Source organism: Protopterus annectens, chromosome 6.part0, assembly GCF_019279795.1.
Source record: "Protopterus annectens isolate FY-2018-M chromosome 6.part0, PAN1.0, whole genome shotgun sequence".
Taxonomy (NCBI): Eukaryota; Metazoa; Chordata; order Ceratodontiformes; family Protopteridae; genus Protopterus; species Protopterus annectens.
This window is the reverse complement of record NC_056737.1, coordinates 1,473,728,317-1,473,800,405: the sequence shown is the minus strand read 5'-3', so window position 1 is coordinate 1,473,800,405 and position 72,089 is coordinate 1,473,728,317.

Genomic DNA, 72,089 nt, shown 5'->3' with positions numbered 1-72,089 from the left:
CACACAACATTAAATTTTCATGCATTGGAAATCATGTAGACCTTGGAAATGTCTTGACAAACATACTCATGCCATCAGTACATTTCTAATTAATGCATAAAGATAAAGGTGTAAAAGCCTTTGGTTCAGATTTTTCTTAAATACATTCCAGCATATGCAGTATGTAGCTGTCAAAATAGAAGCATACCTTCTGAAATTCAGTACTCCTCTGTAGAGATATATCCTGAATAAATTGCTTATGTGCAGTCTTCCCAACATAAACAAGTGTCCTCACCATCAGTTTGCTTAGTTACATGATTGCCTTTTTATATGGTGTACATTCAGGGCTGTTAGTATGGTCAAAATGCAAATGAAGTGTGAACTCATTAGAACTGCTTAATCCCAAATACATGGATCTGTGTAGGAGATGTAAACATTGTGCAGATACTCCCTCAGTGTTTGGTTTAATGGATTGCAACTGTCAATGATTAGTGGTTTGGAGAAAGAAAACACAACAGCACTGCAAGCTGCCTTACTTCTACTGGATGTGTCTGGTTAGATCTACAAAGTGTTAGATGTAAGGTTTGGAAATGTATATAACCAGCACACAGTTCACAGGTGGTGTTTCTTAACATCCAACCTGGCCTTCATTTGTTGGCAACTGCATATGATATTATCTCCACTTAATATCCTCACACATTTTAAGGTCAATGATATATAATGGCTTACACACTGCATGTCTCAAATGACTGGTCAGATAAATGAAGAGTGACCAACAAACACAAAATATAAGACAGAACTCTATATTTGGAAGCAGTAATTATGACAGGTTGTGTGATCACTAGGTGCACTACAGCCAAAAATAATAAATGTACAACTAACACTTGTATGGTTTGATATCACTGTAGATGCTGTTGCAGTTGGTTGTGTGCAGACTGAGTTCAGTTCTTTGCTGCAAAGCTGTTTGTGTGGCAAAGAGAGATAAGACCCCATCCTGTGTTCTGAAAGTGAATTGGAGTAAGAGTTCAAATCCAGATTTATGTAGACGCACCTGATGTGAGACATTATTTTCTTGTGTGTATGTCATGCATTTATTTTCCTCATTTCAACTACTTGCCCCTTTTTTCTTTTCCTCCTTTTCTGTCTTTGTTTGTCTAGTTTTTTTTGGGGGGGAGGGAGTCAATGTTTGTGTGATGTATTGCTTAGAGCAATCACAGGAATGGAGGAAATGAATGCCTGATTTGGCTGTGTTTATCTCATTTGCACAAAGTGTGCCCATGTATAAACTGCCCAACTGGACCCCACCTCAGGAAGCAAACAGGACCCAGACAGCCAAAAATAGAAACATTCAATGAATGCTATTGGTCATTGTGCAAACCCACTAAGTGGCATTGCATGGGGGTTAGGATTACTAAAATAGGAAATGTCACGTAGTTAGTCCTGTGCCACTAGGTGTAAGTGTAGGCCTGTAGTACGGATGACCTGGGTTCAAATACAGGGTTTTCAACCTTTTTTCACTGTTGTGACATTGCAGTCTATAGAAATAAAATAAAGTGTTATTTCAACATTCTTGTGTCAACAGGTGTAAGTATAGCACTGTCATACACATGGTCCTGGGTTCAAATACAAGATATTCCATACACTTTTACTGTTTCACTTCCATTATAGTCAGTCTCACTTATAACACCTGAGATAGGGGAGCTGAGATTAATTTATATGCATGAGGGCTGACACAGTAGTAGCGTGTCGGTTATTTCATTATGTATCTATATATTTTCACATTTATTATTAGATGTATGACTGCGGGTATACTGTGTACAATATTCCTGCACGTATGATCCTGCTGTCTGGACTAGCATGGCCTTCACATTTGCCTAACAGACATACACAACTGGCTGTACATCGAATAACCTTGGAACTGTAATTGCACTTATGTAATGCCTTACTGCTGCTCTCCACTTATCATCATGCAAACACTTTGCTCAGGTGTGTGTACTGTCAAGCAACATGTTTGTGCAATGGTAAGAGGAGTGCAACAGTTTCAAACAGTATGTGCACTACCAGTAAAAGTGATAACTGGAATTGGTGGGAAAGCACCAGTCTCCATTGCTCTAGATCCATGGCAGGCGTTTGTGGAGAAGGTGCAAGGTTTAGGGCGCAGAGGCGAGGTGTCCAGTAGTCCAAGATTTTTATTGGACTCCTAGTTAAAAACCACAGTGGCAGGCTTCTGCAGGAGGATTATTCTGCCTTATTATCCTAGTATAAGCCAGAGGCTTGGGATAGTTTAGCCCAGACTGTATCCAGTGCCACGGGTATCCCAAATACTGGAGAACAATGTAGCCATCATTATATTTACCTACAGAGGAGGAAAGGGATATCCCCAAACACTGGATTGAGAATTTTAGGTCTAAGGACATCCCACACCTGTGTAAGTATCATCTACAGAGAGTACATGTAAGACTTAGAAAGCTGAATATAGGCAAGACTGGTAGTCATAATGGTCTTCTGTTCTGTACTGCGTTTTCGACAGCTGCCAGTGACTGTGAGTACAATGTCTGAACCAATGGGGCTAGATTGGTGAGTACAAGGGAAGCATGTGGTATGTATGCAACAGAAGAGTATTGTCATTGTAGCATTAAAAGTTATAGATAACTTTTTTGGTATTTTATAGAGTAGTATCAAATTGAGCATGCATATCACAACAGTAAAAGCAAGCATACACGGATACCAAGAGTACAATATTAGACTTTAGTCAGAGGTTGTGTGTTCAAATACCACACTTCCCTACTATACAATACTGATAATTCTTCAATAATATTTAAATTAAAGTAAAACCTCTATACCAGTGGCACAAATGCCCCTACTGTAAACTGTAATCTGTATAACTGGAATGCAAATATGTGCAATATATACACGTCAAGGATTACTTGCTGCAGTCTGTAGTATAGTGTGCATCTGTTAGGAGGTGGTAAGTTAAGATAATAGACTCAAATAATTGTATTAATGCATTGTATATCATACATGAAGGTTCTAATCTTATTTTTTTTGTTATCCCAACTCATCACTTTTTTTTACTTTATTTTCATTTTATTTAATATTATTTATAATAAAATCATTTTTGTAATTTTTTTTATTTTGCTTGTTTTATTTATGAATTTTTTATTTTATTTTACTCATGTTATTATTTTATTGTAAAAAAAATAATTTTCATTTTATTATATTTTTTATTTCCTTTTTTAATGTTATTATGTGTTGTCAAAATGTGTCCATGTCATCCATGTGTACCATATCACTAAATGCTCCGCAGCACAGTGGGGTAGTCCTGCCCCCCTCCACCGGCTCAAGCTCTGATGCCCAGCATGTCTGTGAGCCATCCTGGCAGCACTGCTTCTGATGCCCCTGCACTACCTGCACCCTCAGGTCATCCTGCCTCGAAGGTTGGTCCAGTGGTACCCTCCAGGAGCAGAGGTAAAAGTGGTGATTTTATCACCCAGAATGAGTTGCCAGGAATGGTTCATAGGGTTGTGAGCTGCACCATTAATGCACACCTACACTGGCTGGAGAGGCTGCTGTCCCTCATTTGGATTAGTACAAGGAGGAGGAGAAACTGACCTCAAACACTCCAGCCAGTGGTGGTGTGAGGTGAGAGTGATGAGAGTCCAGTGGGTAAAGACTTTATTCTCACTGTCACCAAACTAATGATCATGGGTTCAGGATGTCCCCATCCTCACCCCAATCATCATAGTGTCCCCTAATGTTTTGTCTCTATGACTGCCCCTGTCTCTTCTCTTGCTTACCTGACACAGACACACCTACTTCCCTTACCCAACACCCCCCCCTCTCTCTTGTCCCATATATAGCTTTTGATTTTGCACACATCTTCTTGATACACTTGATTTGATCTAATTGGCTATACAATATGATTGTGATGTGGTTACACCTATCTCTGGAGGTGACAGTCCAAATTCAGTTAATATTTTCCACATACGTTTACGTTACACTGTTAAATAAATGGATAGCTATGTTTTTTTCCTACCTCCTGCACATTCCTGCCCTTCTTTCCCTTTGTTCTTCCCCCTGCTTGCTCTCCATTTTACCACCGTCCTATCACATTTCATCTCTTTAACCGATTTTTGTGTGAAGGTGTGCAACCTCTGACTAAACATGCAGCAACAGTGAATGGTGGCAATGTATTTGAAAGTATTATATAAACCTGTATTTGAACCCAGTACCATCTGTCCCTAACAACAAATGTATCAATGCATTAGTTAACCAACAGGTGCATTTTGTAGACTCAAGGAACTATACTGGGCCCTCATCTGTTTGTACACTGCATCCCTGAAGCACAGGCAATGGTAGATGGCCTGTGGTTTACCAAGTTTTCAGATGACTGGTAACTGGATGCTCTAGTATAGAGTCCTGCAATTACGGCTACATATTATAGAGGGGGCTGCTTCTCACAAATGATTGACACCAAACTCATGTACTGAACCTTAAAGCATAGAGTGTCTCATTGACCCCTTTGGCAATTAAGTTTCTAACCACTGTAGACACGTGATAGTCAAAGGCTAGAATACTATTTGTGTGTGTCCCTAAGTCCCTGACTACTGGGACAACTCTAAGGCGTGTGTTCTCAATATGATAATTACCATGGATGGATCACTTCCCAAGGGATACTATTATGCATTTCTTGGCATTTAGTTTTAGCCCATGGCTCTGACATCAGTTGTTTATCTGTGTCAGCCCCTCCTGTAGAACATTTTTGTCAGTGTGAGGTTCAGTGACAGCTCCTAATTTGCAATCATCTGCAAATTTAGTCAGCCAAAGACTACTGACATTGGCCTTGACTTCTGAGAAGTAAATGCCAAAAAGGAGTGGTCCAAGGACTGATCCTTGAGGGACTCCACTTGTGACTGGCCTCTTTGTAGAGGTGGACTCCCCAATTCTAACTTCCTGGGTCCTATGTGTGAGCAAGCTGGTTATCCACGGGGTGACATATGGGTTTGTACCCAACCTCTTGAGTTTGACAACAATGCCCGAGTGTGGTATTGTGTCAAATGCCTTGGCCAGGTCAAGATAAGCAGTGTGAACAATTCTGCCCTCATCCATTGTTTTGTTGACATTTTCAAAGAAGTCCACCAGGTTCCGTAGGCATGATTTGCCCTTGACAAAACCAAACTGGGTTGGTTCCAGTGTCTGGAGCTTTACTATATTTCTATTGATCATGTCCATGATAATTGTTTCCATGGCTGAACATATAAGACTAGTGAGACTTATGGGTCTGTAATTTCCATGGTCTATAGATGGCCCACCTTTGTGCAGAGGGATGACTGTTACCTTTCTCCATTCATGATACATGAAGCCTGTTTGGAAGCTACAGTTAAATAGTAATTCTAGAGGACCTGATAGGTCATGTTCCATGCTATTTAGACAGCATCCTGGGATACTGTCTGGGCCCTTTGATGCAGTGTTCTTGGTATTAGAAAGAGCATTAAGGACCTGTTCCCTAGCGATAGTAGAGGGAGTTAAATTTGATGGTATTTTCTGAGAGAAGGTTGACAGAGAGTGAGGGGTAAAGTTGGAGCTGAATTTATCAGCCAGGAGGTTTGCTATATCTTCTGGTTCAGTATAGGTGGCTCCATTTACAATGAGCTCTGCACACAATTGTGTATTGCTTTTGAGGCTGTGGACATAGCCAAAGAATGCTTTGTGGTTGTCCTTGGTCTGGGAGGCCAAACTTACATCAAATTTGGCTTTGGTATACTTAATTTGTACCCTGAGTTGTTTCTTTAGTTTGATGACAGTGCTTTTATCCTGCTGGGTGCTGCACCTCCTAATTTTTTTCCATGATTTTCTTCCTCCTGTTATACAGCCTATTAATTCTGTGATTCCACCAGGGTGGCTTGTTTTTTAGTTAGTTCTGTACTTCTTTCTGGTGGGTACAGCTGCCTCTATGCAGCTATTAACATGCGTGTTCAGAGTTTCTGTGAACAGTTCTGCATAGGCAGCAGTATTCTGAGGGTTTATGGGGACTTGACATTTTGCCAGGTTCTCACTTAATAGCAGGAGGTTAGCCTTAGAATAGTTCCTAAATATTCCAGGTTTATCTGGGGGTCCAGGTTTTATTTATACTTCAAAGGAGACCATTTGTGATCTGACCTTACCAAGGAAGGCATTACAGTAGTGGGTATGCAGCACTATCCCTTATTAGTGAGGACCAGATCGAGTTTGGTCGCACCCCTGGTTGGTGTATTGACTATCTGGTCAAGGGAATTTGTGTTTACAAATCCAGGAATCTCTGTGCATGTAAATTTGGTGTCGTATAGGATTCCCAGTTAATAGAGGGGTAATTAAAGTCACCCATAAATATGGTATTGGGTTGGATAGTTAATGTTTCTAATAAGTTTAAATACATGGTATGGGTTTTCTGGGTCATAGAGGGGGACATATAGCTTGCAAGGAAGTGGTACTGGATTTTGCCTATGGTGATTTGAACATGGAACAGCTCAAGTGCATTGTCCTGTTTAACCAGCCTTGAAGTATATTTATTTTTGATGTAAATAGAGACACTTCCATCTTAGTCCCTGCCTTTGAAGTAGCTGGCCTAAATGTGTGGAAAGTAATATAAACTTGCACTGTTGGTGTGCTCTCTGTGGCTTTAAACCATGTCTCAGTGACCGCTCAGACATCAGCATTCTTTAGGGTAAAGAGAGCTTCTAGGGAGTGGAGTTTGTTTGTTTAGACTCCTAGCATTGAGTAGTAATATCTTTAAATTTTCTTGGTTTTGATTTGCTATGTTGGAAGTACTTTCAGCTTGGCATTGCCTAAAAAAGGCACTATGATACTATCTTACCTTCAGAAGCGATGGCCTGTGACATCATCACAAATTGCCTATAGCATGACTCAGCACATACACCTTCCTGATGTGGTTGAATACATTCTTCAACACACCCTCCACATGGACTATATTCCCATACAGGGGTGTACATCACCATAAAGCAATCTGAGTAGAGGGGAAAAGCACCTGATGTATGCATGTATACACACATCGTGACTCTCCCCAACTGTGAGCTGGACCAACATGTGATCATGGACCTCTTGTACATGTGTACTATTCATATTCTGGCTGTGTGTACCAGACCTGTGTGAATAGTTATGGTCTGTTACATCTGTTAGATGTCATCTTAGATGTCATCGAGGGCATGCATGATGACAACAGTATCATCTTGTGGAACTTGACCAGGTCAAGACGTTTGACACAAATCCACACTGAGGTATACACTCAACACTGTCATATGTGGCCACAAACAGCCATATCACCAAATGGGTGGACCAGTGTATCACATACATGGCATCTGACTATGTTGAAATGTGTGATGTGACCAATATCTCAGGTCCAGTGATCAGGTCCATACATCACGGCTGTCTGCTAGGCCCCTTCTTGTCCATTAGTTAAGTGATGGACATCACAGATGACATGCACATGCTGTGTCCACTCAGCTGCCTGAAGGAGTACAGAATGTGGCCAATCATTGACTCCAGCTGTGACATTATTATAATACAGATAGTAGTAACCCATAAACACTGCTGCCACAGGCATGACAACACCGGTACTGACAAGACACATGGGGGATTTGTTAATTCAGGGAACAAACAGACCACCCAAGTATAAGGTGACATCACACCCTATAATCAGAACAATAGGTATGTGACCCATGTGCTGGGGTAGATGATAAGTGGTATATCCACCAGTATGTGATCACAGTGCTGACTACTCCCTTAAATGTAACACAAGTACTGGGTAAGTGAAGGACATCCACATCGAGATCATAATACCTTCATGGTTCCCAGCCTTCATCACACCAATAAGTATACCACCTTTGTCACAGTGAGCCGTTACATAGCTTATTGGCCATACCTAGGAATACTCTCTGTGGAATATACATGGCTGTCTGATGGTGCGGAACACCAATTAAGTTGTTACTCCTGATGCACGTGTGCTACCTGTTCTGCTTATGCACACACTACATACACAGGTGTTTGACAACATTAATGTCATGCATATCATTCATGACAGTGTGGATTGTGGCATATATATATATATATATATATATATATATATATATATATATATATATATATATATATATATACATGTATGTATGTCTGTATGTATATGCCATGCACACAAGGCAACTATCCTGTATTGTCTACCCATATTGCGTAAAGGTACAGTAGTGCCCCTCCTAACACCTCCAGCAGATGTTACAGTGCCACGACAGTGTGTTTGGCTACCCTGATAGAGTGTGGATGTATCATTTTAGTTATTCAAGAGTGTGTGTGTGTGTGTGTGTGTGTGTGTGTGTGTGTGTGTGTGTGTGTGTGTGTGTGTAGACTCATCTGTTATCACTGTAAATCACATATATTATGCTAGAGGCATGGGCTTACTGGTGGTATTATTCTGATATTGTCCATGATTGTGTGGTTCTTGTAATGTTTTCCATGAGCCTTTAACTGTCCCCACCTTGTTGGAGACCTCTGCTGAGAATGCATTCATATTCAGGCATATCAGTTTGCACAACTTTGCAACAGGAAAATAGGCACACTACCCCAGCTGTATGTCAAATCATTGATAAATGTCCTCTGCAACATTTATGCAAAGATGCTTATCTCACACAGACATCATCCCCATTAAGTCACCTTTTGTGACAGTCATCACATAGAACACATTTTCACTGTACAGTCCATACTGTACCATATAAATATGTGATTGGTTTTGTTGCTACAACCATCTTAAACTAACATGTCCTCCTCTGCTGTACATTAGATAGTTTCACCCGTCCTCTTTCCCTGTGTTCATTCAGACAAGTCATGTGTGTGTCCCTACTCAATACAGACACTTCCCCTGAGTGTTCATTTAACATGGCAGCCCCATGTCCTGTTACAGATCATTTATACAGGTTCAGTACAGAATGCCAGGAATGGGATATAAAAATACTGTGCACTGTAGGTATACTGTCCTGTACTGTGTTTGGACCATATAATTCACATTACATACCTCTAAACTGTCCAGATATTCCCAGGATGTCCAAATGTTTTCCTTGTGAAATTTTTGGCTTTCTGCCATATCACTGGGATGATCTCAGGACTGATGTGAGTCAATATTACATGCGTTTGAGGTCCTACCTCTCAACTGTCCTGATTTGTGCAGAATGTCTACTTTTTATTTCATATTTCTGATCTTTTCCTCGTGACATATCAGTTTTCAGGCAAATCATTGGCATTTCATGGCAGATTGAAGTCAAACACTGATGACAGACAATTGAGTTTCAAACTTTTTGCTCTTGCATGGTACTGTACAACCTATTATTTCTTCAACTTTCTAAGTTTGGAAGACCTATATTGAAAATATGTCCCTAGTTTTGGGCCTTTGTGCCCCTTTATTTATGGCTTTGTCCTGATTTCTTATTCAAAGAGTTTGAGAGAGTTTCATTCTAACACATTTCTATGTGACTTCTGTGTCAAATATGTCCCTATTTCAGGTTAACTGTCCTTTCATTTTGTTGGCTTCTGTGCAGATGTGTTGCATTAACACACTGAGAGCTATCTGTGAAGTTCTGGTGATCACTGAGTCATTCAGCACAAATTCGGAGACTGTAGCTGCTCTGCCTTACACAGAATTGATATATGCATTTGCTTACACTGTTTCCTGGCTGGCAGCACTGCTGCCAGCCATGAAAACGGGCTTAGGTAGGCCGCAGAATAATTAATATGCATAGTGCGCTACTGCTCGCTGCGCACTGCTGGGCAAACATGCAAACTCCCTATAGGCTTTGCATGGACCATACACAGACTTTATTGAATCACAGGGATAGAATGGCTTTATTTCAGGGTAATTACTTTATTTGTAAACTTCCAATCATTCAAGTTTCATGCTGGTTAAGTCCTAGGTTGAGCATCTTGGGTATATAAGGATTTTTAACCTTCAAAGTTATGTAATGAGTATTTTGTCTGAGTATTGCAGGCATTGCCAAAGAAGATAGAAAGTTTTTTGTTGTGCCGAAATAATTTTTGGCCAGTAAGCATGGTTTAAAAGTTCCTGTTACTGCTGTCTATTAGACAGTTTATTTAAGGAGGAGTCGCCTTTTTATTTTAGTCATTCAAATGTTAAGACTTACACTGGGCTCATGCAGACATGCCTACTGATTTTATGTTGGATGTTATTTTATTTAGGTATATCGTGCTTACCTAACAAATTAATTATCATTGTGATGGATTTCTTTATATGGTTAGGTCAGAATAAGAATTTATTTTGCTTAGATATGTTACATATAAAAATGAATAAAGGGAGAGATAAGGGTTCTATTTTCATTTTTCAGCTTGTTAGTTTTATTTGACAAGGTAGCATGGATAATTGTTCTATATTTTATATATGTAAGCCAAATTACTTTCACCATGAGATGGGTTATTTAAGGTAACATATTTAGAATATTAATAATTTATTACATTCTGCTGGGAAAATTCCTTTAAATATATTATAAAAAATACATATAAAAAAACAGATAGGATAATTTTGATACACACACGTGTGTGTGTGTGTGTGTGTGTGTGTGTGTGTGTGTGTGTGTGTGTGTGTGTGTGTGTGTGTGTGTGTGTCCATGTATATATATCTATAGCCACTGGTATATTGATACTGTAGAAAAAGCTGGTAGTCCACAAAGTAATAAACTTTCAAGACCGGAAAAACAAACTAGCGAAAACCACCGCTAATTCCAAAGCCAAGAACTCGACTCAGGCCAGTCCAAACGTAAAAAACATGAAAAACAACAAATTTTATTAAGCCACTGTAAAAGCTTTTCATTAGTACCTTGCACTAACTTCTTCAGACAAGCAAAACATTCACCCCATTACAAGTGAGTTTAAATACCAGCACTGAAACACTTAACCATGCCCCTTGCTCTCCCTTTAGCTCCTTATAGGTACAGATAACAGCTAACTAAGGTGCATTTGCAATTCTCTATTAACATAATAAAAAAATTCATACACCGAGACTGTAATAATAGCAGGTTTTGAAACTGAAAGAAAAAAGCCCACTATTTTGATTATTTAACTGTATAAAGTAGATAAATATGTAAAATATATAAAATAAATAAAATAACATAAAAATAATGATGTTCAACCTACAGCATAAATACTAATAATGGAAGCGCGACGATTCCTAATCAAAAATTACCTATGCATACATTGTATCTTGCCTGCTTTCAAGTAAAATAACTAATATAATGAATATAATAAATATAATGAAATTAATGCATACTGTCCTAAGCATCTAAGTAACTAGAACAGCTACCCAAGAAAAATAATATAATATTAATCATATCTCACTAAATAATAAAAATAATAATATAGAAATATAAAATATGACATGTAACATATAACATAAATTTAGGCTACTCAGTATAGGTTTAATACCGTCATTAAATAAAACAGGTCTAAAAGTTAGCGTATCTAGACCTAAAATTACTAAATAATAAAATATGAATCAATAATATATATTGTAAAATAATGATCATGATGTATAATCATAACAATAACTGATAGCTATTAACCCTCCACCACTGTTGACTAATAAAGAGTTATGAAACCATTAATTTGTCGACTCTGATTTTTCATTTTTTGACTCTCAATTTAAAAAAATTGTGAGGATAAACAGCTCGTCACCTCTTCAAACTTTTAAGTTTTAAAAAACAACTAATGGATAACGAGCTGTTAAGACTGGGGGGGGGGGGTAATACGCTTCCAATCTTAATTGCCAAAGAAGCTCTTTACATTCTAATCTATATGTCTAAAATTATATGTAATTTTATGTCTAGATACGCTAACTTTTAGACCTGTTTTATTTAATGACAGTATTAAACCTATACTGAGTAGCCTAAATTTATGTTATATGTTACATGTCATATTTTATATTTCTATATTATTATTTTTATTATTTAGTGAGATATGATCAATATTATATTATTTTTCTTGGGGAGCTGTTCTAGTTACTTAGATGCTTAGGACAGTATGCATTAATTTCATTATATTTATTATATTCATTACATTAGTTATTTTACTTGAAAGCAGGCAAGATACAATGTATGCATAGGTAATTTTTGATTAGGAAGTGTCGCTCTTCCATTATTAGTATTTATGCTGTAGGTTGAACATCGTTATTTTTATGTTATTTTATTTATTTTATATATTTTACATATTTATCTACTTTATACAGTTTAATAATCAAAATATTGGGCTTTTTTCTTTCAGTTTCAAAACCTGCTATTATTATAGTCTCGGTGTATGAATTTTTTATTATGTTAATAGAGAATTGCAAATGCACCTTAGTTAGCTGTGATCTGTACCTTTAAGGAGCTAAAGGGAGAGCAAGGGGCGTGGTTAAGTGATTCAATGCGGGTATTTAAACTCATTTGTAATGGTGTGAATGTTTTGCTTGTCTGAAGAAGTTAGTGCAAGGTACTAACGAAAAGCTTTTACAGTGGCTTAATAAAATTTGTTGTTTTTCATGTTTTTTACGTGCCTGAGTCGAGTTCTTGGCTTTTGAATTAGTGGTGATTTTCGCTAGTTTGTTTTTCCGGTCTTGAAAGTTTATTTCTTTGGTGTTTTTATGTCCAGCGATTCATCGCCAGCAGGGACTATGCCAGAGCCAGGAGATTTAACTATTTTAATCAACCTTCTCACCGAGAAAGTGGAAAACTTAACGCAACGTGTGGAATGTCTTTCGCAGAGTACTTCATTATTAAATGGACTTAATACTTCACAAACACGCTCCTTGCGGATGCCTTTAACTGGATCTTTGGGTTTGACTTCACCCAACGGAATTATTAATGAATCGGAGGTTCTGCCTAACCTTACAACTCATTTGTTGATGCAAGAACGAGAAGGGAATATGAAGAATTTAGTAAGTGGCTGTATGAGCCCACCAGGTGCACTTGGTTTAGCACAACAACAGAACAACATCTCGGATGGCCAAAAGAGAAGGTATGTGAATTTTAATTTAAATGAATGGCTTAAAAGGTCGTTCCATTTTGGATTAGAAAACGACCAAGCTAGTAATGAATTTATTGAACATGAGAATGTGAGTCTGCCTACTAAATTACATGTATTTGATCAAAAACTACTTAAAAGTAGAAAATTACAACTCGAGGTGGCATATTTCAATGAATGTAGGCAAGCACACACAGTCCCTAAAGGCCTCCGATCCTGGCTATACCCAACAGGGCTAGAGGAAGGTTCTAAATTCCACCAGGATTTGATAGCCCTGTTTGATAGACAAGGGAATGAGTTGTTAAACCTAATCAGTGTACATTATCAAGAGACTATTAATGAGTTGAATAAGGAATTATCCGTTTTAGATGAAGAGATAAAAACTGACGTTTGTTTCCCAAGGTATAGATTTGAATATGAAGGTCATATACTAGTATTGACCACTATATAACAAAGATTACCTCAACTAAAGTAAAAAAATTACAAAGAGACATTAAGGCTTATAAGGATGGTGTAGCATATCCAAAACCCCCTAAGTCTCAGGGTAATTTTCTGAAAATTAACCCTAATCTACCGAAACATCCAGTGAGGCCCTGTGGAGAGGGCGATATAACATCAGTTATGGAGCAGAACAAAGGGCCAATCAAGAGAGACTGAGTCTAGAAGGAGTGGATGGAGCAGGGGAGTAGGGAGATAATATTGATAATCCAAGTCAATTTGATACAGGATTGGTCGGGGTAAATGTTCAAACACAAGCCTCGTCTCCTCAACAAACATCGAGCAGAATGACGAGAAACAAATACAAATCAAGGAAGAACTGATGGAAGATGTTAGATTTTCTAATACCCGATCAAATAAACCCTTTGAAGTGATACATAACACAGGGAAAGACTTCAAAATTTATAATTATTCAAATTTTGTTTTCTCCCAACCCCTTGTTGACATTTTAGCCAAGGGCTTAACTTTTATACCCTCTAGACGTGCTAGTGTTGATAAATCAATTTTAGACCTCAAACGTTTTGTGAGAAAGTTGAACTTGGCCCTTTTATTGGGAGGGACTGTCCAACCAAGGCCTATGTATCACATTCCAAGTACGTATAATCCACCTTTGGCTCCTTGCTTGGGAGTGTTTGAACACATGTGTGATGTGGACATTAGAAATTTGCTTAAGTATAAACGACAGACTCACTTCAACATTTCCAAGATTGAATTGGACTCATTGGAAGCTGTCAGTTCTTCTTCTATCAGAATAATGAAACCTGACAAAGGAAGTGGATTAGTGGCTATGGAACAGGATGAATATATAGATAGACTTTTAGCGATACTTTCTACAGAGACTTACAGAGAAATATCTAAGAATTAATTGAATATTAGTATGATCCGTGTGCAGTCATACTTTGAAGACATGTTCATTAGTGGGTCTCTGGATATGGACATTTACAATTTTATTTCAGTACCCTCACCACGCATTCCAGCATTATTTGGGAATCCTAAGATTCATAAAAGTATTGGTGATCCCCCTATGCGCCAATTAGTAAATGCGAGGGGTAGTATTACCTATGCAGCAGCGAAGGCAGTAGACACCATCCTCAAACAATATGTATCGCAGGTACCACACATAGAGATTCTTGGTCCTTTTTGGAAAACGTTGGACTAGCTACCTTTGAAGGAAATGCCTATTTTCTGACCGTTGACGTCATTGATTTATATTCTTCAATTCCCCATGAGGTAGCACTTGAATGGATTCAATTGGAGATGATTTATTACCAAGCTCCACCCAAAGAGATATCTATGGTGAGTGAATTGTTGAATATTATTTTGACATGTAACTATTTCACATTCAATAACAGATGGTTCCATCAGTTGATTGGTGTGCCTATGGGGTCTCCAGTGTGGCGCCAGTGTAGCTAATTTGGTTATGACTCATTGGGAAAAAACATTTGCCTTTCCCAATAATATTATTCAAGAGAAAGTCGTTTTGTATATAAGATTCTTGGATGACATTTTTATCTTGTTTAATGGGTCACTGGAAGAAGCCCAAGACCTAGTGATCGGCTTCAATAATTCATCTGACTTTTTGAAATTTACTTGTACAATAGACATGGAGAAGATATCCTATTTGGATGTGGAACTTTATAAAGACAGAAGTCTAGGTCAGTTTAGAGCCAGAATCCATCGGAAATCAACTTTCTCTAATTCTTATCTACATTATGATAGTGACCATCAGCTTCACCAGAAAAAGGCTATAGTCAAAGGACAACTTGTAAGAGCAGCTAGGATGGTGTCAAGGGATAGTGAATTTTTGGAAGAGTGTGACTTCATAGCCAATTTATTTCTGGATCGAGGTTATCCAGAAACCTTGATTGATGAGTTGTGTTTTGAAGATAAGACCAAGAGAGCTAATGGCTATTTTTCTTCTATCTTGAGTCATGTTGCTCCTGAATTGAGTCATTCACCATCACCTGTATGCCCTGATATTCAAGGAAACATGTCCAGGTCCAATTTTATTTTAACTTTTAATACAGATGCCAATGACATAGTTACTATAATTAAGAGGAACTGGCAATTACTATCCCCTGAGTTACTTGGAGGTCCAATTTTTGATAAAGCCCCACTGATAATATATAGAAGGGGCCCTAACATCAAAAATATTCTGGAATCTACGCAAAATTTAGTAACACCAAGATCAGGGATGTATAAATGTAATATGTGCAAGTATTGCAGATTTGTCCAGGCAGGTACAGCCTTTACAGTTATAACAGGAAATTCCTCATCAGGGGACATTTCACTTGTTCCAGTACCCAAGTAGTATACCTTGCTCAATGTTCATCATGCCCCAATTTTTACATTGTCAAAACTGAGAGGAAACTCCAGGAAACAATGTACAAGCATTTGTATGCCATAAGAAGAATGAAAACGGACAATGCTTTGGCTATGCACATTCAGAACAACCCAAACCATGAGTTTACATTTATGGTTATAGATCAACTGTATAATACCAATTCTTCTGGACATGAGGCATATAGATTAGAATGTAAAGAGCTTCTTTGGAAATTAAGATTGGAAGCGTATCACCCCCCCCCCGGTCTTAACAGCTCGTTATCCATTAGTTGTTTTTTAAAACTTAAAAGTTTGAAGAGGTGATGAGCTGTTTATCCTCACAATTTTTTAAATTGAGAGTCAAAAAATGAAAAATGAGAGTCGACAAATTAATGGTTTCATAACTCTTTATTAGTCAACAGTGGTGGAGGGTTAATAGCTATCGGTTATTGTTATGATTATACATCATGATCATTATTTTACAATATATATTATTGATTCATATTTTATTTAGTAATTTTAGGTCTAGATACGCTAACTTTTAGACCTGTTTTATTTAATGACAGTATTAAACCTATACTGAGTAGCCTAAATTTATGTTATATGTTACATGTCATATTTTATATTTCTATATTATTATTTTTATTATTTAGTGAGATATGATTAATATTATATTATTTTTCTTGGGTAGCTGTTCTAGTTACTTAGATGCTTAGGACAGTATGCATTAATTTCATTATATTTATTATATTCATTACATTAGTTATTTTACTTAAAAGCAGGCAAGATACAATGTATGCATAGGTAATTTTTGATTAGGAAGTGTCGCGCTTCCATTATTAGTATTCATGCTGTAGGTTGAACATCATTATTTTTATGTTATTTTATTTATTTTATATATTTTACATATTCATCTACTTTATACAGTTTAATAATCAAAATATTGGGCTTTTTTCTTTCAGTTAATTGCATTAATTTCATTATATTTATTATATTCATTACATTAGTTATTTTACTTGAAAGCAGGCAAGATACAATGTATGCATAGGTAATTTTTGATTAGGAAGTGTCGCGCTTCCATTATTAGTATTTATGCTGTAGGTTGAACATCATTATTTTTATGTTATTTTATTTATTTTATATATTTTACATATGTATCTACTTTATACAGTTTAATAATCAAAATATTGGGCTTTTTTCTTTCAGTTTCAAAACCTGCTATTATTACAGTCTCGGTGTATGAATTTTTTATTATGTTAATAGAGAATTGCAAATGCACCTTAGTTAGCTGTGATCTGTACCTTTAAGGAGCTAAAGGGAGAGCAAGGGGCGTGGTTAAGTGTTTCAATGCTGGTATTTAAACTCACTTGTAATGGGGTAAATGTTTTGCTTGTCTGAAGAAGTTAGTGCAAGGTACTAATGAAAAGCTTTTACAGTGGCTTAATAAAATGTGTTGTTTTTCATGTTTTTTACGTTTGGACTGGCCTGAGTCGAGTTCTTGGCTTTTGAATTAGTGGTGGTTTTCGCTAGTCCACAAAGTAAAGCAGAAAAGTTTATTGTAAAACAATAGAAAGCTGGTAAGTGCTTTCATCCTCAACAAAAGAACTTCATCAGACAAATTAAAATCAAACACAGAACACATTTTAAAGACTCCCTTTGTGCATCACATGATAGTAGCCTCTCCCCCTAAGCAACAAAAATTTAAAAGGGCAATACAAACTGTAGTGTCAATGACAAAATGTTAAATAAATACATGTTAATAAATATAAAAAAGATCATTTACTTCACAAGTTTTTAAAAAGAGTAATGAATAAATATATAAATAAATAATCATCTGTTTAAAGCTCTCAATTTTAAAAGGAACCTGGATGACTATAATAGAAAAATGTTGTTCATACTGGAAGGAAAAGCATACAGAAGATCATCCATCAGTGAGGTTAATGGTGCCTATTCAAAAATTTAAAATGAATTACAGGACCTATTTATTGATGGTTTTATCGATATGGATGTTTTGAATTATTTGACTGTTATGTATCCTAAACTAGCAGTAATATTTGGTTTCTCGAAACTACATAAGAACATATCACAACCACCCATGAGACCCATAGTTGACTCTAAGGGGTCAATTACGCAACCCCTGGCAAAATACTTAGATTTTAAGTTAAAGAAATTTGTGCAGCAAGAGTCACATATACGTAAAGACTCATGGAGCTTCTTAAAGGATATTAATTACATACCCTTTGAATGCTCCTATATGTTAGTAATGGTTGATATAAAGGATCTGTATTCAGTAATTCTCCACCAGGAAGGGTTAGAATGGTTTATTGAAGTTTTATATGAAAAGAAAATAAACCATTTTGATGTAATAATGTATACCCAATTGAGGGAGACGTTTCTTAAGAACAATTTTATTTTATTTAATAAGGAGTTTTTTTACAACAGGAAGGGGTAGCTATGGGTTCTGCATGTGGTGGTCTTTATGCCAACATAGTGGTTTTACAGTGGGAGAAGAAACATTTGTTTCCTTCAGACTTTTACAAGCATGTTAAATATTATACACGATTCCTGGACAACCTTTTTATTTTATGGGATGGTCCCTATGCCCTTATTAGCGATTTTATTAGATATTTAGATTCTACCACTTCATTTTTAAGATTTACATATTCATTTAACTTACACGAGATAGCCTTCCTTGATATTAAATTAATTAAGGATTACCAGAATAGTAGGTTTATATCTAAAATATATCGAAAGGACACATATTCAAATTCACTACTTCATTATAGTAGCATCCACCCTCAGAAACAGAAAAAAGCTATTATTAAGTGACAGTTTGTATGGGCTGCCTGTATGGTATCACTTTCAGAAGATTTTTTAGATGAATGTGATACCTTAAAAGATATGTTTTTAAAGAGGGGCTACCCATTGAGACTTGTTAATTATGTCCTTTTAGAGGCAGTAAATAAGGGAAAAATAAATTTTTATATACCTCTTTTATCTGAGGTTTCATTGGATGTAACACACACAGTGAATGTTGAGCCCTTAAACTCTGTTTTTACAGGAAAAGATTATAATACTTAATTAATTTCTACATACACGATTGACAGTTCTGATATCAAACATATTTTGAGTAAAAATTGATCAATTCTAACACATGACCGAAGTATCAGAACACATATTGATGAACAACCTACCGTTATTTTTAGAAAAGGTAGAAATTTAATAAATTTTTTCGAGAAAGGACATGCTGTGAATCATTTTTCAAATGGACGTATGTTGAAGTGTGGTATGTGTCGATACTGTCCCTTTATAAAGGAAGGAACAGTATTTATGATCAACAACACTAAGATTCATATCAAAAATAAGTATAACTGTAACTCAGAACGTATTATTTATTGTGCCCTCTGTAACCTATGTGATTGTTTTTACATTGGAAAAACTGACAGAAAATTAAAAAATAGAATATATGAACATTTGCATGAAATAAGAACAGGCAAAGAGATAAACGCTTTGTATAAACATACCTCAGAGAACAGTGACCGCACTTTTAATTTTTTTTGTCATGGATGGTGTTACGATGGATATCAGGGGAGGTGCATGGTCTTGCCTTATTAGAAAAGAGACAATTATACTGGCAGTTGTTATTAAATGCGAACAACTGGCCAGGTTTAAATGAATCCCTCTCCATTAATTCCCTTTTAAAATTGAGAGCTTTAAACAGATGATTATTTATATATTTATCCATTGCTCTTTTTAAAAAATTGTGAAGTGGATGATCTTTTTTATATTTATTTAACATTTTGTCATTGACACTACAGACTGTAATGCCCTTTTAAATGTTTGTTGCTTAGGGGGAGTGGCTACTATCATGTGATGCACAAAGGGAGTCTGTAAAATGTGTTCTGTGTTTGATTTTAGTTTGTCTGATGAAGTTCTTTTGTTAAGGATGAAAGCGCTTATCAGCTTTCTATTGTCTTACAATAAACTTTTCTGCTTTACTTTGTGGACTACCAGCTTTTTCTACAGCATCAATATACCAGTGGTTTTATTGTGGAGTATTTGGTTCACACACTTCTGCAGTTTGGTCAGTAGTTTCTTTCTCTTTTGGTACTTATATATATATATATATATATATATATATATATATATATATATAATTACACTTCAGAAGATCGAACGGCTGAAATATCAAAGACCATATGGTCGAGACCATATGATCAATATTTCAGAAGATTGATCTTCTGAAATTGCAACAAAAATAAAAAAAAACAGTTAAAGAAGACGGTAATGCAGGGGGCAAGCCTCCCACAACCCCCTACTTAAATCTACCAACTCTGAGATTGCGCTACACAGTTAATACAGCGCGGAATGGGAGAGTTTCCTATTTCCTGCTGCAGCACGATTTGTTTTGTTATCATGATTTATTACTGCATTTTACCTCATTTTTCCCATAACTGCCAGTACTGGAAGGGACTAGGATATAAAATAGTAGTAGTAGTAGTAGTAGTAGTAGTAGTAATAATAATAATAATAATAATAATAATAATAATACATTTTTTCTGTGCCAATTTTTTATATAATTAAAGTCATAGACAGTTAAAAGGATGCCCTCTCATGTCGTTCTACCCCCTTTCCCATATCTGTTTCTAATATGATTTAAAGAAGAAGGGTTTTCTAGTAACATGCAATTGGAATAATTATAACCAGTTTGTAAACTTATGTAGTGCAGCTGGTGTAACTTTTTGAAGTGTTGTCGTATATTTAAAATGTTTTCCTTCATTTTCCTGGTTTGTCCTATAATTTCTTGCTAGCATATAACAGTATCAGTTTCAGGCTGACACATAAATGTTATTAAATCATAATAGAAATTTGAAAAATAGGAGCATGAGCTTTTGTATTTTATAAGTTAAGAATGCCAAGGTAGACATTTACGTTTAGAACTAAAAGGCAGGAACATGTAACAAAATGATACCAAAAATGCCACAAGTTAAGATGCGGAATCTGGCCACACAAGGCTTCCCAAAATATAAATTTATTCATAAGTGTATCACTTTTGTCTGTAAGATTAGGACTTCATCAGCACTAACAAAATACAGCACCATACATTGTTTTATACATAATTAAGTGAGTCATGTGACATAAATCCTTGATTAGTTAATAGAACAGTTGAATAAAATATTATGCTAAGATAAAATATTCAAACCAAAAAGTTCAAAGAAAGGTGATTCAAAAATAAAAAAAATGTGATGTTATGTACCTGTTTTATAATTTTGCAGCACTTAAGTACACTACTAATGAAGATATTATTATTCAGTCAAAGCATAACTCCTGTTTGAAATTCAAGATGCCAGACCATTTCTCAATATTCTGTTTTGATTTTCCATGATTCTCACCCAGGAGTTCCAGAGTATTCCCTGGAGCTCAGTAAAATGCTTTTTTTTAAATTCTCACTAGTAGTTGTGTTTTTTGTGCAATGCATTTGTTGCCATTTTATTTTTTATGTCATATTAATGATCATATATCGTCTTATGGAGTCATCATCATCAACACTCTTTATTCCCATTTTCTACATGAGGTCGGGACATCATGATACCTTTTGACATCTCTCTTGATTAAATGTCACACTCCTGCCTTCTTCGACACTCATGCCTGACTGTCGCAGATTTTACACAAGCCATACACCTCTTTTCTGGATGCCTTCATTTCCTCTTATTTTCTTCCTGTCTGCTCCAAATCTTCTTCACCAGATTAGATTGTCTTGTGCTTGTCTACACGTTACCATATCAAAGTAATCTGTTCTCTTTGATCTTTTCTGCAATTAGAGTCATTTAGGCTTCTGCTCTTATGTGATAATTTCTTTGTCTGACCCACAATGTGCATCCTACCACTGGTCTCAGGCACTTCATTTCCATCACCTCTGGATTCCTCATCTGCTCTAACTTTACTGCACAAATGTCTGTACCACATAGTAGTAATGGTCACACACTCCTTTTCAGCCTTTTTGGCTTTCTTCTGTGATACATTACACCTGACACTCTTGTGCCAGTTGGCTGCAGTACCCTGATTCTAGCTTTGACCTCTTCATTCAGGTTTTCTGTCTCCTCAGTCACCCCTCCCAGATACTTTGCTGTTAACCTGTTCCACTATCTTCCCTATTGTCTCAAAATCTGCTCCACTATCTTCCCTTCTATCTCAGTTCTCAGTTTCATCTGATTTTCCCAATTTGCTGCCATTACCACTATCTGTTCTCAGTTTCATCTCATGTACTTTCAGCTTTGCATTCCATTTCCCTATCCTTTGCTGAAGTTTTTGCTCAGAGTCTTCCTGTAATGCCTCATGGTCTGCATAGAGCAACTTTATCTGTCCCCTCTGACCTTTTTGCTAATGTAATCTATCACCAGTATGAACAGCAGTGTACTCAGAGCTAAACCCTGATGCACACCCGGTCTCACTGGGAACCCCTCTGTGAGACCGAACACTGCCCATACTTGAGTCACTATGTCCTTGTATGTAACCTGCACCAATTCTATCAAGCTTTCTGGGACTTTGAACCACCACAGGACTGCCTAAATCAGTATTCTTTGGAGCTTGTCACATGCTTTCTCCATCATTTTGCCAATTGGACTTTTCTTATCTCCAGCTTCTTCACAACTATCTGCCTCACTGAAAACATTGGGTAGATTGTGCTACAGCTTGATCTGAATCCAAAATGCTCCTCTCCCTTTTCACTTTCTACTACTCTGCGTGTCCATGTATTAATCACCCTCTCTAGAACTTTCACACACTGTGACAGGAGTTTGATACCTCTGTACTGCCCACAGTTGTGGATGTTCCCTTTGTATTGTACACTGGCACTAGTATGCTTATTCTCCAGTCATCTGGGATATGACTTTCTCTCCACACTGCTATGAGCACCCTCAGGAGCCATTTCTCCCTTATCTTACACAACAACATTATCAGATCTGCTGTGACCTCATCTGAGCCTGCTGCTTTTCCTGACTTCATTTTCCTTAGTGCTGTTCTTATTTCTTTTATGGTGGGCTCCTCTTCTTCTCTAATCGTAGGCTATATCTGGAGAGTTTTCTTCATTTAGAAGCTTCTGGAAGTATTTCTTCTGCCTGTCTTTGATGTCCTGTGGTCTGGTGAGCAGGTTATTATTGGCATCCCTTATGAAGGGTGTCTGACTATCTTCTTTATCTTTCTGTCTTTCAATCTGGTACACTTTTTTGTGCCATCTACTGAGTCACTTTCCGAAGATGGTATTATGCCTCTGATGCCCTGTTCATTGCTATTGCAACTCCTTTCTTAGCATCTTTGTTAGCCAGTCAGTATTCCTTCCTAGCCTGGTCCATGTTTTCTATCTCCCACTTATTCCTGCACTGCTTCTTTCTTTTGATGACTTCCTGGATATCTGTATTCCACCACCTGTTTTCCTCATGTGCCTTATTTCCATAACTGGCTTGGCCACATATCTGTTCCGTAGTCCTCACACATGCTATTTTGAGGCACTGCCATTATTCTTCAACTCTACATATTTTTTCCTTTTCTTGGGGTACTAGAGCCTTGAATAATTACTCAAACTGCTGTACTTTCTCTCCAACTTCCAGGTCTTCAGCCTGGTCTCCGTTGACCTTCGAGCCTTCTCTAACGACTGCTTGCAGCTGATTTTGACAACCAGAGATTTATGCTGTGGGCTGACTGTTTCACTGGGGATGACTTTGCAATCACTGATTCTACCCCTGTGCCCTTTCCTTAGTAGGAGGAAGTCTACCTGAGTTGCATGTTGGTCACTTTTGTATGTGATCTTGTTTCTGTTTGTTTTTATTAAACCATGTGCTGGTGACTATCAAACCATTTGCTAGACAGAAGTCTAGAATGGCTTCTCCTTCTTTATTCCTGTTGCCCCACTTATGAGGACACAGACAGTCCTCATATCCTGCTCTGTCTGTCCCGATATTTGTATTCAGGTCACATATTATGAAAACACCAATTCCTATTGTCCTGCTTTATCTAGTAGGTGCTGAAACTACTGTCTAAATGTACTTCTGTCATCACTATCACAACTCTGCTGTGTTGCATAAGCTGAGATAAAGAATACTGTCCTGTCATTAGGCTGAGGTCTGATTTCCATGTGTCTTTCACTAATTCTGATGACATCCCTCACTGCCTTTTGAAGCCTCTCTCTCTCTCACCACAATTTCCACACCAGTTCTAGCCTGTCCTGCTCCTGAGTAGTAGACTCTGGATCCCCAGCAAAGTAGATTTGCTGCATTGTCCTTCTATCTCATCTCATAGATAAATAGAATATCCAGCTTCCTCTGTACCATCATCATCCACTTCCATGCTCTGTCCTGTCAGTGAGACTACACTGAGTGTAGCAATTCTTAGTTCATATTCAGCAGGTTGATTGGTTTTATGTCCAGCTTTCACTCAACAGAGCTATCGCAGGTAAAGCAGACTGGGCAACTGAACAGCAGCCAGCCGGTAGCTTATTAATCTAGGATTGCTGGACATTATGGCTGGCATACACTGGCCAATAGGGGCACATCCATCCCTCCCACCATTAGCATATGTCCCTGATGTAGGTCGGAGTAGGCCAGATCCTCAACCAACTTATCACTGACAAATACCCATGTACATTTGGTGACAATAATCAACATGGCGAAATCACCTAGAGCCATATTTTATACAGTGGAGCATCCTTTCCATTTTCCCTATGTAAAATGATGAAACACAGTACACTGTGCTAAGCATATCAGGCCCTTAGAACCACAACTATAGTCATCCTAACTGTCTAGTATGTTGTCCCTACAAGCTAATGCAAAAGTTTCACCCTCTACAATGTCTAGGCACAGGTTACAGTACCCACTCTTGAGGGAACTTGTCCTGGGTCTACTTGTGTTCATATCATTTTCTATGCACTCTCAAGCCTTTGCTTAATGTTTTTGCCTTTTTTGAACACAGAGAATGGTTTATGCTCCACTACTTTGTATAGTTCTCAGAAAACAGTTTCCATTTTTAGTCAAAATGTGGTTAGTAGCAGCCACATCAACACTGTGCCCCAGGCCAATGGGTATCTCATAAATGTTGTCTTTTTCATTACCTGAATAGTTTCAATATTCCATAAAATTCTCTTTCTCCAGTAATGGAATGTTGTTAGTGTCCTACTCGCTCCGCACTTCACTACGGATGGTGACTATAAGGGTTAGGGGTTATTCCCTCTCAGTAATGAGACCTTGTCAATTTGTTGCTCTCCAATAAAAATTAGAAATAATGCATGCTAGTCTAACAAACTAGGCTCTTTTCTGATGCAAAGGGTGATGGCTCGACTCATCGGAAGGATTTGGAGAAACTTTCTTTCTTTTACAGGCTCGATCTAAAATGGTGTACAACATTATTCTTAGACATAATAACATCCAAATAATGGATTTCATCTTTAGAATAATGGAATATACATTTCCAAAAGGACATAGTGCTTTATTTACAGACCAACAATTGTAAACAACTTATCCTCCGTAACTATCAGTTATATAAAGATGTGAACCAGGAATCTCATCTACAAAACATTTTATTCCAAATGAACAATGAGATGTTTTCAAAGAATCAAAGTTGGCATTAACTGAGGTGCCTGCATCCCCCATTGTAACCTCCTGAATTTGCTTGTAAAACTCACCTTTAAAGTATATAAAAAAATCTAATTAGAATGAGTTCCATGAATTCCATAATGATCTTTGTTTCTACAGTACTTAGGAATTAACAGGAGGTTGCTACTTTACCAAACTAATTAAGTTCAATAATGTGGGGAATGACAGAAAAAAAGATGGATAACATTATTGGCAAACAGGATCAAATCCTTGCTAAAATGTCATGCTTAAAGACTGCCAAAGAGTCCCTTGAAACCCTAAGCAGGTGTTAGGTATAGACCATAAAAAGGCTTTAATTTTCTGTCAATGAAGACAGCTAGTGGGTAGGCCTTAGAACCTACTGTAGCCACCGTATCTCATAAAGAATGATTGGCTGCATCTTTGTGAGTTTCGGTATGCCAAAGTGACTAGAATCAATGGCTATTTCCCTCTTAGAAAATCAAATAAATCATGATAAGTTCCTCCTTGCATTAGTAAATCATTAATAATTAAATCTGTATTTATGTAGAATGTATTATTTTCATTGACCGATACGTTAATATAATCCTTGCTAACAGTTAAAACCATGAACACTCTACTAGTTTCCCTATGTCAGGTTTCATAAAAGGATAAGGAACAATCATGTGTTAAATGATTTAATAGCTTGCTTTCATCTTTATTGAAACTATGGCATCTGTAATTGTTTTTGTTCTGGTGTAGTGTTCTTAAATCTTTTTGCTCATATATTTTTGAATAACTGAAGAGTAAGATGCTGGGGGCATGGGGATTAGCCACACTCTTCCAAAGTAACCCCAAACTGGTAGGTCTCAGACTATACTGATGATCTTGTACATAATAAGCAAAGTTCAATTTCTTAGTATATAGTTTTAACTAAATTGCTATATCAGTCAAATTAAAAATAGAAGATCTGTTCTACAAAGAGCCGGGAAAGGATTATTCCTTTCCCAATTTGGACTTATGGCTGCTTGAGACCGTCATACTTCAGTACTTATAATGACTGTCTCAACACTCAGTTGGATAAGATTGAAAAGGGATTCAAAAGTATTATAGCCTCTGACTTGACAACATATTTTTTAAAGTCATGCATTACTGCACAAAGGGTTCCAAAAGGTTTAAGGCACTTGAAATATCCCAGTGGTGTTCTCAATGATTTGGATATGTATAAGAAATTGTTATGTTTGTTTTAAAAAGTCTGGGTTGGAACTCAAGAGGATCATTGTTTGCAATAACAAAAACTTCTGACTAAATATTTCGAGAAACTTTCTGGTTTAAATAATTCCACTATCAGTGAATTATTGTTAGAGAAGTAAAAGGCAAGTATTTTCCATATTTTAAAAAAAAACTTGTATTGCAGTGTGGCACAATAATAAAATGTAGATGCAACAAACGTGATAGGGACAGAAAGCATGACAAAGCAAATCCGCTTATCCACCCTCACTGAAAGTGGTGGAAGTCATTTCTCAGTCTTTCTGGGATAACTGCCCCCATTCCTATCAATAACAATGAGACCAATGCCTCTAAAATTTTCTTTTATTCAGCTGACCATTTAAAATTCCCCACACTGAGGCATTCAGAAAAGTTGGCATGTTTGGCCAGCCTTCCACAAAATATGACTTCCTATTCAGGTAGGGGGGAGGCTGAGCCAGACATCAACACTTGGACTCAGGAAAAGGGAGATATGGGAGGGGAAGGGACAATGTTCAATGGAGAACACACACACACACACACACACACACACACACACACACACACACACACACACACACACACACACACACACACACACACAATCTCCATATGTCTTACCTACCCCTGAGTTTACAATTTTTTCCTGATGTTGCATCTTTGTTTTTCACTCTACCTTGTAGATAATAAATGATTACAGTCAGTCAATAATGCCAGACATTAAAGTTAGCAATTCTTACTGTTCATATATGCACTGTGCCACAAAACTCATTTTTTCTATTTTGAAGTGAGCCAGTATCCCTTATATCAAGTGGTCACCCATATGTCTTTTATTTTACATAACCCAACATTACATTAACTTTTGAAGTGATTTGGGGTAAAATTTAAAAGTCCCCCTGGTGACCCCCCCCCAAGTATTGCAGGATTTGCTTGAAGGTCAAGGGGAGATTAGTAGAGGTATGACAGTCACAAACACATCCAAATTCCCTCACACATGCACCCACACCCACAAACACCCTCACACACACACACACACACACACACACACACACACACACACACACACACACACACACACACACACACACACACACACACTCACATACACAGACACTCACATATTCAGCACACACCTTCACAACACACATACACACACACACATACACACACACACACGCACACACAGATACACCATCCTCCCAAATATATACATGCATATCGATCCATTATATATGACTGAACTTATTTAATGTCAAACATAAAACCCCTCTGTAACCTCCCACAACACTATAACATTATTATATGCCTTACCTTTGGAGTGCTTTATGTACATTTGTGGTAGGCTAGAGTGCGACAGCCCTCCCTGGTGCTGCACCTCACTGAGTTACAGAACTGCAGCAGAGCTGTCTCTGAATAGGAAACACTTATCCCACCAGTAGTAATGATGGCATATAACAGGCAGTAAATGTCTTCCCAAGGAATTGCTTGTTACTTGAAAGCCACAAAATATTTCTTAACAGTACCAAGCAATATTTATGTCATTCACTGTATAGTGTTAGGTAAAGGATATATCTTTATGTACATGTACAGGAGAGTTCGGCTGTTACATAAAGAAATAAAATTTCATTCATTCAACTATTTCTGGTTTGGCTTGTTGTGGATACTGTTGGTGGTCAACTATAAAATTATATTCAAAATACAAAATTATAATCACTTAGTAAATAAAATCCCATACAGACTTTAAAATAGTCAAAACAGGTATTCGAAACTTAGATCATCTTTAATTCACAGATTGCAAATGTAATGCATTATAGAAGCCCAAACATGCATAACCAAAATACTGTACCAAAATGCAAACTTTACAAATATGGACTGCTAAGCAAGTGGAGATATAAAGTTCATGAATAGTTATGTGTAAGAAGAGAAATCCCGCAAAATCACCACCATACCTATTGCAATATTGTCACTCTCAGGTTTTACAGAAGGAAAACATTCTACTTTGTATTACTGCAAAGTAATAATTGCACTTTTTCTGATTAGTAGATATATAAAATAAAAGGCGAGACTGTGTGTGTGTGTGTGTGTGTGTGTGTGTGTGTGTGTGTGTGTGTGTGTGTGTGTGTGTGTATGTGCACGTGCGCATGTGTGCACGTTTATATACAGGCATGTATGTGTTTATGTGCGCATTTGTCTATTTCTTTGTGTCTGTATGTGTTTGTGGGTGGGTGCATGCACACGTGGTTGTGTGAGAGTGTCTACATATGCATGGACATCTTCTTCTTTCGGCTGCTCCCATTAGGGGGTCACCACAGCAGATGAACTGTTTCCATTTCTTCCTGACCTCTGCATCTTGCTCTGTCACACCAACCACCTGCATGTCCTCTCTCGCCATATCCATAAACCTTATCTTAGGCCTTCCTCTTTTCCTGTTACCTGGCAGCTTCATCCTTCGCATCTTTTTCCCCAGTATACTCTGCATCCCTCCACAGCACATGTCCAAACCAACATAATCTTGCCTCTCTGGTTTTGTCTCCAAACCTTCCAACCTGGGCTGACCTCTAATATACTTAATCCTAATCCTGTCCATCCGCGTCACATCTAGTGCAAATCTTAACATCTTCAGCTCTGCCACGTCAAGCTCTGACTCCTGCCTTTTTGTCAGTGCCATTGTCTCCAACCCATATACCATAGCTGGTCTCACTACCCTCTTGTAGACCTTCCCTTTCACTCTTACTGGTACTCGTTTGTCATAAATCACTCTTGGCACTCTTCTCCACCCACTCCTTCCTGCCTGTACTCTCTTCTTCACCTCTCTTCCACACTCACCATTACTCTGAACTGTTGATCCCAAGTATTTAAACTCATCCACCTTTGCCACCTCTACTCCCTGCATCCTCACCATTCCTCTATCCTCCCTCTCATTCACACACATATATTCTGTCTTAGTCCTGCTGACCTTCATTCCTGTTCTCTCTTGAGCATATCGCCCCCTCTCCAGGGTCTCCTCCACCTGTTCCCTACTCTCACTACAGATCACAATGTCATCTGCAAACATCATAGTCCATGGGGACTCCTGTCTGATCTCATCTGTCAACCTGTCCATCACCATTGCAAATAAGAAAGGGCTCAGAGCTGATCCTTGATGTAATCCCACCTCCACCTTAAATGCATCCGTCACTTCCACCACAGACCTCACCGTTGTCACACTACCCTCGTACATATCCTGTACCACTCTTACATACTTCTCTGACACTCCCGACTTCCTCATACAATGCCACAACTCCTCTCTAGGCACCCTGTCATATGCTTTCTCTAAATCCACAAAGACACAATGCAACAACTTCTGACCTTCTCTGTAATTCTCCATCAACACTGTCAGAACAAACATCACATCTGTAGTGCTCTTTCCTGGCATGAAACCATACTGCTGATCCACTAATCATCACCTTCCTTCTTAACCTAGCTTCCACTACTCTTTCCCATAACTTCATGCTGTGACTGAACAGTTTTATCCCTCTGTAGTTACTACCGCTCTGCACATCACCCTTATTCTTAAAAATTGGTATGAAAACACTTTTTCTCCACTCCTCAGGCATCTTCTCACTTTCCAAGATTTCATTAAACAATCTAGTTAAAAACTCCACTGCCACTTCACCTAAACACCTCCATGCTTCCACAGGTATGTTATCTGGACCAACAGCCTTTCCGTTCTTCATCCTCTTCATAGCTATCCTTACTTCCTCCTTGCTAAGCCACTGCACTTCATGATTCACTAGCCGCACATCATCCAACCTTCTCTTCCTCTCATTCTCTTCATTCATCAGCCCCTCAAAGTACTCTTTCCATCTGCTCAACACACTCTCCTTGCTTGTGAGTATGTTTCCCTCATTATCCTTTATCAGCCTTACCTGCTGCACATCTTTACTAGCTCAGTCCCTCTGTCTAGCCAATCGGTACAGGTCCTTTTCTCCCCCCTTAGTGTCTAACCTTTCATACAACACTTCATATGCCTTATCCTTAGCCTTCGCCACCTCTCTCTTTGCCATGCACCTCATGTCCTTATATTCCTGTCTACTTTCTTCATCTCTCTGACAATCCCACTTCTTCTTCACCAACCTCCTTCTCTGTATACTCTCCTGTACTTCCCTCATTCCACCAGCAGGTCTCCTTGTCCTCCTTCCTCTGTCCAGATGTCACTACAAGCACCTTTCTAGCCGTTTCCCTTACTAGCTCTGCTGTAGTTACCCCGCTATTCAGTAACTCTTCACTCCCACCCAGTGCCTGTCTTAACTCTTCCCTGAACTCCACCTCACAATCACCCTTTTTCAGTTTCCACCATTTGATCCTTGGTGCTGCTGTCACACTCCTCCTCCTCTTCTTGATCACCAACGTCATTCTACAGACCACCATTCTATGCTGCCTAACTACACTTTCCCCTGTCACCACTTTACAGTCGCCAATCTCCTTCAAAATGGCCCTCCTGCATAGGATATAATCAACCTGTGTGCATCTTCCTCCTCTCTTGTATGTCACCCTATGCTCCTCCCTCTTGTTAAAATATGTATTCACCACAGCCACATCCATCCTTTTCGAAAAATCCACTACCATCTGACCTTCTGCATTATTTTTGCTTAACACCATACCTACCCATCACTTCCTCATCCCCTCTGTTCCCTTCACCAACATGCCCATTGAAATCTTCTCCAATCACCACTCTCTCACCCTTGGGTACAGTCTTCACCACTTCATCCAACTCACTCCAAAATTTGTCTTTCTCATCCATCGCACACCCAACTTGCGGAGCATATGCACTAACAACATTCATCATTACATCATCAATTTCCAGCTTCATAAACATCACTCTGACACTCTTTTCACTTCCAAAACACTCTTTGGCATACTGTTCCTTCAGGATAACCCCCTACCCCATTTCTCCTCCCATCCGCACCATGATAGAACAATTTGAACCCACCTCCGATACACCTAGCCTTACTCCCCTTCCATCTGGTCTCTTGCACACACAATATATCAACCTTCCTTCTGTCCATCACATCAGCTAGCTCGCATCCTACAGCAGTCATACTGCCAACATTCAAAGTTCCTACCCTCACTACCACACTCCTAACCTTTCTCCTCTCTTCTTGCCTTCGGGCATGCCTTCCCCCTCTTCTTCTCCTTCAGCCAACAGCAGCCCAATTTCCACCACCACCCTGTTGGCTAACAGTACTGGTGGTGGTCGTTGTTAACCCTGGCCTCGACCGATCCAGTATATAAATCTGTACGGTCATCCGCATATATCATTTTTATACCGGATGCCCTTCCTGACACAACCCTCCCCATTTATCCAGGCTTGGAACCGACACAAAGAAATGCACTAGCTTGTGCATACCTAGTGGCTGGGTTGGAGTGGAACATTAATCCTAACCCTTAAATAAACCATTCTCAAAACACTGTCACCATTCAGAAAAAATTGAGGCTAGTGTTGCGGGAGGTTACAGAGTGGTTTTATGTTTGACATTAAATACGTTCAGTCATATATAATGGATTGATATGCATGTATATATCTGGGAGGATGGTGTGTCTGTGCATGTGTGTGTGTGTGTGTGTGTGTGTGTGTGTGTGTGTGTGTGTCAGTCACAAACTGAACAGGGATGCCTTCAATAGTGTCAACATGTCAACATTGAGCTACGAATGAATAAATAGGGACGAAAATTGCAGACATTCTTTAAATCTTGTCTAAGTGAAAGCAGTCAAGGGATACTCTGTAGGTGATTAATCACACTTCTGTAACTTGTATCTGTGATAGCAGTTCACGCTACGAACAAATGTCAGTGAAAACTGTATCGAATGTAACTATTAATATTCTCATGTCCTTTTAAAGAAAAGGGAGACTTTGATCATTATGACATGAGACGCAGAAAATAGGCAAGATGAGAGTGTCAGTTTTTCTGAGTAAACTGTACTGGGGAGATGAAAAGAAATGAGGAACATAAGTAAGGAAATGTAACTTTCAAGGGGTTATGATACATGATTTATATTCTGCCAGACTTTATTTTTGTCTGCGGATCATGCTGTCCTAATACTTTTCAATGTATTATTGTGCGATTAATAATCCAACAAAATGGCTTGCCTCTGCACACAAAGGCCATCTTATTCTGCATTGTATCACATAATTGATGGTGACAATGTATCCTATGGCCCCTAATGCACTTAAGAGCTACTTAGTACAGGCATAGAGAGTTGAATGCAGGCATAAAATAAAATTAAGATTAGGATATTAAAAGAGAAGTATTTTGCCAGGCTATCTTACATTTTCACTGTTCATGGCATTCATAGTTACTAACATTTATTGATTTATTTAATGGGACTTTTACCTTTGCGTAGGTGTTTAAACCTACGGATGAATTATCAAAAAAAAAGAAAAAAAGCAAACGTACTGCCAAAATTATGCAATTAATAAGTTTTTGGAAGTTTGATATAAAATAATCTCTCATTTAAATGAGATAAGATTTGCTTTGTAATGATATGAGACAGAATCAAACAATTCTGGAAATGTTTGCAGATATTCCAAAGATAATATAATGGATAGCGTGAACTGAAGGTCATTTAAGCACTTACAACAGATAAATAAAGTGAACCTTTTCATTTTGTCGTGCAACATAATACACGTTACTGTTTCCGATGCTGATATTGTGATATCAATAACATTTTATTTTTTAAATATTATACATATAGTCAATACACTAGAATCCGTGTTCATATATAAGAGGATAAGCATGTGTCAATTATAATCCTAATTTGGCATATAATTATGATACTGTACTGCCACAAGATCAGGCTTTAGGCTGAGAACAATGAGTCAGTAGCTGCCATGTCCACAGAGTCAGACACTAGCAGTTAAAATGGATGCTAATGTGTAAACTTGTGAGTCTGAGTTTGTACAGATTCACAGAAACCAGACTGACACATAGGAAGCAGTGGGTATGGACTACAGTCTGTGTGATCTGAGAATTTAGAAAGCTTTGGAGAATTACAATGCTTATTACTTATCCTGGTTTTAAAAAGTCAATGTCAATTGTTTTCACATATGGAGCAGATGACAAAAACAGTTAGTTAACAGTGAACATGGGTGCATCATTTAGGAAATGGAAATAAACGTGATAAGGCTTCACAAAGAGCTGGTAATGTTACTATAATGAGAACCCGAAATTAGGCAGCTAGTATTTTGCATTTTTGTTTATTTATCCTTTGTTGACCAGGTTAGTCCCACTAGGCTAGTGGCATCTTTTCAGGAGAAATCTAAGATGACATTTCTACTACTCAGGGAAATTTGGCCAGAACATTGCCCTACTCCTTACAATAGTGATGTGGGATCTTTTACATCCACCTCAGCTAGCCCCAACTCAAGCAAATAGGACCTCAGTTTAACATCTCTTCCAAAGGATGACTCACTCAGGAGTGCGGCATCCCCCTAATGCTGCATTGCAGTGTCGGCAATCTCATCACATGGAGTAGGAATAGAACCCATAGCCTTCTGACCTTCCAGTACCAAAGATGTGTGTATTTGCTTCTTGTTGCACCACTGACGTAGTCAACAACAAATGCAGGATAGAGTTTCTTTTCTACACTCAGTGCAGTGTAAAGGATATTTTAAGAATGCAATAACATGCACCACTTCAAGGTGTAGTGGTGCACATAGAAGGAAATAGCACCCTTCTTAACTTATACTGATACTTAAAGCATATTATATGCTGCGTACAAGTTTTGTGACAGTACAACATATGGAATATATGCTAGGGAGCAAAGGGTAAAAAAGTCTACTATAATGGCTGGAAAGGTAGGAGAAATGAGCATGACAAAACGATAATGACTCTAGGTTGCAGACTTCTGAAGCAATAGATTGGAAAAGTCTGAATTTAAAATGTACCCCTGCATCACTAAAGTACTGATAAAGATATAATGAACCAACTGGACAGAAATAAAATAATGATAAAGCATCTTGACATTGGGATATTCAGTTCTTATCATTTTAAATTAGACAAAATTACTGCTAGCAGACAAAAAGTAGAAGTGATGCTAACAGGAAGCGCACGACAGTCTAAGGTTACAACAGTCATGCCAAATTATACTATTGAGTTTCTGCCCTTGGCTTATTTGAATATCAAGATACATTTTTTTATAGTAATGTTCCTTCACTTAGACTAGATACGTCACTCATGTCTGTTGTGTTTATCTTAAAAAGATATTGACAGACTGACTGTGAGGAATAAAGTGTAGTAACACACAGAAGACAACATGATGGATTGGCAAGAATCCCAGTGCAAGATGGCTGCTTTGCTGGAAAATTGACTCTGTTACACACCAGTTTTTGAAACTGCAGCAACTTTCAGCTTAGATAATTTCCGATTTGAAATAAATGTTTAATGTTTCTAGTCCAGCTGACTCCTCATCTATGAAGTGAAAAGGCCTCATTATAGTAAAGAAGTAAAGTTTCACCATCACTTTGGGGAAAACAAGCAAAACACTTACTCTGCCTCAATAAATATTTCTTATTGCTTGCAAAATGCATCCTGTCACTAATACATCTAAACCAGCTGCATTTCACCGAAATAATAATTGTTTAGTGCAAGGATCAAAAATAGCCCAGCATTCCTATGACAAAGAAGTAAAGAGAGAGAGACAGACAGAGAGACAGACAGACAGAGACAGGCAGACAGACAGACACAGCTCATTTTAAAAACAAAATAAATCAGATTCTCAAGACGTGATTAGAAAAAGGTAATATTAACATGTTTGTTCCAGAACAATTGTTTAAACTGTCATATAAATATGACTTGAGCAATGTGGTAGCTGCAGGTGTAGTTAACACTTAGTTTTACAGTGTACTTGATGGGTAGCACCATTTAGCCATAAGACCTAATGCTTCTATTGCTGGTACTTCATTATAATCAATATAATCAATATTAGTCCACTTCTGTCAATAAACAGGAAAATGCAGACTCCTAATTCTACACAGAAGAAAAATAATTTCACAGTTCTAGATAAAATGATTTCCTCATCAGATTATTTACTTTTTATCTGCATAGGAACAGAAACTGTTCCTATACACTGGCCCCTAAAACCAGTGGACGTAGAATGCATTTGCTGAAAGCAATCAAATATGCATGCTCAGATGGTCCCAGCTGCATGTCTTACTGAGCACAAGCATATGCGTTCAGGGCTACTCAAATGAACTTTCCCAAACATCAGTGCTATCAAGAAATGATAAAAGGCCCACAGTGTCCAAGCTGTCATTTCAGCCATGAATAACAACTGTAGATGAAGACTGCAGTATCAATAGATGGGCATGTGAGTTATATAGCAATATTCTTATTGTTTTGAAATATTTTCTGAATTCATTGCTATGGCCTTTAAAAACGTCTGCTGCATAAAATGAATGAATATATGAGCATTGAATGGCACATTTTAAGATCACTTTGCTATTTTAAATGAATTTCTATTATTTCATAGTCATTTCATTTTCTCGCTAGCATAGATGTTTTATTTGATTTGTATAAGAATATCAGATATAAATAATTGCAAATTGCTAGATGGTATTTATAAATTATTTCATGATAACGTGAAACCAAAGGCTGTAATGCAAATTATAATCTGGGAAGGTTCAAACAGAGATCTGTGTGACTTCTTTGTTCATTATAGCTCTTGCTGCCTTTATGTAATATCTAAAAATAGCAAAACTGCCAAAAAATAAACAGGTTTGCAACTATGCTTTTATCAGGCTTTTTTATTAGATTACTGCATGACATTATTCCCATCTTAGACTTATTTAAACATTTCATTTTATTTGGACTTCAATGTCTTAGTGAATTAATGGAAATTACTTCATACTTATTTAAGTGGTATATCACTGAACTCTTTATGTCTCCACCACATTGCAAATGGAATTCTTCCATTTCCAAAATGTAGTTCTAAGCTATGCAGGTACATGCACAGATGACAAGTTAAAGCATTCTAGGTTAACTACTGATAAAGTAAAGGTAGTAGCAATTAGATTTTGCAACATGGCAGCAGCTGTAACGTTTTTATGGAAGTGGCCATCTAAATTTTCAGCCATTTTGTGGTTTGAGAAAGTCCATTGCTTCTGTCCACTTGCCCAGTTAAAAAAAAATAAATAAATAAAAAAATAAAAAGCAATTAGATATATGGATAAATGAATTAATAATATATTTGCAGTGTCAGAAATTATCTTAAGGTATCTTAAAAGCAAAATCATTGATAAAAAATAGAAGACATTTGTTGATTTTCACGGAGTGTGCAGGCAGTAAAGCAAATATTTTGAGTAAACTGCTATATGTTTATAGGTGTCAACAGTTAACACATTCATTCTAACATTTCAAAACTGAGAGAAACATGAAAAGTAATAACTCTCTACAAAGAGTGAACATAGACAAAATATACCAGAAGGATGTGGGAGGGAGAGATCCCCCCAGTATCACTCAATATAAAAGTATGTCTGCCCTGGTCAAGACCTTGTTTATGGATAACATGATACCCTCGAGGCATTTAAATGCATTTTCTCTAGTTTCTGAGGAAGAATGAAAGACAGATTCTGTAAAAGTGTCAGAGAAATATGCATTTATGTATATGTCTAATGCTTATTAGAAGCTAAAAGAATTAACACGTTTTCATTCTATTTTATATACAGCTTAATTCTGTGTGAAATTATAAGATGCTTTTTGAAACTGCAGTATGCTTTCTGAAAACATGCAAGATGCCCCCTGACCTAGTAATTGCTAGCACAGCAAAATTCATGTTTATGCCTTTTGGAAATGTACTGAGAAGCAGGTGATTATCTGCTAGGTCAGGAAGTAATAAATGAAACAATACTATATTTTATAATGTTATGATTTTGAACAATCAGCTCTGTTCATGTTATGAGAACATGCACAGCTGCGGAAGAATAAGAGATACATAAGACAAAGGACTGCTTGAAGAATCTGTACTTGCTTTGTGCTCGAATTAGCTGAAATACCTTAAATAGAAACACAACTGAGCTACAAAATATAAGTATCTTTTGATTATTTTTACAGATTACTGTTTTTATAATTTAATATATATAAAGCACTTTGTCTATTCAGAATCTTCACAAATCCTTATCTGTTTAAAAACTTTCATTTGACTCTGTAGTGCTCTGCTGTCTTAGGCTATTGTATAAACTGAAACATTTACTCTGTGTAATTATCTCTTGGCTAGTGGGGGCTGGTTCTTTTGTGTTCTTGTAAAAAAAAAGTTGTTGTTCTGGTCTTTGTCTTTGCACACAGTGCAGGCTGGAGAAGTTGTTTGACAGCAACTGAGCTACAAAATATAAGTATCTTTTGATTATTTTTACAGATTACTGTTTTTATAATTTAATATATATAAAGCACTTTGTCTATTCAGAATCTTCACAAATCCTTATCTGTTTAAAAACTTTCATTTGACTCTGTAGTACTTTGCAGTTGCCCGCCCCTACTGTGACACACCTCCCAATCTAGTGTCATTAGCTCATTCTTCTTAATACAGAGAGAACATTTGATAAGGCCTTCTGTTCCTCCTTTTTCCCTTTTCAAAAAGTAAAACAAAACTTTTTTTCTTTTTCGCCTGAACCTTCTTGTGTTCTGACTGTCCTTCTCAAACATATTGGAAATATACAGTATATTTCAGAGCATTTGTTATAACTGTATTTGCTATAACTGATTTAAGTATTTTTTTCTGGCTTTTTGAATATTTACTGCTTAGCGACTGCATCTTAGCCTGTTTATACAGCTCTGCATTCTATTTAAACTGTTTTTGTGTTGATTAACTGTTTTGCACTCTTAAAAAGTTATTTGTTGCTTAATTTTACCTGTAGGCTAACACACTCAAGTGTGCTAGCCGCTTAAAAGCATTTATAGCATTTACTGTCTGTTTTTTTCCTTGTCTCTGTAAAAAAAAAAAAAAAAAAAAAAAAAATCTCTTGTTTTCCCACCTTACTGAACTAGAGTAGTCCAGTTTCAGAGTTGCTGATCCCTGGGCTTTGTTTTTAGTTCCTGTTACTGATCCATTGCCTTATTAGGAAGGAGGGACGTTTCTTTGCTTACCAGTGGGAGTGGGAAGCACTGAGCAGCCTTTTTGTCCGAATTGGTGAAGTTTCAGCCAGAAACTAGTAGTCCATTGGTCGTTTTGGGCCAATTCCTAGCTCCTTTCAGCCCCCTGCTATAAAACACGCTAAACACGCGTTTTCCAGCTTGTACCAACTCAGCACAGATCCTCGTGGTGGCCTGCAGAGTGATCCAAGCAGCAGAGAGCTAAAAGAGTGACTTTCTACCAGATATAAGTATTTTTGTGGCTTTCCCACTGTTATTAAGCTAGCGACTGCATTTTGCCTGTTTTACTGCTACTTTAAGTGATTTCTGCATTTTACACTGTTTATTGCACTTTAAGTTACTAATTGTTGCAAATTGTTTCTGTAGGCTACACACTAAAGTGCTAGCCGATTTACAGCATTTATAGCATTTACTGTCTGTTTTTTCCTTATCTCTGTAATAAAACAAAAAATCTCTTGTTTTCCCGCCTTACTGAACTAGAGTAGTCCAGTTTCAGAGTTGCTGATCCCTGGGCTTTGTTTTTAGTTCCTGTTACTGATCCATTGCCTTATTAGGAAGGAGGGAAGTTTCTTTGCTTACCAGTGGGAGTGGGAAGCACTGAGCGGCCTTTCTGTCTGATTTGGTGAAGTTTCAGCCAGAAACTAGTAGTCCATTGGTCGTTTTGGGCCAATTCCTAGCTCCCTTCAGCCCCTGCTATAAAACACCCTAAGCGTTAGCTAATTTAGCTGAGTTGCCACTGTTGCACACAAGAGCAGCGGTTAAACAAGGTTAACTATTCGGCCATCTAAATTCCACTCTTCAAATTTTCCTTAGAACTACCTTCCTTGAGCTGTACTGCTGATCTAACCAGCATATCCTATAACTGAAAAGTTCATCTCTACTTGATTCCCAAGTAGACTATTCTCTATCTGTAAAGCCTAGCACTTACTCCTACAGTACTTGCACCTTGATAAAGCACTCTTATTATAGATAGTACCCCACCAGCCTAAAACCCACTTCCCCCAGAGTCCTTTGAAAGTCTCTTTATCTACTACTTCTAGTATGTCGAGGGATCAGTTGCTAGTGTCCTCTCCAGCTCAACTGGTGAACCTGGGAATATTGAGGCAATGTTACAATTGCCTCATGTACACAGACAATCCTCTCCTCCTCCCACAAAACACAAATGCATGCGAGAGATGCAACTATACGGCCAAACTGGAGGCTGAGCTCTCTCAACATAGGACTGGCAAGACCAGACAGGAGGAGAAGGTAACCACACACAATACATACCCAGTCACACATGGTACCATCACAACTTCAAATCATACACATACTCACACAAAGACATACTCGAGGCTCTGATCAAAAATTTACCAAAACAGCAGAGGCCACCAAAGCAGACACCCAAACAACTACCACCTCACGACCCAACACATGCAACACATAGACCACACAGTCAGAGTGTCAAACAGTCACAGCCCTTAAGGCCAAACAAAATGCCAGACACACTTGTCATTGGTGATTCCATAGTCAGACACACTGACGTCCCACTCACCAGTCTGAGTAAGGAGAAGGTCACAGTAAGCTGCCTGTCGGGCGCTAGAATCCGCCACATAACGCAAGCACTCAGGTCTCTCAACAGCAGGTACAAGTATGACTCAGTCATTGTCCACGCTGGTGTCAATGACCTGAGACGTACCTCCTTGGACTACATGAAAAGGGACATCGAGGAGCTCTCTGATTATGTAGCCCAGGCAGGTATGACCCTGACCTTGAGCAGTATCCTACCTTCACCTAGAATGATGCCACAATACAGTGATAAGATGATCAGCTTTAATAATTGGCTTAAATTCTGGTGTCATTCAAATGTCTGTCTGCCTGGGATGACATGCTGGACAAGCCACGCTGCTTCACAAGGGACGGCTTGCACCTGTCACCCCTGGGCTTCCGGATATTGGCAAAGGCTCTTGCCACCCCCATAGTGCCCTTTTTAGGCAAGGCTCAAATTCTAAACCTACCACCCTAGAACACCAAAAAGGAAAAAAACTAAGGGTAATGCTGCTCAATGCCAGAAGTCTCACTCTCAAGATGCACGCACTCGAGGCCCTTCTCAATATGGAGAACATCGATGTCTGTGCTGTGACAGAAACCTGGTTCAAGGCTCCTGAGAGCACCCCAGCACTAACAGGTTTCACCTCATATCATGCGTTCCATCCCCAAAATCCGGACAACACCAAGAAAGGAGGGGGGGTGTCCATATTCATAAAGGACACCCACACCTCAAGGTTGGTGGCAACGCACGATGCATCGGAGACCATCCAGGTGCAATTAACCATAGGCAAGACTGCTCTGCAATTTGTAGCATGTTACAGGCCACCCTCTCAAACTCAGGAACCTCACATGGCCTTCCTGAAAACATTGGAGGGGATAAATGTATCTCCAAACACCATCATACTAGGTGACTTCAACTACCCTAATATAGACTGGGAACACTACTCAAGCCCGAACACTCTAACCCAAAGATTCCTGGAGTTCATAAACTCAAATGCCATGGAACAACTAGTCACCATCCCCACAAGAGGAGAAAACATACTTGATCTCATCATCACGAACATGGGATCAAAATGTTCAACACCGGAAGTATACCCTCACTGGTGAGATCAGATCATAAACTAATCTCGCTGGAGGTCCTCATCCCGCCCCACCTGAAACAAAAAGACCACAGTGAAAAACTTCTCAAAAGCCAATTTCACACTTCTAAAAACTAGGGTGGTCTCCTTTAAGGCCCCTGAGCCAGTGGTAAACATTACTCAAACCGCTGAATCACTTACAAATGCCTTCTACCAGCACCTACAGGACTGCATGGATCAGGCAATCCCAAACAAAACTAAGACTCTCTGTACCAAAGGCAAGCGTCCAGTCTGGTGGACCCCAGCCATAAACAAGCTCTACAACAAAAGGAGGAAGCTACTACAAGATAGAGCAAAATCCTTGAAAGGTAAGACACCTTTGATCATTATAAGTAAAAACTAAGAGCTCTCATAAAATCATCCAAGGCAAATTTTGAGAGAAAAATCGCCAAGGACTCTAAAGACAATCATAAGGCCTTCTTTAGCTATGTTAGAAACCTAGGAGGAAACTCCCAGATATGCTCAGAATTAGTTCAAAATGATGTGAAAATTACTGAACCTACACACATTGCTAACATACTGGCTGACAGGTTCAGTGCAAACTTCTCCCTTCCCCCAAAAGGAGAGATATCTATTCCAGAGGATTGTAGCCCCCAAACATCTCCAACGCCCAGGTGAGAACTGCCCTCACTAAGGCAAAAACACAGCATCCATGGGACCGGATGGTGTCCCCGGCTGTGTGCTTCATGAACTCAACGAGGAATTAAACCCACAGTTAGGACAGCTGTTTAATCTTAGCCTCACCTCAGGATACGTACCCAAGGAGTGGCGCACGGCGACTGTGGTCCCACTTCATAAGGGCGGTGCCTCCACAGACCCTGGAAATTACCGCCCCATTAGCTTGACAAGCCTTATCTGCAAAGCCATGGAGAGGATCATAATGGAACTCATAAATAAAGACATAGGGAACCTGCAGACTTTGGATCCATCCCAGTTTGGCTTTGTCAAAGGCAGATCCTGCCTCTTAAACTTGGTTGACTTTTTCGAGACAGTCACCAAAGCCATTGATGAGGGAAAGGCAGTCCATACAGCCTACCTCGACCTGGCAAAGGCCTTCGACACAATACCCCACTCAGGTATCATCGAAAAACTCATCAGCTTGAATGTAAACCCATACATCACAAGATGGGTTGCAAACTGGCTAAGTGACAGAACCCACAGGGTCAGAGTTGCTGGAGCCATGTCAGACTCAAAGCCTGTCACAAGTGGTGTCCCACAGGGCTCAGTCCTGGGTCCACTCTTGTTCGGCATCTACTTTTCTGAAGTACAAGCAAACACAGGAGGGTTATGGCTGACAAAGTTTGCAGATGACTGCAAACTGGGCGCCATAGTCGAAAACACATCTGACACAGATATCCTCCAGAAGGGCCTCACAGAAACGGATAACTGGTGCCAGAGCCATGGCCTGAAGTTAAACGCCAAAAAATCCATAGTCATACCCTTCGAGAAAAACAAGGTTACCCCTAGCTACCATATAGGTGGCAATCCACTGAGCACAGAAAAAGTCATCAGGGATCTGGGGACCCAAGTTGACAGTAGCCTTTCATTTGACACTCATGTTGCTAAAGTAGTTAGGAAAACCTTCTATATCGCCCACCTGATCATGAAGGGATTCACATCTAGATCAAGGGAGGTCATCGTCCCCATGTACTCATCACTCATTAGACCTATGATTGAGTACAATGCCCTGTTCGGAATGTATCTGACCAGACACCTGCTGCAGCTTGAAAGGCCCCAAAAGTTCCTCACCAAAAGGATAAAGGGTCTCAAAAATATGTCTTATGCTGCCCGACTGAAAGAACTCCAGCTCTATTCAGTCTCATACCGCTTGCTCAGAGGTGACCTGTGCCTGACATATAAGGCCATGTCAAACCCAGATTTGATGAATATGCTTCACCTCAAAAATCTAGATCCCTCAGAACCACAAGGGCGGAGACTTAAACCTTGACACGGTTATAAATAGAACGTGCTGGAGGGACAGATTCATCACCCAGAGACTCCCTATGCTGTGGAACAAAATCCCGGTACATGTGAGGCAGAGCACCTCGCTGGCCTTGTTCAAGAGGAATCTTGACCAATGGATGGGAGATTGCAGATATACCCCAGGGATTACTTCAGTGTCACTGCTTGACAGAGGCACAGAAAAATGATAGGCATAGTTTTTATTCAAACTAAAGGGGTGGCGAAAGCCACATAACTATGGGCTAGGCTTATAAATGCCCTTGGGCAGATAGCCTAGTATGAACCTATGAACCTATGAACCTATGAACATAGTGGGAAAGTGTATCTAACAGGTGGTCACCAAGGCCACGTTGTTTTTCTTAGGAAGTTTTTCATAAAATTGATAGTGCAAGCAGAAAATTATGGATAAACAGCTGCTATGTAATGATGATGTTAAAACTTGTGATCTGCTATGTCAGCTTGGTAGGCAATGTCTTGTTAGAATGTGTATAAAGATAAATTTACTTCCTGATTTTAGTTAGACAAACTCTGTATTAGCACGTTTTTGTCTCCTTGCTGCAAGATTAAAGTGCCTTAACCTGAACCTACCGTGTATTGATCATTTTTAAAGTATATTTTTCCTTTGACAGATTGGTCCTTCGGACCGGAAACATCTCTCGCTCTAGCTCAGGTCAGATGTGCCCGGTGGCATGAAACCGTACGGTGAAGAAGCCACATCGGTTCTTCTGCTTTGAACAGACCTCCGACTGAATTGTCGTTCAAAAGATGCCAGCCACTGTTTCTGATCTGCGATTGGAGGACGAGTCAACAGTTCCGGTGAAGAGATCAATCACGGAGGCTCAGGTAAGGAGGATTTTACCTTTTCTTTGTTTCAGATCAGGGACTTGTTACAGCATTTGTTTTTGTCAGGAGATTTTTTTGTAAATCAGGGACAAAAAAGATTGCAGTCTTGTCATAGATCAGGGAAACAGGATAGGTAGGCAGTTATTCTAGACAGACTGTGAAGAAGTGTAAATCGTGGTACCACGTGATAAAAAGGGTTACGTAACAGTTTCTAACTAAGTTAAGACAACATGGGAAATAAGTGCACAAAAAGTTCCCGAGACCTGCCTTTAACCAAAGACGCGAAATATATGCAATTGCAGTGTGCCGACAATGTTAGGTACTATACAAAATGGGTTAATAAATACAAATTTAATGGTCATTTAGATAAACCTTCACTTATCAAACTTGTCAAACAACTTAAAACAGACGCAAAAGGTCAGATAAAAAAGCAACGTCAATTAGGAGTTCCTCAGGCACATAGGTGGCTTGAGGAGGCAAATCGCAGGGAACAAAAGAATAAGAATTCAAAAGCAATGTTTTTAGATAAAGAAGACAATAACTTGGTAATAGCAACAGCCCCTCCGCCCCCTCCGCTTCCCTTACCGGAATATGAAGTGAGTGGACAAGCTGATCCACCTCCGCTATATCCAGCTGTTCCTGCAAAACCAAAACTGTTTGTCAGAGATCCTATCGAGACTAGGTCTCGAACACGCAACTTAAGAGGGGATATTGAATTGTATGAAATAAATAAAAATTCACAAGCTATGAGTGAAGAAGAAATATGTCCACTCATAGAAGTACCAAATCCACAGGCAAGACAGGACCCAACTCTTCTAGTATATAGACCATGGACACCGGAAGACATCCGGAAAGCCACAGAGGGAATTCCCCATCCGAAAGTTAATTTTAGAGAATTCATGGAAGACTTACAGGGCATGAGGTTAAGTTACCATTTAAATGGAGAGGAAGTAGAGAAAGTAGTCAGACAGATTGTAGGTCCAGATTGGCACATGGTCAGTGGCAACTGGAATCCCCGTGATGCAGAACATAGGCCACTCCCAGATAGTAACGCAGAACTGGATAACAGAGTGAAAGGTCTGACAGACCGAATCTCTGAGAAATGGAGGCCTAGGGCTGACTGGACTTGCATTAATCAATGCATACAACAGGAAGGTGAAACTGTTGATAGATATTATGCCAGATTATTACAGTGTTTTAATAACCATTGTGGAATGCAGGTACCTGAAGACCATACACACGATTCCCCATATGAGCAGCAGCTAAAGAATGCATTTTTGAAAGGCAGTATTGCACCCATTAGCAGCTTTATTACAAAGCACATGGTAGATCATCGTACAAGTAGATTAGTCATTACTTGAATATGCAAGACATGCCGAAAGGCATTTTAATAGTAAAAAGAAAAAGAAAACTCAAGTATTTACAGTGGAAGATGGATCAGAAGTCTTTGTAGTTCAGACCGGGAAGAAGGGTAAGAAAAATGCCCAGGGAAACAAACAATCTGATAAACGATTAGAGGACTTTGAAGAGAGAAAGAACAGGGGTGAATGTTTTAAATGCGGGAAAAAGGGACATTTAGCAAGGAATTGCAGGCAAAATAAAAAGGTAACCACAGAAGACAAGGAGGGTGAGGACTGACTATATGTTAGCCAAGAATCACTGGAAAGGAATAATCAAGAAAAGACAAATGCAAATGTGATAGAAGGAGTAGAGAATGTGATAGAAGAAATAGAGGATGTGCATGAAATCACAGATAATGAAGAAAATGAAATTTTAGACTTGGCGTTATAGAGCCTAGAGCTCTACTTAGCAGACACAAAACCAGAAGTTACACTTCTAGTAGAGGGGAGGGAAGTTAAATTCCTGTGTGACTCAGGGGCTTCACAGACCCTGATACATCCTTCCAAACTACCAGAAAATTCAGAATCACTTGATTACATATTAGTGAAAGCAGCTAATGGACAGCTGTATCGGGAGCCACTCTCCCACAACATAGCAATAACTGACCCTGTTTCAGGGATGACCCAGAAAAGCAAAATTGTTGTTTCTGCAAAATGCCCAGTGAATCTTTTGAGCAGAGACCTAATGCAGATATTTGGCATAGCAGTAGTTCCAACTATGCAGGGTATGGAAGCACAGCAACAAATGGATACTTTTGTAGTGCGACCGGAGGGTGAAACATTTTATTGGTACAGCCAGGACTTGGTTACGACTGGTCCAGGGGTGGTAACCGAAGAACTGATGAATGTAGCCATCAGTAAATCCCCCTCCCTTGACACTGATAAACAGCATTTGTTGCATTGCACTCTATATTACTGTAGCAAACCAGGACCTGATAAAGAATATGAGCAAGAACTGTTTAGAAACCATGCCAACAGAATGGTATTACGAAATCTGTGCTGGGACACAGAAGGAAACAGTGTAGTAAGCTGTTCATTGCCCCAGGAATTCCTAGCACTTTCCAAATCTAATCGATTACCACATGTGAGTTTGACTAAAGATAAACATGTGAAGTGGGCAGACCTAGGGAAAAAGTCACAAGGTGGGAAAAACAGACAGAGTTAGAACTTTCCGAACAGGGAGTACAAAAGCAGAAGCTGAATTGGATAACACAGACACACCCAGCTGTACACTTGCAGGCAAGTGAGGACAGCTGAGCAGCACTCTTACTAGAAGAAGAGGAAAAAGCCTTACGAGACATACCAGAGACTCTCTGGTCAACAGGAAAATCAGATGTAGGACTTATTCGTACAGCAGGACCAGTCACTATCACGCCAAAGTCAGCATTTAGACCTCAAAAAAGACAGTATCCCTTGAGAAAGGATGCAGAAGTAGGAATCAAACCTATAATAGCAGCCTTACTTAAGGAAGGAGTATTGATAGAATCTCCCGATTCACCATGTAATACACCCTTATTTCCTGTTAGGAAAGCAAATGGAGAATGGCGTATGATCCAAGATTTACAAGCTGTAAATGACGCAGTTATACCTAAGGCACCTACGGTGCCAGATCCACACACTTTATTAAATGATTTGAAACCGCAACAAAAGTATTTTTCTGTGGTAGATATCAGCAATGCATTTTTCTCAATACCGATACACCCTGACAGCCAACATTGGTTTGCATTTACATTTCAGGGGAATAGGTATACATATACGGGACTACCACAGGGATATTGTGAGAGCCCAACAATATTCACACAGGAAATGGCAAGTAACATGGCGGGATTTATCCCACCGAAAGGCAGCCAGATTTTACTTTATGTAGACGACATTCTGCTGGCAGCCCCCACCCAGCAAGTATGCAGAGAAGATACCATAGCATTACTACAATTTCTAGCTACTCAAGGACACAAGGTAAACAAAAATAAACTGCAACTTTGGAAAAAACAGGTGAAATACCTGGGATATGTAATATCCAAAGAGGGCAGAATATTAGATGAAGACAGAAAAACAGCAATATTACAAGCACCCAAACCAACTACCAAGAAGGAAATGATGTCCTTCCTAGGTACTACTAATTTTTGTCGGAGTTGGATTCCAAACTATGCCTTGGAATCTGCTCCACTGACTAATTGATATTCAAGAAGCCAATGGCAGCACAAGATTTATTACAGTGGACACCAGAAGCAGAAACAGCTTTCTGCAAATTGAAACAACTGATAGCATCCTCATTAGTTTTAGGACTACCGAACTATCATAAGCGATTTTTCCAAACTGTAGATTGTAAGCAGGGTTATATGTCATCAGTGTTAACACAGCAGCATGGGGACAAACAACGCCCCATAGCTTACTATTCATCACAGCTAGACCCAGTGGTGCGATCCCTGCCCCACTGTGTACAAGCAGTAGTCGCAGCTGCAATGGCAGTGCAGGCTTCAGCCTCAGTAGTGTTATTCCACCCTCTCATGTTGAGAGTGCCTCATGCAGTCGCGATTATTTTACTGCAAGAAAAAGTAGCATATCTTTCTCCTGCTAGACATCTTTCCTGTATGACTATACTGTTGAGCCAACGTCATATGACAATTGAACGATGCACAACTTTGAATCCATCAACCTTGCTCTCAACCCCTGCAGATGGCAAACCACACTGCTGCCTGCAGGAGAATGAGCAAAAGACACTACCTAGAAAAGATCTCACAGATGTTCCCTTGGATGATGTCGCGGTGATATACTATGTGGACGGCTCGTGTAGGAGGGGTCCTACAGGACAGAATCTAGTGGGGTATGCAGTAGTTTCTGATACTGAAATTTTAGAAGCAAAGTCTTTACCGCACAACTTATCTGCACAAGCAGCAGAATTGATTGCTTTAACAAGGGCATGTACCTTGGCAAAGGGTAAACGAGTGAACATTTTTACTGACAGCCAGTATGCTTTTTCTACTGTACATGTTTTTGCGCAGCAGTGGAAAAATAGAGGAATGATAACATCTACTGGTAAACCAATTAATCATGCGCAATTTATTTTATATTTATTAGACTCTATCCAGTTACCTCAGAAAGTAGCTATTTGTAAATGCATAGTTCATACCAAACAACAGGATAGGATTTCAAAAGGTAATGCGAGGGCTGATACAGCAGCAAAACAAGCAGCTTCAGCTTCAGAAGTATTTCTTTTGAGTGAGGAATTACAACCATCAAGATCGCAGAACGAGCGTCCTGGATTCATCTGACACACTGTAAATTGGTTAAGAACTTTGAACTGGACAAAAACCTTGTTACTGTTGTACAACGAGAACAAAATGACAAGGTATAGAGTAAATAGAGATGCAGAACAACCTCAGAAAATTTGCATGATTATTCTGATAGCTATACTGATAACAATGATTTTTCTGCTGTGGCCTTTCCTTTTTCCAGCCACACGAGTTGAACTGAACAAACGTGATGCATTACTCATAGACTGGCATCCAAACTTTAACACTTACCAAGCAATTAAATATGTGTATGCTGAGACTTTTAATGTTTCAAACTGCTGGATTTGCACAGCTATACCAACAGCATACGGGGGATTATTGATGACTGCTGTCCCCCTAGGGGTCAATGAGACCTGGGAAAACTTGATTTTTGATACTACACCCGTGAAATCACAAGACAAAATAGCATTGTACCTACCTGTTACACAAAAAGGGATTGTATGTTTTTATAAAAATGACACTATTCAGGTGGGTTGGAGCAATTGCAATGTGACTGTTTCTTATAAATGTTATATTAAGGCTAATAAGGCAGAAACTATCTGTGATACAAACTATGACTCATATTTTGAAAAAATGAAGAGAACTGTTAGTGAAATACAGCATAATCCTGTTCTTTTGAAGCAACTTTCTATTATTGACAAAAAAAATGTTTCATGCAGGGCGAGCATATATCAATACTAAAGTAGAGAATTGTTATTTTGTTTGTGGGAAAAAAGCATATAAATGGCTACCTGAGAATTGGTCCGGCAGTTGTTTTTTGGGTTACCTGGTTCTGGCCATACGACACACTGCAGCTTTGCCTCAGGGGAAAATTCGAAACGTTAGAGAGGTTAACAGTAAACCTAGAAGTCCAATCAAGAGACCTGAGAATCCAGTGGGACAAATCAAAGCAGGGTGGAGAAACCATAACTCCGTGAAAAACAAAGATAAACTGACACATATGGACTTGAGTGACACCGTTATATCATGGGCAGGCATAGCCCCTGCATATGGGGCAGTGAAATCGATTTGGAAGCTGAGAAAACTGTCCAAACTTCTCGAAGTTATGAGCAATGCAACTTTTTTCTGCTCTCGAATTAGTGACTGATGAACTAAATGCTATGAGAACTGTGGTACTTCAAAACCGCATGGATCTTGACTTCACCCTAGCGGTGAGAGGTGGTACGTGGCTTTAATCAAAGAAGAATGCTGTTCGTATATTCCTCACAACCAGCATGAGATAAACGACCATCTTGAGGTGATACAGCAAGTGTCGACCATGACCAAACCAGGCCCAAACCCACTGACGGACTTTTTCCAGAATTTGTTTGGGGGGTGGGGTTCCATCCTAATGAACATCCTGATTTCCATTTGTGTGGGATTACTCCTATTAGGAGCATGCATTTGTTGTGGTATTCCCTGCATGAAAAAGTTAATCAAAGATTTTATAGATATGTCAGTTTCTGAGACTTTGTATCAAAGTACTGAAATTGAAGAGTTGTTGAAAACTGAAATGCTTTCATAAGTCTAAACTACATGACTCTCTTAACTGCAAATCTGGAATGGAAGAGGTTAGGAGAAGAAGTAAACTGTTTATGCTTTTGAAAATAGAATAAAAAGTATTAACAGGGGGGAAATGTCAGAGAAATATGCATTGATGTATATGTCTAATGCTTATTAGAAGCTAATAGAATTAACACGTTTTCATTCTATTTTATATACAGCTTAATTCTGTGTGAAATTATAAGATGCTTTTTGAAACTGCAGTATGCTTTCTGAAAACTTGCAAGATGCCCCCTGACCTAGTAATTGCTAGCACAGCAAAATTCATGTTTATGCCTTTTGGAAATGTACTGAGAAGCAGGTGATTATCTGCTAGGTCAGGAAGTAATAAATGAAACAATACTATATTCTATAATGTTATGATTTTGAACAATCAGCTCTGTTCGTGTTATGAGAACATGCACAGCTGCGGAAGAATAAGACATACATAAGACAAAGGACTGCTTGAAGAATCTGTACTTGCTTTGTGCTTGAATTAGCTGTAATACCTTGAATAGAAACATAACATAGTGGGAAACTGTATCTAACCGGTGGTCACCAAGGCCACGTTGTTTTTCTTAGGAAGTTTTTCATAAAATTGATAGTGCAAGCAGAAAATTATGGATAAACAGCTGCTATGTAATGATGATGTTAAAACTTGTGATCTGCTACGTCAGCTTGGTTGGCAATGTCTTGTTAGAAAGTGTATAAAGATGAATTTACTTCCTGATTTTAGTTAGACAAACTCTGTATTAGCACGTTTTTGTCTCCTTGCTGCAAGATTAAAGTGCCTTAACCTGAACCTACCATGTATTGATCATTTTTAAAGTATATTTTTCCTTTGACAAAAAGGAAAAATGTATGTAGCAAATGAAAAACTAAAATAGACTTTTTTAAACAAAGTAATAAAGTAATGACCCACGAAGGTAATTAAAATCAAAACAATTCAGATATGCTAAAATTGCTGATTCTAAGATAGTTCCTTTATTTTCTATATATATATACTATACTCTAACAAAATAAAACAAAAAATCTTAAGTATCGTCTAAGATCAGGGGAAGTCATCAGAGTAACACAATGCATAATCTTCTATGTACACATCATGGTAACCTTCTGGTATTCAGTGGTCACTCTAATATGGTACAACATGGTGCTCTAGCCCAAAAACATACAGGACTGTGCAGGGCTGGCTCTGTGGCTGTGCTGTATGCTAATTAGGAAGTCCAGGGGAGAGGCTTATGCTAATTATCTATCTGCTCTCACCCTGAAAACACCACCAGGAAGACATCTAAACACTGAGCAATTCGAGAAATTTCTATCCCATGTAGATTAGCATGGCTGGCCCCACCACATAGCGGTAGTGACCACTGTCAAAAGGCCACTTTCAATTACTGAGCAATACAGTAATACCAGGATGGTGGGAATAACTAGACACTAGGGATACATATTAGTTAAGTGCTACAATGACATTGGTACAGAGATCAGGGATGGGAGGAATCACTAGACAACAGAGAGTCTACAAATGGGCCATAACATCATGTAAACTATTACAGTGATCAGGGGGCACACACTAGCCACTGGGCATACAAAACATGTGCTGTAATGGCACTTCATTTATTATGGAATTTGGGGGTGGGGAAAATGGGGGGCAGACTATTAAGGGATACATACAGACTGTGGTGTGTGTGTGTGTTTTGTGTACGTGTGTGTGAAAGAGTGAGTTGGAGGAATGTCAATACCTACATGAGCAACAGCCTACTACCATGATTCAGAGATCTGCAAATTAGTTGATTATGAGGTCTTTCCATATTGCAGAAAAAATGTCTCTGAATCACAAAATTGTACAGCATGGTCCTTTTATTGAGTGCTGTACAGCTTGCACTAGGCCCTTTAATAAATTCTCAGGCATCTGTATTTCTCTCTTTTTGGCATTCTGTAGCAATTCTAGTCATTATAGATATCAGCACAGAAGTATTTGTACTGAATTTAAGGTATTCAAATAATTTCTCATATTAGAGAAATGTATCTCTGAACTGAAACTGACAAAAGTAAATGGCAAGAAATATATATATGTGTGTGTGTGTGCATATATATATATATATATATATATATATATATATATATATATATATATATATATATATATATATATATATATATATATATATATATATATATATATATATATATATATATATATATATATAGTAATGCACTAATGAAGCCCTTCCTTTTTTTGTGCTGTACATAGGTTCATAGGTGTCTACAAGGCTAATGGCCCTGGAGCCTTTACAAGCCTAACCCATAGGATTACCCTGGCATTGTGCCACCCAACCTTAGTTCCCAGTGCCTCTGTTGAGTAAAGCCACTGGAGTGATCCCCGGGGTAAATTTCCCATCCACTCATCAAGATTTCTCCTGAAGATGGCCAATGAGGTGCTCTGCTTGACATGTATGGAAAGTCTGTTCCATCTATTACATTCTATTACATCTGAATAAATCTGGATACATAAATACATATGTGAGTGTGCCTGTGTATGTGTGGTGTGTGTGTGTGTGTGTGTGTGTGTGTGTGTGTGTGTGTGTGTGTGTGTGTGTGTGTGTGTGTGTGTGTGTGTGTGTATTTCACTTTGTATTTGTGTGTTTCGACCAAAAAACATCAGCATATCTGTTGATGATATTTGTACATTTTTTAATGTTTTAAATTTATACTAAATGAAATACCTTTGATTTGAAAGTGATGATCCCTTTATGAATACCTGTGTGCCTGTGGGTGTAGGACACTGTATCAAAAGTACAGTGCCCTGACACCCTACAGATTGATGTCCTAACATCAAACACACTCAGAATGATACAGTCTGCTCATGATGTGATGATTACCTCAGAGAGAATGGGGAGTGTGCCCCCTGCACATCCAATGTGGATGGTTGTGCCCCCTAGATCCCCTGCTAATTATATATATTAACACGAAGATTGCACAATGTTGGAGAAAGAAAATATTCCTCTACTCAGGGCTTGTTATTTTTGCAAACCTGTTGACGCCTGTCTGTGTCAACAATTTGGCACTGACCTACTATATGTTGGGACATTGTACGTTCAATACACTGTCTAACACCCATATAAAGAGAGAGAGAGAGACAGAGAGAGAGAGAGAATATGTAGATAAAACATATAATTTTATTTATTCATTTATTTTTTTATTTTACATTTGTTTACTGGGAAAGTCCAACTGGATACAGTTCCTTTTTCAGTGGGGAGCCAGGGAGAAAAACTCCACATTCACAACAGGATGATTGTACAAAATATCAAAACATTACAACAGAGGAGTAACACATAGATACAGTGTAATACAAATAGAGTTCTTAATACATTCATTTTACATATATATATAGACTAAGGTTTATATGCATTGCTAATGATAGAGGATACTGATATGTCTAGCTACCAAATACATTATGTATGTGCATAACTATGGAGAGATAACACAGGTAAATAATACTATATTTCAGGGAGAGATAATAATAAAGAGAAACTAGACCAGTATATAAAAGAAATATATATATGAATACATATACACACACACACACTCACACACTAGAAAATGCAGAAATAAAAGAAAATGGAATGAGCCTATATTCATAGTGTCACACAGTAGACCAATAAAGGCCATTGGAATCAAATGCCATAGTATAGGAAGTGCTTGGTTAGTAGCTCATAGCCTTAATCCTCTGTGCTAACTGCCAGATTAAACTGTTTTCAGGCTTTCAAACTACCATGGCAAGATATAAACTGCCAATCTTCTAATCTGAAACTAGACACTTTTTCCTTTAGGCTAAATAATAAACCCTACACTTTGGAATTAGAAGTTAAATCATGGTCCCATCTGCCTGATTTAGTGGATGTTCAGGTGGATTTGAAAGATTTTGTGGCACTTATCAGAACTGTAGAGGACATAAAAATATGTTCATTTTTGCATGCACATATTTCCATATTTGCAAATGTACGTCACTCATTTCTTAAAAACGTCAACACCCATAAGCAATGTTTTTCATCTGCTTCATTATATTGCGTGTTTCAGAGATCAGATATTTCAATATACAAAATGAAAGAATTCTTCAGATATAGGGCTCCCTATCGAAATACAAAGTGCCAAAAAGCTGAAAAAAAACAGACCAAAAACACAGGAGATGAGCAAATCTCCAAAATCGCTCTTCCACTTAAAACTTTTTTAGGGGGCCAAGCCCCCTACATCCCCTGAATTTATATATACCAACTCTGAGATTGCCATACCTTATAGAAAAGGGAATATTCCAAGAAATGACAACTTGGACTTAGTATATGTAAGACCATTCTTTCAGCCATTCAGTCTACGCATTTCGAGACTTGTTCTATCGGGTCTCGATATTTCAAATGGTTACCCAAATATAGTTTTATTTCCCAAAGAATAAGAACAGATTTTCATCATTTCTTGTTAGATTTTCTTCCATTTTTTTGTTATAAAAGGCATAAAACATCAGCTTCATATCTACATTATTAACTTTCTTTAACTCCTTCACTTTTAAAATCACATTCAGTAATGCTCTTTTTTACGTTGCAGAAATGCATGTTCAGTGGGTTTCTCTTTTTTATATAAAAAAAAAACATAGCATTTAAATAGATGTAAAATAACTCTTGGGCCTAGTAATCACCTATGAACTTAAGAACATATAAGAGATGGCAGTTACCCATTGAAGTTAATGGGAGAAACCACTTTGCAGGTAAGTGGATAAAAATTAGGCATCACCTGTCAGAAGTGTGTGTGTGTGTGTGTGTGTGTGTGTGTGTGTGTGTGTGTGTGTGTGTGTGTGTGTGTGTGTGTGTGTGTGTGTGTGTGTGTATGTCTGTGTGTGTGTGTGTGTGTGTGTGTGTGTGTGTGTGTGTGTGTGTGTGTGTGTATGTGTGTATGTCTGTGTGTGTGTGTGTGTGTGTGTAAATGTGTGTGTGTGTGTGTGTGTAAAGAAGTGTCTTAACTGTGAGTCCGATTTTATGTGTGTGAGTGAGATGTTCCAGATGATTAGACCAACTACTGCTCAGAAGACAGAAAAATGTAGAGATTCCTCAATCTTCATCCAGAAAAGACCTGCATCAAGGCTGGTAAAGCAACGTAATACACTACAGCTTCTTCATCTCCAAATAATTATCTGATAGGGCCTGTACTACATATTAGCAAGCTATAGAATTCCCTCTGTGTCACACAAAAGCCACATCACCTATCTACAGGAACTAGAATCACTTCGTATTAAATTCAATAACATTTTCATAGGTGATCTAACCAATTCAGCTATACACTAGGTAACCTATACCACCACTAGTGCACAAGCACTGAGATTTCTGGACTTTGTCAATACAAACGCCCTGGAGCAATTAGTCAGAGTATCTACTGGGGGGAATACCATCTCAGATCTTGTCTTTATTAATAACAGAGCATCTTGCACTGTCCCTTTTATGTCTGCAACACTTGTTAGGTCTGGCAATAAAGTGAGCTCCTTCAAAATAAAATTGAAACATGAGAACCTTTCCACCCAAGGTATATTTAGAATCTTTTTTAAGACAAACTACCATTGGCAAGCTTTAAACCCCCATCAAAACCAGTTAACCTCACTGAATATGCAGAACTGTACACTACCACACTATACCAGCATGCAAACAGCTGCATAGATGCCACTGTACCCTATAGGAAAAAGTGCAGCGTAAACCCCAGAAACAACTGCACATAGTAGAACCATACTATTAACAAATGTTATGTTAAAGAAAACAAAAAAAAAGGATTTTGACCAAAACTAAGACGAGTAGTTTTTACAAGGCTAGAACCCTTGCCCCTGAAAATCATAATATGAAAAATACAATGCAGCAATGTCCTGAGCTTATTGTAAATGGTATTACCTACACTGAGGCTGAAGTAAACAGGATATATTACTGGGCAGATAAATGAATAACTGATAAAGTGTTACCACAAGAGCACGGGGTAGTGAGGGAATGGAAGGGGAGAAACTGAATACCATCAGCGAAGTACACGGAAGGACTGTGGCTGACCAAGTTCGCAGATGACTGCAAACTGGGCGCCATAATCGACTCTCCAGCTGACACAAGCATCCTTCAAAAAGGCCTCATAGAAACAGACAACTGGTGCCAGAGCCATGGCCTCAAGCTAAATGCCAAAAAGTGTATAGTCATCCCCTTTGGCAAAAACAAAGTGCCCACAAATTACCACATAGGTGGTAATCCAATAAGTACAGAAGAAGTAATTAGGAACCTGGGGACCCAAGCTGATAGCAATCTCTCATTAGACAACCACGTGGCCAAAGTGGTTAGAAAAACATTTTATATAGCCCACATAATCATGAAGGGATTCACATCTAGATCAGGGGAGGTCATCGTGCCTCTTTACTCATCCCTCATCAGGCCCATAATTGAGTACAATGCCCCTTTTGGGATGTACCTTACCAGACACCTGCAGCAACGGGAAAGACCCCAAAAGTACCTCACCAAGAGGATCAAAGGGCTCAAACAGATGCCATATGCTGCCCGGTTAAAGAAACTCCAGCTCAACTCAGTGGCATACCGCCTGTTCAGAGGCGATCTGTGACTGACGTATAAAGCCATGTCCAACCCGGAATTAATGGACATGCTGCACCTCAGAAAATCCAAATCCCATCGAGCTACGCACTCGAGAGACTTGAACCTCAGCAGTGAAATAAACAGGACATGCTGGAGGGACAGATTCATAACCCAGAGGCTCCCTTCACTCTGGAATAAAATCCCAGTCCAGGTTAGGCAGAGTCCCTCATTGACTCTCTTCAAGAGGAATCTTGATGAGTGGATGGGTGATCGTAGGTTTACCCCGGGTATCACTTCTGTGTCACTGTTAGACAGAGGCACAGTATACTAACCTCGAAAAAGGGCATAGCAAAATAAATTTAAAATGGGTGGCAAAAGCCAAACACATTCTGGCTAGGCTTATAAATGCCCTAGGGCAGATAGCCTAGTATGAACCTATGAACCTATGAATAGAGAAAACTATAAAGCAATTAAGACAAGAAGTGCCAATGTTAGAAGAATATAGAAGAGGGAATAGATCAACAAAAATATAAAGAGAGATAGATGTGATAAAAGAAATGTGCAGTATTAGAACAGACCAGGATCTATCATTCACTTTCACAAATAACAAACTAAAAATCTCAGCACAGGCAGAAAAAACTTAGAAGATAAGCAGATAAATACAAAGGAAAAGTACAAAATAAGCAATTTATTGATGACCCAAAAAAGTTTTATAGAGAATTGGGAAACAAGGTAAAAGGACTTGAAAGACCACCAAGAAAGAAGAAATAGATACATTTTGGAGAAGTATCTATGAAGATCCTGTGGAACATAACAAATATGCTAAATGGATAGGAGAAGTAAAAAAGGCATAATAAGTTTAAAGGTACAGGATAAGAAATTGGATGAAGTAACAGCCAGAGAGATTGAAACAAAGTTAAGAAAAGCCTCTAATTGGAAAATCCCAGGCCCAAATGCAGAACTTAACTTTTAGTTTAACGTATTAACATCATTGCATGAAGATTTAGCCATGAGAACTATTTATATGCACACCCTGAACAGACACCAACCTGGCTAACAGGAAAAACAATGCTGCTACTTAAGAGTGGAATTGCAAGCTACCCTAAAAATAATAGACCAATAACTTGCCTTCTGACGACGTATAAACTATACATGGGAATTGATGCCAACAGAGTTTCTAGTCATTTAGACGAAAACTCAATTACGGCAATAGAACTAAAGGGCAAGAGAAGAAAGCCATATGGAACAAAGGATCATACGTTGTTAAATAAAGTCATAGTGGAGAACTGTAAACAGGGGAAGAAGCTAACTATGGTATGGATTGACTAGAAAAAAGCATTTGATAGTATCCCACATTCATGGATAAAAGAGTGCTTAAAAATGTATAAGATACTACCTACACTGATCGACTATGTTACAGTGACAATGAAACAGTGGCAGACCACTTTATAATTAAGCTATGATAAGGGATGAATTATTATCCCAGGGATAAAAATTCAAAGGGGGATATTCCAGGGTGACTTTATGTCACCGCTGCTATTCCACCTTGCCTTTAACCCATTAAGCTCTCTATTTAATAGCTTAGGCCATGGCTATAGTTTGGCTCCTAGAAAACAACAGTGTAAAGACTTCTCATATTCTCTTTGCCGATGATTTAAAACTGTATAGCTCATCAGATGAGGATCCTCCAAAGCCAGCTATGAAAACAAGATTGCCACTGATTCTAAGGACACCCACAAAGCATTCTATAGCTATGTCAAGAATCTCAGTGGCAACACCCAGATCTGCTCTGAGTTACAGCACAATGGCACGGAAATTATTAAACCAACTGTTATCGCCAACATCCTGGCTGATAGCCTCAGTGCCAACTATACCCCCTCACTCCCTAAAGGGCCCATAACCATACCGGAAGAATGCAGTGCCCCTGCAATCACAACTGAACAGGTAAAAACTGTGCTCTCCAAAGCCAAGAAAACAGCATCCATGGGACCAGACAACACCCCAGGCTGCGTTCTACACAAACTTCAGAACGGACTGTCCCCTGCCCCCCCACCTAAGCACCATGTTCAATCATAGAGTCATGTCAGGCTTTATGCCCACTGAGTGAGGCAGAGTAACAGTTATACCACTACACAAATAGGAGCCATTACAGACCCCGGGAACTATTGCCCTATTATCCTGAAGAGCCTGGTTTGCAAGGCCATGGAATGTATCATCATGGAACTCATAAACAAAGACATTGGTAACCTCCAAACTCTGAACCCCACCCAGTTCAGGTTTGTGAAGGGCAGATCATGCCTCCTGAACCTGATCAACTTCTTTGAAACAATCACCAAAGCCGTGGATAAGGTTAAGACAGTTCACACAGCCTATCTCGACCTCGCCAAGGCTTTCAACACCGTCCCCTATTCTGGAATTATAGATAAACTCACTAAACAGGGTATAAATCCATACTTCACTAGATGGGTTGCCAACTGGCTCATTGACAGAACCCACACTGTAAAAGTTGCAGACTCCAAATCTGACTTTGAACCTGTGGCAAGTGGAGTACCACAGGGTTCAGTCTTGGTTCCACTCCTGTTTGGTATCTACTTCTCGGAAGTACAGGCTAACACAGAGGACCTCTGGCTGTTGAAGTTCACAGATGACTGCAAATTAGGTACCATAGTCGAGTCCCTGAATGATGTGGAAATTCTACAGAAGGGCCTCACTGACAATGATGCCTGGTGTCAGAGCCATGGCCTCAAGCTCAATGCCAAAAAGTGCATTGTCATCCCCTTTGGTAAAAACTTGGTACCCATGAACTTCCACATAGGCAGCAGTCCACTTGATGCCGAAGATGTGATAAGAGACCTTGGCACTCAGGTGGACAGTAGTCTCTCCTTTAATAATCACATCGCCACAGTAGTCAGGAAGTCCTTCTATGTGGCACACGTCATCATGAAAGGGTTCTCATCCCGGAAAAAACAGGTCATTGTTCCCCTCTACTCGGCTCTCATTAGACCCATTATTGAGTACAACGCCCCTTTTGGAATGTACCTCACAAGACTTGTGCAACAGCTGGAAAGGCCACAAAAATACCTCACAAAGAGGATTGCAGGACTTAAAAAGATGCCCTACGCTGACCGTCTCAAAAAACTCCAGCTGTACTCCATAGCATATTGCCTACTCCAAGATGATCTCTGCCTAACATACAAAGCTATGTAAAAATCAGAACTGTTGGACATGCTACACCTAAAGAAATTCTAATTCCCCCAAGGTACACAATCCAGGGACCTAAACCTTGTCACCACAATAAACAGAACATGCTGGATGGACAGATTTCTGTCCCAGAGACTTCCCATACTCTGGAACAAGCTCCCTAGCTATGTCAAGCAGAGTTCCTCATTAGCACTCTTCAAGAGAAATCTTGATGAGTAGATGGGAAATAGTAAATTCACCCTGGGGATCAATTCTGTGGCTCTGCTCGACAGGGGCACAGGAAAATAACCTTCTTGGGTGGGGAGAGCCAGGGAACCTTACTGGCTATGCTTAAATAGCCCCTGGGCTGATAGCTTAGTACTTACCTATGAATCTATGTACCTAAGTACAACTGCAAGTTATCAAAACTTTTTCAGATAATATGTGTGCGTCATTTGGTCTTGATGAATGTGCAAAAATCAACCTTTAAAGCAGGAAAACTACAGCACCAGGATAACATCAGTTTAGGACAAGAATGTGATATAAAAGAACTTGAGCAAGAGAGAGTGTATAAATATTTGAGAATTGATGAAGGATCAAAAATAAAACATGAACAAATGCAAATTAGACTTAGTAAGGAATATTTTAGAAGACTTAAATTAATCGTGAAAACAGCATTGAGATCTAGGAATAAAATCCAAGCTATAAACTGATTTGCTCTTCCTATCCTAAGTTACAGTTTTGGAGTGATTGACTGGCCCCAAATTGTGTTGAATAGATTAGATAGGAAAACAAGAAGGATGCTTCATGTTCACCCAATGATTTATAGAAATCAGTGCATACCAAGATTATATATTCCCCATTCCAAAAGAGGGATGGGCCTCCTTGAAACTGATTATATGTATAGATCTGCAATCGTGGGACTCCACACATATCTGATGAACTCACAAGCCCCAAACATGGCAAAAGTTTTGAAACATGAGGAGATCAAATCTAAGATGACTTCTCTGCTTAATCTAGCAGAAGCATATCGGCATGAAGCAGGAATGGAAATCAAACCAGAAATAGATAAAATCAGGCAGCAACTGAATGTGCCAAGAAAACAAAAGAAAGAATATAAAGTGAAGGACCAGATGAGAAGGCAAGACATGTGGAAAATGCATATAGTTGCAAGTATAGAAAACTTCTGGAAGAACCTCATGTTCATCAGGAACAAATGCAGGAATGGTTAAGGACAGGTGAATTCAAACCAAAAGATGAAAGGTTAACACTGATGTCCCAAGATAGTGGGCTACATACATGCTGCTTTACAAAATCTATTGAACATGCGGGAGAAACAGACAAATGTAGGTTTTGCAAAAGTAAACCGGAAACAGTCAAACACCGTGTTGCTGTTTGTGACATACTAATGGCGGAAGGACTGTATACTGAAAGGCATAATAATGTGGCAAGACTCACATAAACCCGACCAAAACAAGATAAAAAAGCACCAAAACGAAGAAAAAGAAAATAAATCCAACCACAGGACTACCAACGTAACTTTGTTAAGCGCTTTCACTCACTTTAATGAACATGAGCTTCATCAGAACAAACACTCCATTAATTACAAACTGTTTAAATACCATTTGATGTCAAATCACGACTTTTATTTTAAAAACCTTAAAATGAACCAACTAAATACATTTAAATTATTAAATCAAACTATTATTTGATGTACATATTGTCACCATAATAATATCAAAACAAATAGTTTAAATATCAATGTAATAAAAAACTGTAAAATTATAAAACTATTTAATCCTAGCAATCTGCAGAAAACATTTCATGTTGACTGCACCGTTGAGGCCAGGAAGTTTATCAGCTAATAATAAGATCTGCCACAAACTTTCCTTACACTCCAAAAGTGTCGTATAATCACCAGAAAACAAGTCAGTGTTAATCCTTTCCAAGACAAAAAAAAAGAACATTTCTTAAACAGTACACATTCTGTGGCATGAACAGCCAGAGCATTGTTAACATCCTTCTTTCTTATAGCTAAACAATGCTCATAAATTCTTTTGTTTAGTGCTCTAATGGTTTTCACAACATAGAACTTTTGGCATGTGTCACATGTTGCACAATATACCACATTGGTCGTGTTGCAACAGTGACGCCCTCTAGCCACAAACTTTCTTTTTAAATGTTTGAAATCTAAACTGGACACATTACTCATGTATCTACACTGTTTACATTTACCACATGAAAAACTTCCAACTGAACTGACTACTGAACTTGTACTCTGATTTTTCTTGAACTCCAAAATGTGCTTAATGCTAGTTACCTTTTTATAACAAAAAAATGGTTTCTCACCTAAAATCTTGGCTAATTCTGCATCGCCCGTTATTACCTTCCCATGTTCCAAAAGAATCTTTCTTATTACACTCATCTCATTACAAATAGGTAAAGGAAAAGCTAACGTAAAATTCTTACAACCACCATTCGTGACACTGTAAGATGTAACCTTACAAATGACATTATTGTCCAAAATTGGACGTGCAGAAGTGACCCTAAGTTGTATAACTTCCTGAACAATCCTGTGAAGCCAATTCAAGTCATAACCTTTTTGTTGAAAAAAAACTTAACAATTTGTCCACTTCTTCTAAAAAAACTGAATGTTCAGTGGTCAATCTGCTGAGTCATATAAACTGACCTTTGACAACCCCACTTTTCATATGGTCAGGATGTAAACTCTCACGATGTAAGTATTGGTTGACAAAGGTGTTCTTTCTAAAAATCTTACTCGGAAAATGCAAGATGTTGATGTCAAAAGTAAGATGTAAATTTAAGAAATCTATGGAGTCCCCAAAACTGCCAATAGTGAACTTCAAAAAAGTAGTGCTACGATTGAGATGCTCAACAAAGAGTAAAAAACTATCATAGCTGCCCTCCCAAAGAAAGATTAAATCATTTATGTATCGCCTGTAAAACACAATGTTTTTTACAAAGGGCGACACATAAAGATGTTTCAATTCCCAAAGGGCCATAACAATGTTGGCAAATGAGGGTGCTACTCCCCATAGCTACTCCGGATGTTTGCTGAAAGAAACTTTGACCAAATTTGAAGAAATTGTTAGTAAGAACCAATTCCATAAGGGTGCAAACAGTGTTGACCTTAACATTTTCAAGAACTGTGTACTCAGTTAGATATTCCCTCAAGTATTCCAAACCAACTTCCTGGTCAATGCTAGTATATAATGAGGTGACATCCAAACTTACAAAAGAAAAGGAAGTAGAAGAAAAAAAAATTGTACTTGTCCCCCTTATAGGCCTATTGTATCTGCATCATACTCTAAGACAGAACCCATTTCAGTTTGGCTTGATAGCATCTTAAATCCATTTGTTCAAGAATCTAAGTTTTATTTAAGGGACTCTTGGCATTTACTAGAACTGTTGAATGAACTTAAAATGGTAGATGTTTTTTCTTCTACTTCCTTTTCTTTTGCAAGTTTGGATGTCATCTCATTATATACTAGCATTGATCAGGAAGTTGGTTTGGAATACTTAAATAGCATGAAGCATGATTTAGCCACACCCCTAACAACACTGTTCAGTTTCAGCTTCCATACAGATTTTACACCAAGCAAATGATGAGCAGCAACAGTCATTTACCTGCATAAGGAAGGACCCTCCACACACCCAGGCAACTAGAGACCCATAAGTTTGACTAGCCTCATATGCAAAGCCATGGAAAGATCTATCATGGAACTAATTGATAAGGACATAGGGAAGCTCCAGACACTGAACTTATCTCAGTCTGGATTCATCAAAGGCATGTCATGCTTACTCAACCTATTGGATTTTTTGAAAAGGTCTCCAAAGTAATGGATGAAGGTAAAATGGTACACTCCACAAACCTCAACCTTTCCAAAGTATATGACACAATTCTACACTTTGGAATAGAAGAAAACCTATATAATCTGATAATAAACCCTTGTGTCACCCACTGAATTTCCAAGATGGCTCACATATAGGATGTAGGAAATCAAAATAGGGGATGTTACGTCCACAAAGAAACTAGTCAACAGTGGAGCACCTCAGGTTTTTGTGCTGGGACCCCTTTTGTTTGGCATTTACTTTTCTGAAGTAAAAGACAAAACTTGAAAGCTGTGGATAATTAGGTTTGCAGATGACTGCAAGCTAGGAGTAGTCAGTGAATCCTCAAATGACTTAGCCATCCCGCAGGAAGGTTTGTCCCATATAAATAGCTGCTGCCAAAATTATGGACTGAAACTAAATGCCAAAAAATTAGTGCTGTATCATTTTGTAAGTCAGCAACCCCAGGGAACAGCCATATTGACAATATATCCAGTTGTCAGGATTTAGGAACTTAAGTGGACAGTGACCTAACTTTTGACTAATGTGTTCTTTGTTATAAGAAAGCCCTTCTATACTGAAAAACTTATAAACAAAGGGATCATGTCTAGATTTAGGGATGTCATTGTCTTCTTTACTCAGCCCTTATTCAGCCAATCATTGAATGCAATGCACCATTTGACATCTGTCCAGTCACATGCAAGAACTGGAATGCCCACAGAGATATGTTAGTAAAAGGATATAAGGTCTAAACAACATGTTGTACTCAAAGCTCTGTCACAATACTTGGTATCCTATAGACAGCTAAGAGGTGACCTGTGTCTGGCATGCAAGGCATCTTCTGACCAAATACTGATGGATTTTTTTGCACTTTAGCAAGTCCAGTAGCATCAGAAATACTTAGTACAGGGAATTAAATTTCTTCTGCAACATGAACAAAATGGTTTGGAGGGACAGGTATATCTCGGAGAGCATACTGCTGCGCAGGAAATTACTCCCCATCCATATTAAACAAAGTTCAACCTTGTCCATATTCAAGAACAACTTGGATCTATGGATAGGAAACAGAAAATTAACCCAGGACTGCCCCCCTGTACTAGTAATGGGCAGAAGCAGCTCCAACATGATTTACCCCATATATGTGTCCCCTCAAATTATCTGCATTATGATCCCACTTAATCTCATTATATTATAATAATTATATTATATAATTATCAACCATGGAATGGTTAAGGCCAGTCTCTAACTAAATGGAATAGGTTAATTTGAGCCCAAAAGGGGAATCTGGCTGGGCTTAAAATGGTACACAAGTGCAGCTAGCCTAGTAATTACCTATGAGCCTATGTTGAGCAGATATCTACGTGAAAGTGGATGCGTGCGTGTGTGTGTGTGTGTGTGTGTGTGTGTGTGTGTGTGTGTGTGTGTGTGTGTGTGTGTGTATGGATTTCTGACAGTATATCTGAAAATGCTTGTCGGGGGTGTGGATGTGCCAGTGCAATGTATGAGCCTCTGTAGAAAATATTCATCAGAACGTTCTTGTTAGTAAGGGCGGTAGCAAAGAATTGTTCAGAGAAATGCAAATTGGCCAGTAATGATATCTTCCTCATTGTGCTTAAAGCTGTCCCTGAATCACTTTATTTATGACTGTGTACACTTGACAAACCTAGGGATGACAGTGACTTGGCCACAGCTGTATTTCTTTGAATATCAGATCTAATTTTTGTATCCTATTACCGTATAAATCATATTTCCTTTTTCAGGTAGCTTTTTTGCTAAGCCTGTATAAAAATATTGACGCAATGTGAACTTTTTATACACCAGCTTCCTTCTTTTAATCATGCTATTAGTATCTTTATTTAAATCTTTCCATGGGTTGATATTATGAAATGCCTTCATTATACTCAAATAACCATTTTCCTGGCTTTTACCCCACACTGCATTTTAACATTCTATAACATAATTTTATTATGCTACTCCCTAAAAGTTCTTCAGTTAATATATTTCTTTCTCTTTATAGACTTTCTTCCTTCTTCTAAAGACACTCTGTATTTTGCTTTAAAAATGTCTTGTTATTAAAATTGTTATGTCATACTTTCCAGTTTAGAATGCAATGCTTGTGTAAAGTAACCTATTTCTCCCTTGCCTTCAAATATAATGTTCTTCTTTTCATTTAGTTCAACCTTGAACCCCATATTATACTAAAAAGAACAAAAAAAAGAAGTTATGTACTCACCATAACGTTCCATCTGAGTAGGTAAACTTCATTTGTTAGCAACCTGTGGGTTTCGGATCCGACACGAGTCTGAGCAGGCAGTATACCAAGCGAAAAGATCCGAGCTCCAAGCTCCTCCCCTCTATCAATACTACACTGCAACCTCTTTCCAATCTTCAGATCGACTTTGCCACTCTACACGCGACAACCAACAAACAAAAACCTGAGACCTCCGACCCAAGGACAAACATCATGAACTCCAAACATCGAGCTCAGCAGAAATAACCGCCAAGGTCAGGGGGAAGGAGGGAGGGACGGGACAGACTCGAGGGCATGGCCGGCGTTGAAGTAGAAGGTACCATCAGTGCTGACCCCCTAACTCTGGGGTTCCTCGGATCCATAGACTCCGAAATCTGATGGTGGATCGCAGAAGGAGCTATCGGGATGAAAAACGGAGCCAAACTTCCTGCACCGGTGGGGAGGGGGAGCCAGCAACACTTCCATCTGCAGTTGAGTTTGTAGAAACCTTCACATCATCCGATCCATGTCTGCTTCAGACATGCTCCAAGTAGATCTCAAGAATGCCACCGATGCGAAAATGACCTCGAGGCTGGTCGAGCCTCATCATCTGGCTCCGGAGAAAAACGTGGTGAACGGAGCCGAGGGGAGGATGGCCTAGTAACTTTGACAGGAGACAAAATCACCTTATCAGAGAGGCTGTTGGATCCAACTGGGCCTGCCGCTTGCGGCCCTTCTCTCTATCTCTATATTTTTCCTTTTCTGTTTGTCTCTCTGTCTCCCAGTATTTTTCTTTCATTCTCTCTTTCTTGGCCTCTCTCTCTCCCTGTGGCAAGGTGGGAGGGTGAGTCCCGGACAGGGGAGGAGGGCTGGAAGGCTGGACAACCACAGTCATGGCTGGTGAAGAAGCTGTGGACGCAGAAGAAGCAGAAGTTAATTCCGTGGGTAGAAGACCTGCCAGAATCAACTTGTTCCTGCGATCCCGCAGGGCTCGGGGGTTGAAGGCCACACAGATTTTGCAGCCGGATGACAAATGAGGTACCCCCAAGCAAACTACACACAGAGTGTGACCGTCAGCTGGCGACAGCTTGTGGCCACACTCTGTTTACTTAGAGAAAGTCACTTTCTGACTTTCCGACATAGTGCATGTGTGGACACACACACACACACACACACACACACACACACACACACATTCTACATGCGGGAAGGGGGCCCTACACTGACAGAAAGTTAACAACTTTCTAACTCACAAAACGCAAAAAAATCTAGCGAGGAAAAGAACCCGGTAAGGAGAGATAAACTAATAACTATATATACATATATATCAAAGGTGTACACACAGACCAATATAATTTAAAAAACCCTGACAAAACTTGCCTGGAGCTCAAAAATCCCATGCTGGCAAGGCCGCGGCAAATGAGATCTGAGGATTGGAAGGAAGTTGCAGTGTAGTATGGGTAGGGGGAGAAGCTTGGAGCTCGGATCTTTTTACTTGGTATGCTGCTGGCTCGGATCTGTGTTGGATCCGAAACCCTTAGGTTGCTGATCAAATGAAGTTAACTACTTCAGATCACCTGTTATTCTTTCTTTCTTCCAATCATATAAATAAGAAGTTATGTACTCACCATAACGTTCCATCTGAGTAGGTAAACTTCATTTATCTGCAACCTGAGGGATACGGATCCGACCTCGGATCTGAGCCGGCAACTTTACAAAGCTTAGATCCGAGCTCCTAGCTCCTCCCCTTACCCATAATCCCCATGCCAACCCTGACAAACCTCAGATCAAGTTTGCCTGCAAGCACTATAGTGGATAACTAACTACATTATCAGAATGGTACATCACTATATGACATGAAACACATCTGAAGGTCAGGGGGACAGAGGGGGGGGGACGGTTGCAGACAAATGAAGTTTACCTACTCAGATGGAACATTATGGTGAGTACATAACTTCTTAATCTGACGTAGTTAACTTCATTTGGTCTGCAACCTGTGGGACAGAGTCCCCAGCTACCTAAACCTTGGGCAGCCTTCATGGAAGGATATTCTGGAGCACTGCGGAGCCAAAAGAAGTTCTCCCTCTGGAGGTAATGTCCAATTTATAATGACTGATGAAGGTATGAGATGAGGCCCAAGTGGCTGCCGAACAGATATCATCCAAGGAAACCCTGGATTTAAAGGCGGCAGATGTAGCCATAGCCCTAGTTGAATGGGCACGAACTCCTTGAGGTGTGGGCCTGCCGGAATTTTGATACGCTGTAATGATACACTGTGAAATCCATCTCGATAAGGAAACCTTCGAGACAGGTTTACCTAGATTAAATTTGGCAAAGGAGATGAACAACTGGTCGGATTGTCTATGACCAGATGTCCTATGAATGTAAAATCTAAGTTGTCTGTGCACGTCCAAAGAATGTAGTCTGTACTCCCCTTTGTTCTGGTAGTTAGGAAAGAAGACCGGCAAATTGATAGATTGGTTAATATTATATTCAGAAACTACCTTCGGAAGGAAGGAGGGATTGGTCCTGAGGTAAACCCTATCCTTGTGAAAGGCTAAGTATGGGGGTTTCACAGAAAGAGCTTGCAATTCAGATACTCTCCTGGCTGAAGTAATAGCCACAAGAAAGGCTGTTTTCCAAGACAAATATTTGAGGTCTACTGAAGATGCCGGTTCGAAGGGAGGGGCTGTCAGGGCTTGTAATACCAAGGTCAAATCCCATGGGGGTACCGCTTCCTTTATTGGAGGTCTAAGAAGAAAGGTGCCCTTTAGGAACATTTTGCACAATTTTGTAGTAATCAAAGGGCCCATTTCAGTACCTACGTGGTAATGAGAGATAGCTGCTAACTGAACCTTAACCGTAGAACAGCTAGCTCCATCATTAAAAAGACCTGAAAGAAAGTCCAGCACTGCAGGCAAGGGGGCTGTAAAAGGGTCCAAATTATGGCATTCTGCCCAGATAGAGAAACGCTTCCATTTACTACCATAGACCCACCTAGTAGAGGGCTTATGTGCTGCTACTAGGATAGTTTTAACTGGAGAAGAGATACCGGGAGTCCTAGCTACAAGTGGCACAGGAGCAGCCAAGCCGTAAGCTTGAGGTTGGCCAGGTCGGGAAGTGGGAGCCCCTGGGGGTGGGAGATTAGATCCGGAAAGGGGATCTAGAATCCAAGGAGGATTCACTCGATGAGACCAGAGGTAAGGGAACCAAGCTTGGCGAGGCCAGAATGGGGCAATGAGGATCATCCTGCTCCCCAACTGACTGGCTTTCTGAAGAAGTTTCAGCATGAGGGGAAGAGGAGGGTAGGCATAGAGAAGACCGGGTGGCCAAGCATGCACCAAGGCATCCCTCGGAGCTTCCCCGGCAGGGGGAATGAGAGCGAAGTAATTGTTGCATTTCGTGTTTGAGGGAGATGCGAAAAGATCGCAACAGGGCTTCCCCCAAACGGCAAAAATTTGACTCGCTACTCGAGGATTGAGGGACCACTCGTAAGGTGAAAGGATGGTGCGACTCAGTCTGTCTGCCAGGATATTGGTCCATCCCGGAATGTACGTTGCAATGAGAAAGCGGTTGATGGAGATCGCCCATTCCTACACTCTCATGGCTTCTCGACAGAGTGGGTAAGACCTGGTCCCCCCTTGTTTGTTGATATACCATACCACAGACATACTGTCTGTCTGGATTGCAATTGTTCCTACAGGCAGAAGGCTCTGAAGTGCTTGCAACGACAAGAGCACTGCCCTCATCTTTAGAACATTTATGTGCAATAAGGTCTCCAAATCGTTCCACGTGCCTTGGACTGCCCTGCTCGAATAATGCCCCCCCCACCCAAGACGAGAGGCATCCATGGTCACCGTGACGAGAGGGGGGCCGTGGCAAAGGGGTGTCCCGCCTGGAGGTCCGGTGATTGAAGCCACCAAACGAGAGCCCTCTTGCAGGCCCTGCTGAGAGAAATGGGGTGATTCAAGGGGTATTGGTGAAGGGACCATTGGACTTGGAGAGTCCACTGTAAAATCCTCGTGTTCAGACACTCCATGGGAAGAAGGTTTATAGCGGCTGCCATGGACCCCAAGGCCCTCAGAACCAATCCTGCCGGAGGTTTTGAAGATTGAAAGATGGCCCGCACATGTGCCCTCAAAGTGTGCAACCGGTGGGGAGTTAAGAAGACTAGTTGCCTGTTGGTGTCCAGTCTGGCCCCGATAAAATCTATCACCTGAGTCGGGGTGAGAGAGGACTTGTCCGAGTTTATAGTGATCCCTAGTTGCGGAGCAAGGTTGAGAAAGTAGTCCCTGGCTAAGCACAGTAGATGACTTGTCAGGGCGGTAAGGAGCCAGTCATCCAGGTACGGGAAGACCTGCATTCCCTGGAGTCTCAGATGGGGCCGCTATCACTGCTAATACCTTGGTGAACACCCTGGGGGCTGAGGTGAGACCAAAGGGGAGGACCCTGAATTGATAATGACTGGCTCCCAGCTGGAAGTGGAGAAACCACCTGGACCGTTTGTCCATCAATATGTGGTAGTACGCGTCCTTGAGGTCTATGGAGCACATCCAGTCGTTCTCCTGCAAGAGGGGGAGAATAGATTGAAGAGTGACCATCCAGAACTTTTCTTTGGTTACTGACAGATTTAGTAGGGAAAGATTGAGGATGGGCCTGAGGTCCCCCATCTTTTTTGGCACCAAAAAGAACCTGGAGTAGTAACCCAATCCAGACTGACCTGGGGGGGACGTACTGAATGGCTCCTTTTTCTAAAAGCAGCCGAATTTCCACAGCTGCTGCCTCCCTCTGATTGGGTGGAACATTGGGGAGGTGAATGTAGGAAAAGGGAATTCTGTATCTTCTGGATATGACACGAAGCACCCAACGGTCTCTTGTAATGGACTCCCAAGCTGCCAGGTGCCTCGAGAAGCACCCCCCGACTGCCTCCAGAGTGGAGCAGTCGGGCAACCCCTCAGGGTTGCTGCGTGGGCCGATCAGAGAAGGCTTCCCTGGACCCAAAGTTTCTCGGGCCCCCTCTGCCTCTAGGGCGGCGTCCACCCTGTCCTCCTCTGCCGCGGAAGGACTGGGAGTCCAGAGCAGACTGGGATTGTTGCGACTTTCGGAACCACATCTTCTTCTGTCCCTTTTGGTTCTTGGAGAAGGACCTCTGGGGAGCAGAGAAGCGGACTCCGACAGAAGACAACGTCTTCCCGTCCCTTTCGCTCTGGACCAAAGTCTCGCGAACTGTTTTGCCAAATAGGGCAGAACCATTGAAGGGGGCATTCGCAAAGGATGCCTTGAAGGGTTCCGCGAAATCACAATGTCGGAGCCAGGCCTGGCACCTCATAACTAGGCCTGCTCCGCTGGCTCTAGCGGCTCCCTCTGTAGCATGGGATAAAAGCTGCATAGAGGTGTTGGATATAGACCTAAGAGTGGCCATGCGAGTGGAGTACAACTGTTTGTCCTCTCCCGACATGGACTCCGGGGGCGACGCAGTGTACTCTTTGATAAGGTCTCGCTGCAGTCGAATCACATGTGCCATGTAGTTCAGGGACCTTACAGAGAAGGTCGCTGAACTAAAGACCCGCTTCCCGAAATGGTCCATCGAGTGAGACTCCTTGCTCGGGGGATGGACCGAGGGACTCTCTTGGGCTATCTCCCTCTGCCACCAACATGGCATCTACGGGGGGTCCCTTGCTCCAATGGGATTTCTCTGCCGGGGGGCTCAGGATCTTGTCAGGACATTTGGGGACTGGCTCCACAG